The sequence below is a fragment of the Gigantopelta aegis genome, chromosome 13 (genome assembly GCF_016097555.1).
Source record: "Gigantopelta aegis isolate Gae_Host chromosome 13, Gae_host_genome, whole genome shotgun sequence".
NCBI classification, from domain to species: Eukaryota; Metazoa; Mollusca; class Gastropoda; order Neomphalida; family Peltospiridae; genus Gigantopelta; species Gigantopelta aegis.
The window spans coordinates 29,470,575-29,542,663 of record NC_054711.1 but is presented as its reverse complement, the minus strand read 5'-3'; the positions used below and the strand labels follow the sequence as shown (position 1 = coordinate 29,542,663).

At 38.0% G+C, this 72,089-nt stretch overlaps 2 protein-coding genes and 1 long non-coding RNA gene across 5 annotated transcripts in view; 1 reads left to right on the top strand and 2 right to left on the bottom strand.

The window, feature by feature from the left end:
* Positions 1-29,343: 29,343 nt before the first annotated feature.
* On the bottom strand, positions 29,344-32,577 carry LOC121387843. Its single transcript, XR_005959891.1, has 2 exons — positions 32,456-32,577; positions 29,344-29,587 (listed from the first exon to the last, which is right to left on the bottom strand). It is a non-coding gene; the product is annotated as an uncharacterized LOC121387843 (long non-coding RNA).
* A 2,690-nt stretch (positions 32,578-35,267) lies between these two features.
* On the top strand, positions 35,268-52,388 carry LOC121387459 (elongation factor Ts, mitochondrial-like). Of its 3 annotated transcripts, none has more exons than XM_041518577.1 (6): positions 35,268-35,308; positions 36,274-36,425; positions 38,358-38,486; positions 42,484-42,591; positions 43,766-43,937; positions 51,828-52,388. In XM_041518577.1, exons 1-6 carry the CDS (start codon positions 35,293-35,295, stop codon positions 52,283-52,285), a joined length of 1,035 nt encoding a protein of 344 aa, XP_041374511.1. In that variant the 5' UTR covers positions 35,268-35,292; the 3' UTR covers positions 52,286-52,388. The 3 variants fall into 3 exon arrangements, with proteins under 3 accessions (XP_041374511.1, XP_041374512.1, XP_041374513.1); XM_041518578.1 differs by lacking the exon at positions 35,268-35,308 and adding an exon at positions 35,332-35,458; XM_041518579.1 differs by lacking the exon at positions 35,268-35,308 and adding an exon at positions 35,503-35,604.
* A 12,348-nt stretch (positions 52,389-64,736) lies between these two features.
* Positions 64,737-72,089, bottom strand: part of LOC121387252 (guanylate kinase-like) — a 25,988-nt gene continuing 18,635 nt past the window's right edge. Inside the window, exons 5-8 of the mRNA XM_041518276.1 lie at positions 70,601-70,739; positions 68,483-68,507; positions 66,328-66,413; positions 64,737-64,781 (exon numbers count right to left, since the gene is read on the bottom strand). Coding sequence (XP_041374210.1) covers positions 64,737-64,781; positions 66,328-66,413; positions 68,483-68,507; positions 70,601-70,739 — 295 coding nt within the window. The remainder of the gene's footprint in view (positions 64,782-66,327; positions 66,414-68,482; positions 68,508-70,600; positions 70,740-72,089) is intronic.

Genomic DNA, 72,089 nt, shown 5'->3' with positions numbered 1-72,089 from the left:
TTCATGACATTATAGGGTATAAAAATACCCAATTTTTAAAAATTTATTCACCAATATTTATGTCGTATGAATATGCCAAGACATACCTCACAACAGCGGGAACAAGCAATCGGACGCCTACAGACAGGTGAAAGCGTTAGTAATGTTGCCAATGCGTTTAGCGTTCACATCACAACCATTTATCGTCTGCAAGATCGTTTTGTCATCACCAACAGTACTGCTGACCTTTCACGAAGTGGCCGTCCTTGTGTCACCATGTCATGTCATGTCATAAGGGTTTTACGTGCACATTCAGAGCAAGCTGTTGTAGCGCACGCTTGTCGTGGGCACAAGAGCCGGCCTTGGCCGGCCCTTTTGTCCAAGACAGGAAAGGGGGGGGGGAGGAGGGACCGCCTGCACTGGCAGGTGCAAGGGAGCACCAGCAGTCCGATTGAATCGGTAGCAGGCGGGTGGGGGTGGGGGTGGTGGTGGTGCTATGGACTTTTGAATGGAGCCATTTTAGAGTCAAAGAGAAAGTGGTGCGCAGTTTTTGTTGAGTAATTTTGGCGCAATTTTGAACGGTCGGTCGAACACCATCCAACGACACGACAGACATATTTATAGCTTGCATCTTCGCGATCCATTCCTGGTAGCCAATGAAACGGTTCGACAAACAATTGGAGTCCACAACCAACCCATCAGTGGTGACAGTTAGACGTAGACTCCGTATAAACACTCACAGTTGTCGTCATCCTTCCCGTCGTCCCAGTTTGACTCAGCAGCACCGACAGAACCATTTACAGTGGGCCACATTTCACCGGAATTGGCGTTATCAGCAGTGGAGACATGTTATCTTTACAGATGAAACTCGGGTTTGCATATCCCATGCTGATGGAAGAGTTCGAATATGGCGCAGACGAGAACATCGTTACGATGATCAGTGTGTGATGGAAAGAGATCCATGGGGTGGTCCAAGTGTTATGATATGGGCTGCAATTGGCCTGAAGCAAAGACTTGGCCCAGTTGTCTTCCAGAATATTGGTCCGGGAAGAGGTAATGGTATTACAGCTCAGCGTTACAGTGATCAGGCCCTCGGACCCCATATAGTGCCTTTTTTTTGCTCGTCATCCGCAATACACTTTCCAGCATGATAATGCCAGACCACACACAGCTCGGGCTACGGTTCACTTCCTACAGCAGCATAACATCAGAATTTTGCCTTGGCCAGCCCTTAGTGCCGACTTAAATCCAATTGAACATTTATGGGACGAGCTGAAAAGAAGAATTGATCAAGTTCGTCTAAGACCAAGAAATGCAGCTCAGCTTCAGGCAATCGTACTTCAGACCTTTCCACTTATCCCCATGGCCTTTATCAACCGTCTGATCCATTCCATGTACAGAAGGTGTGTCGCAGTTGTGAATGCAAATGGTGGACATAGACGATATTGATTATTGATTACTCTGTCTGGGTTGTCTGCCCTTGTTATCATTTATGATTGATGCCTATTAACATTTCTTGAAGTTAAAAAACGTTTGGCTTCAATAAAAAAAAATCATTAGTTTCCATCAGTTTTGTACAATGCTATCTAAAAATAAATACCATTCTTATTGTAACTTGCGTTTCTTTTGCTGTTCAGTATATATAAACTCTTTTAAAAGTTACACTAGCAAACGTTTATTTATTAATCATCGGATATTGAATGTCTATAACATTTGTTGATCTTGAAATGAGATCTTCAGAGCAGCAAGGGATCTTCTATAATTTTATGTACATCCGGCGGGCTTTGGCATACCAGTCGTGGGGTGTTCGTTGTCATGGGCGGATCCAGGAAATATTTTTAGGGGGGGGGACCAAAAAAGAAGGGCACATTGACTCGTCAAAAGGGCACCTTACTACAAGTTTTGATATTTACAATTAATATGAATTCCTACAGTTCTACGTCATAATATACTAGCAATAATGAAGTAAATTGGCGTCACTCGCGTTAGAACCTCAATGGGGCCCCATTGAGACTCAATAACACAGACACATATCTGTAAGCTTGCGCATGTACACGAAAATCTTGATTTCATTTATCTACAATATAATTATTGTTTACTTAAAAAAAAAAAAATTCTACAAACAAAAAGGGCACTTGGACATTTTGAGGGCACTTGAACAATTTTTTTGGGGGGACGCGTCCCCCTGGTCCCCCCCCCCCCCCCTTGGATCCGCCCATGTTCGTTGTTATGAAGAGGGGTCAATAGAGTCGGAGAATGGGACTACAAAGGGAAGCTGATCCACAGACCCAAGTCCCTTAAGGCGAGCGCTCTACCGAGAGTTAGATCCCGGTCGAAAAAACCCTAGATATGTGTCTACCTTCTGGGGTTTGTCTGAATCACAATTCATCGCGTTTGAGGCGAGAACTGTTCCATAGAACTACTACCTTCCGCCCGCTCCGGTAATGAAGACGACACGACGTCATTAAACTGAAGGTTTGGAACAGAATCGGTCGCCAAAGTTGGCGCCATAGTTGTAGCCTATGTTTATAATTCTAATCTGAATCTGCCAAAATGGATGAAACACTGAAATATTTTAACGAATATGGATGTCTGTAATCAGATACAAAACCAGAAACACTTGAAAAAACCAAAAACATCAATTTCTTTTCTGGTTTAAAATATAAAATAGAATGAAAATCAAAACATAAAGACAACACGTGTGTGTGTGTGTGCGCGCATACACAAATACCACACATGCACGTACGTGACGTGCACACAACACGCATACACAAAACAACAAAAAGGGGAAGGGGAAAAAAGAAGAAAAAATATCATTTGGATTTCACGTAATCAACAACATTATAAACTACAGTATATCATGAGACATCGGGGCAAAAAATTAAAAATGGCGCCTGGACTTAATAATTCTATATTCAACGAATTTAATTTGAGGGCGATAACTCGATATTGTAGAGCGCTAACAAGACGGCTCCGTCCTTACGTCGCCATTTCTATCGTTTATTTCTCATAATGAGAAATGAACGCATTTCCCGTATTATAATTTACAAGAGCTTAACAAAGTTACATGTCCGTTCTTACCCGATCTGAGACGATTACTAACAGCTTCGTGTCTGACAAATTTGCTGGGGCGGGGAATAGCCCAATGATAAAGCGCTCACTGATGGGCGGTCGGTCTAGGGTCGATCCCCATCGGAGGGCCAACAGACCTCTTTCACATTCCCATTGCGCATGTGAGCGAAGAGTAACGTCCCTTGTCGAATTAGAGTGTATCCTGGCTATTTACAACTCGGGGGCATGGTCGACAGTTGTCATAAGCGTCTTGAGTAGCTTCGTAGGAGCTGTGAATCTCTAGTGACTAACGTACATATTTCGTATGAGATGGTAAAATGGCTGCGATAAACCATCTATACTACTACTAAAGTTTACTTCGGAATGATTTAAGACCAAAAGCATTCAAACATTAACTTAGACGAAGTCTTTGGAGCCGCCTGTCAAGGGTTTTAACAACGCATTTTTTTTATTTCGTGATAAGCAACAATTCACAAAATTTAATGTCTCCAATAAGACTTTGTTGGATGTCGACAGAATTTTTGGGTTCCCTACTGATAGAATAATTAATCATGGTGATATTCACATTCCTATTGCGTGGCCTCCCATTGTCTATGCCCCCCCCCCCCCCCAACTTATACACCGGGCTATTTTGCGAGATCTCGCGTGAGTTCACGGTTAGCGTCCACGAGTTGCTCCGCGACACGGACATGCGCAGTGGAATGTGAAAGAGCGGATACAGGATTTTTTAAAGGGGAGGAGTCAAATAATTCTAACAAGAGTAATGGTGAGGTACATGATACGCCCGCCAGGAGTCTGATGGAAAACCATAGATGTTAATGAATATGTTACGGGTGTGATTCCATTCTCTAACTAATGTGAAATTTTTTAATGGTAAACGGTCCTGACTTCTTCAAAGGCTAAACAAGATTTTCTTATGATATTCAGAATATAGACAAATTATTTGATTTATATGTATCACAGTGACCAAGTAATTGTATGTGACACACCACCATCCCAAGTTGTTCCTACATGTGAGGTTTGGTGGTCCTGTATGCAAGATATGATCCGGACAAGGATTTACTGTTATGTGCAGCAGACCGTGAAAGTAGGTCACAGTGACCTAGTAATAGTACTCGACACACCACCATCCTAAGTTGCTCCTACATGTGAAGTTTGATGGTCCTGTATGCATCTGTATGCATCTGTATGCAAGATATGATCCGAACAATGATTTACTGGTATGTGCAGTAGACCGTGAAAAGTAGGTCACAGTGGCCTAATAATAGTACAAGACAAACCGGCATACCAAGTTCTTCCTACATGCGAGGTTTGATGGTTCTGTATGCATCTGTATGCAAGATATGGCCCGAACAAGGATTTACTGTTATGTGCAGTATACCGTGAAAAGTAGGTCACAGCGACCTAATAATAGTACGCGACACACCGCCATACCAAGTTGTTCCTACATGTAAGGTCTGATGGTCCTGTATGCATCTGTATGCAAGATATGGTCCGGACAAGGATTTACTGTTATGTGCAGTAGACCGTGAAAGTAGGCCACAGTGAACTAGTAACAGCACGCGACACATCGCCATACCAAGTTGTTCCTACATGTAAGGTTTGATGGTCCTGTATGCATCTGTATGCAAGCTATGGTCCGGACAAGAAACGTTAACAGACGTACGGAGACGGACCACGCCATACCATAATACGACCATCATAGACGGACGTATAAAAAGGGAAAGTTTGGTTTTGCCGAACTTCAAAATTAATTTAGATCTGTTGGGGAGGGTGGGGAATTGGATGCACACTCTCCGAAAAGTTTTGAAATAAAGGTGCTAAGACGGGCGCTTTCAAGTCAGTTTAGTGTTGTATTTTGTCGATGATGAATTTTTGTTAAAGGTCAATAAAAATGTCACTTCAAACTGGCGGGTGTTTGGGACACGGGACCCTGTGACCCCGCTCTGTGAGTGTATGTGTTGCCTTGACTATGGAAAAGTGCATATCAAAGATCCTTTCCCAAGAACAGCATCCGTGACAGATTTCATTATTTTCGTGCTTATATCCAACTAAGGTTCAAGCACGCTGTTCTGGGCACACACCTCAGCTATCTGGGCTGTCTGTCCAGGAGAGTGGATCTAGGTATTACACCTATCCATTGAGTCGTTAAAACTCGCTCTGGGTGGGAGACGGTACTGGGCTGTGAACCCAGTACCTACTAGCTTTATGTCCGATGATTTAACCACGACACCACCAAGGCCGCTCCCATGACAAAGCGAGTAGGATCACTTTTATCGACAAATAAGTGACTGGTAACAAGCAATCTGTGTCATGTTGTCGATACTATCATTATTTATTTAGCGTAATTAACGAGGGCTAGCAGTGAGTGTATTTTTCCAATGCTAACTTGATTCTTTGTTATGTTTGCTTAGGAACTACATATAGACTAAATATAAACATGTTTTATGTGCCTTACCTTTTGGTTAGTTAGGTTTTGCGTTGCTTAATTTTTGTTCTATTTAAAATGTAAAAAAACCCAAAAAACACATAGGTTACCACACGCTAATAAAAAACCACACAAAAACATCAGCCACAACACACAAACAGTTACACATTCACTGTAAAGCACGTACAAGCACACACAACAAAACAAGACAAAACAAAACAAGGCACAAAACAACAACAAGAGAGAGAGAGAGATGGAAAGACAATGTGATATATATAACTTCATGGTGGTAACATCATTTCATTATTTGTGTAGATTTGTGGAAATATAATCATGATTGTAATGTAATCGTAATCGTAATCGTGACATTCTAAAGCAATCGTAAACGTAATCGATTACTTTTGTCAAGTAATCGCCCCATCTCTGATATATATATATATATTTTATATATATATATGTGTGTGTGTGTGTGTGTGTGTGTATTTGCAGAGAGAGAGAGAGAGAGAGAGAGAGAGAGAGAGAGAGAGAGAGAGAGAGAGAGAGAGAGAAAACCGCACACCAGCCAAAGAAACCAGGAGGGGGTGCACGTTGACTTTGCAGTTAAGAATAGTCAAGAAATTATTATACTCTTTGATAGTCTGGCGACTAATCAAAATAGCAGAGTTCATTATTTAGGGATTATTTCTAGTAACGCAATTATTTCTGCAAAGCAACATGCGCGCGTGTAGAAGCTTTTATGTGAGAAACGCACGCCCCGGTGTCCACGTTATGTTTCTCGTTTTAATTGGAAGGATTCGGTGTAATTCATGTGGTGAAATACCCAGCAGCAGACTTCTTTTTGTACGATACCGGTCTCGGTGACGTCGTGGTTAAGCCATCGGACTACAGGCTGGTAGGTACAGGGTTCGCAGCTCGGTACCCGGCGAGTTCTTAAGGGCTCAATAGGTAGGTGTAAGGCCACTACACCCTCTTCTTTCTCACTAACCACTAACCAACTAACAATTAACCCACTGTCCTGGACAGACAGCCCAGATAGCTGAGGTATGTGCCCAGGACAGCGTGCTTGAACCTTAATTGGATATAAGCACAAAAATAACTTGAAAGGAAATGAAATGAAAATTAATTTTGTACAATAGTTGCATTCCAAACCAAAGTCGGATCCAAGAATGTTACAAAGGGGGTGCGACATATTCATATTCATATGGATTGCGTCCCTAAAATGAATGAATGAATGAATGAATTCATGTTTAAAGACACCCCAGGACTAACAATACATCGGCTATTGGGTGTCAAACTACTGTAAATGCAAAAAGTGATGAACAACATCAATATAAAAAGCCAACAGTTCCGTCCCTAACAGGTCTCTTCCACTAAAGTTTGTTCTTTGTCAGAGACCTTCTAAGCGTGTGGACCGGCCTCGGTGGCGTCGTGGTTAGGCCATCGGTCTACAGACCGGTAGGTACTGGGTTCGGATCCCAGTTGAGGCATGGGATTTTTAATCCAGATACTGACTCCAAACCCTGAGTGAGTGCTCCGCAAGACTCAATGATAAACTACTTGCACCGACCAGTGATCCATAATTGGTTCAACAAAGGCCATGGTTTGTGCTATCCTGCCTGTGGGAAGCGCAAATAAAAGATCCCTTGCTGCCTGTCATAAAAGAGTAGCCTATGTGGTGACAGAGGGTTTCCTCTAAAAAACAAAACAGTGTCAGAATGACCATATGTTTGACGTCCAATAGCCGATGATAAGATAAAAAAAAAAATCAATGTGCTAGTGGCGTCGTTAAAGGGACATTCCCGAGTTTGCTGCAATTTTAAAGATGTTATTGACTAACAGAGACTTTTTAACGATTGTAATTACATATCAAATATATTTTTCTGTATAACGTATTAGTGGCTGTATATTAAAGGGACATTCCTGAATTTACTGCAATTTATAAGGTGTTATCGACTAACAGAGACTTTTTAACGACTGTAATTATATATCAAATATACATTTCTGCATAAAATATTAATGGCTGTATATTAAAGGGACACGCCCTAGTTACGGCTAGTTGTTAACCATTACGGCGTTGTTTTTCGCTATTAAACCCATTTTTTCACAAATAAAATTGCACTTTACTTACATTTTATTATTTAGAATACACATTTCCATTCACCTGAAGTGCTTTTTGGTAATCCTGGTAATCCTGATGTTTGTAAAACCACGAAATGCATTTTTTTGTATTTCTTAACAACAGGCGTGCACTCGAGAAAAAACCGTTAAGCAAGCGAGGTCCAATCTATTTTTAGAGCGAATCTTCCTGTGTAAACGTCACAGTCGTTGGTATACCACGTGACCGTTATCATCTTTGGTTCGGTTTGTTTTCTCGTGCACGGTTCGCGCAATCAACATCCGATTTGTTGTCGTTTGCTTGTTGTTCATTTGTGAGATTTTTCTTCACAGTTCGTTAACATTTTCAGTAACAATAAAGTTCAGACAAGTAAGTGTCTCAATACAAAACGTTACAAACCCTTAAAACCAATAATTTTGCTAAGTCTTACGAGGGGATACAACCAGGACAGAACAGTTGGAACATGTCCAGGAGAGGTGAAAAGAACGCACCTCAAGTCTGTGCGCACTCTGTGAAATTTGTCGTGACGTAGGCATTGTTGTGCTTCGAGCGACATCTACCGGTGACATCAGAATACTAACTTTCAAAATTATTTCAAGAAATTGGGACATGGGGATTCCCATGGTATTTATCGATATAAAACCTGCTTTTTCACTCCATTTGATAAAAACGTGATCTAAGTGTGTTACAGGTTTGTAGATTAACCAAATTATAATTTATTTTCGCTGGATGGAACTAGGGTGTGCGGCTTTAAATGTGTTTCTGATCGTTCTAATATTTGTATCAGGTTAAATATCATTTTATTTCTAAAAATATGTCTTTTTCGTACGTACGAAATTATTTGAAGACAAAATCCAGTTTGGGCTCCTTACAAATATTAAAAGGACCAGAAACACACTGAATATACAGACACTGATATTCTAAACACGACAGTATATTTAATATGTAAGTTTAATCGCAGACATATTGTATTAGTCGGAAACATCTTACAATGCAGCAAACTCAGGAATGTCCCTTTAAACGTGTTTCTGATCGTTCTAATATTTGTACTAGGTTACATTTCATTTTATTTCCTAAAATTAGTTTTTTCGTACGTACGAAATTATTTGAAGACAAACTCCAGTTTGGGCTTCTTACAAATATTAAGACGATCAGAAACACATTGAATATACAGACACTGATATTGTAAACAAATTAATGTATTTAATATGTATGTTTAATCGTAGAAATTTTCTATTAGTCGGAAACATCTTACAATGCAGCAAACTGAGGAATGCCCCTTTAAATAAAACAAACTTTACTTTTTTTCTAAGCGTGTGAAGAGAACCTAGTCTCCACAAGTTTCCCGTCCATTGGTAACGGACATTAATATATACTCTTCAAAAAAAAAGTGTGGGAAACCTGAAATATTAATGTTAATATCCAATCTAATTAAAATTAGCTCCACTATTACATGTGGATCTAACACCAGCCAGTTGGAGCTCATGTCCACCAATCAAAACCTTACTTGCAGAATCATGCCAGTGATTTAAAACTAACAACACTGCGTAGTCCCTAATGTCCAGGTAACATTTCGTCTGTAAATAATAATTTAAATATTGACCAATCACACTTCGCCTTTTATAACGTTATTTGGGAGCATACAAATTCTAAAAATATCGGGTGAGTCTATTTTAGTGGCCGCAGTACAGTGAACCATACCAATACGTACGGGATGGGTTATCAGTCTTCAATTTTACATTACAAATTATTTATTTTATAAAATAAAACATGTTTTAAGGCATTCGTAATTCACACGAAACATGTCGTATACCCTCAGGATAATTCGGAATGTTTTCAAATTAGTTTTAAATCACTGGCATGATTCTGCAAGTAAGGTTTTGATTGGTGGACATGAGCTCCAACTAATTTTAATTAGATTGGTTAATATCAACTATTAGACCGAACATATGTTTTGACTACAGACATCCTAGTAAAGAAAGCTCAGGTCTGTTTATCAACACACCGAAACACATTCTATAGTTTGCACATGCATAACGCAGTTGCCCCGTATACGTGCGTGGGATGTCATTCTCGATTTTGACAATTTCTAGGAGGGTCCATTAATCACTGTGGAACATTATTTCTGTCAATCTTTTTTATTCTGTTGATCATACAGTTGTTACTGTTTTGTTTTTAGTCATTTTTATTGTTTGAATTTGCGATTTACTGATGAAAAAAAAAGTCAGCTTTCAAATTTCACTTCTGACCGCAATTGTCCTTCAAGATCTTTGGTGGTCATAAAACCTACTGTAATACTGAACTACCGGTTGTAATGTTTACCCAATTAATTCACTTATCATATAACCATTCCCCACAGCTAATATATCTTACAATTTTGGCAGTTGTAGATTCTTATTAGAGTTCCCCTACGTTTTTTTAAGAGTATATATGCATAAGAACTCGCTCTGGGTTGGAGCTGATTAAGTTATATATCCCTGAAGAGGACGTGACAGAAAGCACCTTCAAGCAATGATCGATGGCTCACAACGTTCTAAGCGCTAGGGACGGAATGTAGCTCAGTGGTAAAGGGCTCGCTCGATGCGCGGTCAGTCTGGGATCGATCGTCGTCGGTTGACCTATTGGGCCATTTCTCGTTCCAGCCAGTGCACCACGACTGGCATAACAAAGTTCGTGGTATGTACTACCTTGTCTGTGGGATGGTGCATATAAACGGTATCTTGCTGCTAATCGGAAAGAGTAGGCCTAGCCCATGAAGTGGCGACAGTGGGTTTCCTCTCTCAATATCTGTGTGGTCCTTAACCATATGTCTGACGCCATATAACCGTTAATAAAATGTGTTGACTGCGTCGTTAAATAAAACCCTTCCTTCCTTTCTTCTAAGCACTAATTGTCCCATTCCGACTTAGAGCTAGGCTACGATGAGGAAAGATGTGTCGCCGTGTACTCTCAGCTTAATCCCCCTACCCCCCTTGGGGGGATTGTTAGCCTGCTACGGGATATTGGTGTAGTACCGAGTCGCGTACACAGGGACATGGGCGACAGTGACTTCGGTGTATGGCGACTCGTTCTAACCGAAATTTATTTTTGGACTTCCAATTTTTGTCCAGACATAAGTAGGTGAATCAGCTCATTTTGGCCTTAGGTCTCTGACCTAACTACTAAATTCGTATTGCAAATTCCGCCCACCTCAAACTTATCTTCCCCCTCCTGGCCCGGACTTCGTCACTGGCGACGTCAGAGGTTAAGCCCGTGACAGGCGTGCGCGAAACCTTCGTGGTATATGTGCATGTTAAAATATATCGGCTCGGCTAATTGTCTTAAAGCGACAGACCCTAGTTTTTAAACACTAAGGCATAGTTTTCATTATTAGATCCGTTTATGATCACTGAAATCAAACATTACTTATATTTTATTGTTTAGATCATCCATTTCTGTACAACCGAAGTGTTTCTGGTGTCATCTTGGTGTTTCTAATACCACAAAATGTATTTTTCATATTTTTAAAAACGCACATGTGTCTGAGAAGTAACGAAGTAACGGCTATGGAGTCGTGTGATTTAGCCTATTTTAAAGGGTATTTCACCGTTTTAATGTCACAGACTTTGTTTTACTCTGTTGTAACGTTATTCAAATGCGTTACAGGCTTGTAAATTAGCTCCACTATTACATGTGGATCTAACAGCAGCCAGCTGGAGCTCATGTCCAATCAAAACCTTACTTGTCGTATACCCTCAGGATAATTCGGAATGTTTTCAAATTATTTTTAAATCACTGGCATGATTCTGCAAGTAAGGTTTTGATTGGTGGACATGAGCTCCAACTGGCTGCTGTTAGATCCACATGTAATAGTGGAGCTAATTTTAATTAGATTGTGTTAATTTTTACGGGTTGAAACTAGGGCCTGTGACTTTTAAGTTGTATGTGTTTAATTAAGTACCTGGTAATTTGTACTTCCATCCCTGGTGTTAGATAATGTTGTTACACCTTCCACTTGATATGTGCTTACTTGTGCAACTGATGAGCTGTAACAGCTCTGAGTTAAAGGCATATTGTCACGGACCACTGACCTATTACATGGCCTAATAAAGTATTACTTAAATATATATATATTTGATTTGTCCCTAAATATACTTTATTCAACCATCTACGTAACCACTATACTTATTAATGATATTTTGTAAAAATAATTGAATTATGGCAATGGTCCATAATTCAAAACCTAACATTCCTGAGAGGGTTGTTATGGATTTCAGTTCATCATGGTGTAGTTAGTGATGCAATAGCCACATTTGGTCTGTAAAAATTAATGTAATTTTGATTTATTATTCATTTTTCGAGAAATAAGGTCCTTAAATCTGTGACAGTATGCCTTTAAATAAAGAATGGATAAGGTTATGATACATCAAATTAAACTGTGAGCCGCGACGAATACAGCTATCTAAACAGTATTTAACATGTATTTAAAGGATAACCGTTTCGCAAAGCCCAAATAAGCAATAATTTACCCGATTAACTAATAAGTACAATTCAACTACAACTCCCAATTCATTTCCTTTTGCCAATTTACTCTACAGTGGGGATTGGTATAAAATACATATCAAGATATATTAAGAAAATAAACTAAGAAGTTATAAAATTGAGCCAAAATCATATACTGGTATTCATAAACTCAAAAAGAATGAATGAATGTTTAACGACACCCCAGCACGAAAAATACATCGGCTATTGGGTGTCAAACTATGGTAATGCAAATAAATAAAGTGATGATCAACATCAATATAAAAATTCAAGACTTAAATAAAAACAGTGTAAAGAACTGTGCAAAAACACAATTATCACAGAATTTTACGGATACTGAATTTTACTAAAAACTTCAATTTTGTGCTGTATTGGCCAAAATTGAAGTTTTGAGTAAGATTCCCTAACATGTATAACACATACAAAGTTAAGACAAGGGTTTAGTGATTTAAAAGCAGACTGATACAGTTGTTAGCCCTAGCACCGAGTACACTCTTTGAGAACCCCTGCGCGTGCTGTAACCTCACCGTGGTGCAGGGGTGTAACATTCTCTTTGAGAACCCCTGCGCGTGCTGTAACCTCACCGTGGTGCAGGGGTGTAACATTCTCTTTGAGAATGGCCAATGCAGCACAAATCCCCTTGTTTTTTTCAGGATACAGTTAAAATTTTGAATAAAAGTATCTATCTGTGATATTTGTGATATTTTTGCACAGATCTTTACACTGTGTTTTTATTTAAATATTGAATTTTTTTATTGATGTTGATCTTCACCTTATTTGTTTGCATGACCATAGTTCGACACCCAATAGCCGATGTATTTTTCGTGCTGGGGTGTCGTTAAACATTTAATCATTCATTCCGATTACTCATGTAATTGTAGAAATCATTTTGAAAACATTTGTGTGCGCGTGTGCGTGCGTGCGTGCGTGCGTGTGTGTGTGTGTGTGTGTGTGTGTGTGTGCATTTTATAAAAGCAAAGACGCATTCTCTGGAATTCATTGCAATGACCTCCTGACCTTGATGTCAGAGGTTAAATCTGAGATGGGTGTGCCTGGACCTATTTTTTCTCGTTCCAACTGGACAAAGGCCGTGGTATGTGCTTTCTTGTCTGTGGGAAAGTGCATATAAAAGATCCCTTTCTGCATTAAGCAAAATGTAGCGGATTTCCTCTGATGACTACGAGTCAGAATTACCAAATGTTTGACATGATTTAAGAATCAATGCGCTCCAGTGGTGTCGTTAAACAAAATAAAAACCGATACTTATCCATTTCATTTTCTAACCACTTTCTAAAAGTGTTTAAAAGGGGGAATTTTGACAATAGCAGATACTTACAGGCGTCTTAAAATAATGTTTGTGCAAGTGTTCAATGGTAATAATTCTGATAATATTTAAATACATATACCATATAATTAATTTTCTAACAATTTTGTGAAAGCATTTAAAAGGGTAATTTTATGAGGCGGAACATAGCCCAGCGGCGAAGCACTTGCCTGATGCGCGATCGGTTTAGGATCGATCCCCGTCGGTAGACCCCATTGCGCTATTTAATGTTTTAACCAGTGCACCACGACTGGTATATCAAAGGTCGTGGCATATGGCATCCTGTTTGATGGATTGTGCATATAAAAGATCCTTTGCTACTAATGGAAAAATGTAGCGGGTTTCTTCTCTAAGATTATATAACAGAATTACCAAATGTTTGACATACAATAGCCGATGATTAAAGAAAACAAACTAAACTCCAACAATCTTTAAATATATAGCCTATACTTTTTTTTCTTTTCTTTTTTTAATTGCCCCCAGAACATAGGCAGTGAACAGGTTGGGGAGCCGTGGTCACTGCCTTACAAAGTACATATTTAAACAATAGTATCTAAACAAAATATGCTATTTAAATATGTTAATGCTTTTTATGATATTTATAAGACGGAAAGGGCGAGAGAGAGAGAGAGAGAGAGAGAGAGAGAGAGAGAGAGAGAGAGAGAGAGAGAGAGAGAGAGAGAGAGAGAGAGAGAGACAAACAGACAGACACACAGAGAGAGAGAGACAGGGAGAGGGAGAGAGAGAGAGAGAGAGAGAGAGAGAGAGAGAGAGAGAGAGAGAGAGAGAGAGAGGGAGAGTGAGAGAGAGAGAGAGGGTGCAACGGCAGTAGATAAGTGTAAAGAAGTTGTGCCTATACTTACCTACGTCACTTGCTGCATCCAGAAACCTAAATGATACAAATACTGAAGAATACAATAAAGTGCATATACGCAGTAGTGCATATGGTGTCAACAGGGACGAAACACGAGCGTTCATTTCTTTCAGATATCCTGTAATCAGATTGATTTTCTTTCTGTTCTCTTTCTTTTTTTTCTCACAACTCTTGCAATGGCACAACTCGTACTGGAGCTCTCCTGTCACTGAAAATCGATTATTCCACGTAATTGCGGAAAGGCGCGGGAAAAAGTCCAAGTGGAATATTCATTACAGGACTAGTTGACAACACGGAATTATAGGACTGTAGGAACGGCGGGGGGCGTGGGGGGGGGGGGGGGGGGGGGGGAGAGAGAGAGACTGTGTACGTTTTTGTCTTACTCTGTATAAAAATATGACTTGTGCCCCTTAACTAGAGATTGTAAACCACTCTAGATATCGTTCCAACAGGCCCACCCCCTCCCCGGTTCGTTCGGGCCTATCCCCCCAATTCTTAAGACAAACATCTTAGTTGTTTGATCTTGCTCTATATAAATAAATATTAAAATATGACATGTACAGAGGCTATGACCCCCAACTAGAGATTGTGCCCCCCCCCCCCCCCCGCAATATATTTGTAGAGGGTCGCCAGTCTACAACCACCCTCACCTCTGTATAAATTTCTATACATGCCTCTGCTGCTTAAACTACAAAGATGTAGTGTGGGATTGAATGTCGGGGGGGGGGGGGGGGGGGGGGGGACCACTATTGGCGGGTGGTTTCAAAACATACCCAGAATTAAAAATCATATTATATTATGGTAAAAATTATATTGAAGTCAATCGGGGAACGGTAATAAATGTTTGGCGCGAAGTCACGTTAGTTGTCATTACACACGAACACACACACACACACACTCTCTCTCTCTCTCTCTCTCTCTCTCTCACACACACATACACACACACACACACACACCGTCTCTCTCTCTCTGTTTCTCTCCACATTCTCTCTCTCTCTCTCACACACACATACACACCGTCTCTCTCTCTGTCTCTCTCTCTCTCTCTCTCTCTCTCTCTCTCTCTCTGCCTCTCTCTCTCTCCCTCCCCCCCCCCCCCCCCCCCGACTCCCTTTCTCTCATGCTACAATGCCTGCACACGCATCTGTACTATGATGAACATCGATGGGTGCAACTACAAACCAAGTTTCATTGACCTATGGCTTATAGTTTGTGAGAAACTGATCTAAACACGAAAGTTTTTAGCTAATGCCGTCGCCGTAGTCGGAAAAGTAATACTTATATCTCGCGAGACAAAACAAGAGCCAATGTGTATTTTTGTGCTGATGTGTAGTTGAACATTCAACGATTCTTTCATTCATTGAAAGGTGGGTGGGGGTGGGGGGGGGGGGGTCGTAGCTCAATGGTAAAGTGCTCGTTTGATGCGCGGTCGGTCTTGGATCGATCCCCGTCGATGAGCCCATTAGGCTATTTCTCGCTCCAGCCAGTGCACCAAGACTGGTATATCGAAGTCCATGGTATGTGCTATCCTAGCTGTGGGATGGTGCATATAACAGATCCCTTGCTACTGATGAAAAAACATGTTGCGGGTTTCCTCTCTATAAAGACTATATGTCAAAAATTACCAAATAGTCGATGATTAATAAATTAATGTTTTCTAGATAGTTGTGTCGCTAAACACAACAAACGTTTTCATTCACTGAAATAGTGATGGAGAGACATGGTTAAATGAAAGCCTGGTATTCACCGAAATAGACTTTATGCACAACTGAAAGAGACCAACGCATGGAATTACTTGAATTAATAGTATATTGATGTCAACAGAAAGCATTAAGCGCTACATTAACGGAAAAGACGGTGATTATGTAAAGAATACAATATAATGTTTGGTCGTTCCCATAGCTTTATGAGCGAACAGGGTTAAAATGTCATTTAAAAGTATAATACCGAATATCTGTTTTTTTAAATTATGATTAGTTAGCTATTAAATATAAATCATACACATTAATTTTATTACCCATAACACACTATTAATTATTCGATATATCCTATACATGCATTGGCTTAACTAAGTCGGGTATTAATCACTATTTGGACGCCCGAAATGTGGATCGCTTATCCTGTTTAATAACGGTTGTATATTTAAAGGTGCATTATCCTAAATTATATTGCCATATTTCGCTTGTTTTAAAAACATTTATTTGTGACAAATAAGAACCAATGAATCTATTCCTATGCATAATCCTTGCATAATTAAAATTAAAAATACCGAACTCGGCCTGTTAAAGAGAGAAAGATCCGGAGTAAAATATGATTTTATAAATCGCGTCGTACATCAGTCAAAACAGCAGTCAGAGGCAAGAGGACGCCATTATGCGACTGTAGATAAATGCCAAAAGACATCTTTGTTATTACAAGATAGCTGACGACATTTGTTGACGGTGAAGACTAACGATATTGTTATTGTTGTTGTTGTTTTAAAGGGACATTCCTGAGTTTGCTACATTGTAAGATGTTTCCGACTAATAAAATACTTCTACGATTAAACTTACATATTAAATATGTTTTCTTGTTTAGAATATCAGTGTCTGCATATTCAATGTGTTTCTGGTCGTCTTAATATTTGTAAGAAGCCCAAACTGGATTTTCTCTTCAAATAATTTTGTACGTACGAAAAAAAAATATTTTAGGAAATAAAATGAAATTTAACTTAGTGCAAATATTAGAACGATCAGAAACACGTTTAATATACAGCCACTAATATATTATGCAGAAAAAAAAAATTGATATGTAATTACAATCATTAAAAAGTCTTTGTTAGTCGATAACATCATAAAAATTCCAGCAAACTCAAGAATGTCCCTTTAATATAGGTCTGATTGTATTTTGCATTAGTATGCGATTCGTCCCTTGTGGCGTGTACTTAAACTGAATTATTTAAACAATTTATAGCGAACCAAGGTGTAACGAATCCTAATCAAATGTGCATATAGGTAGTTTTCCAACTGCAAGTAAATCATATCGTGTAGAAGAGTTTTGCGTGTATCGTGTAGAAGAGTTTTGCGTGTATCGTGTGTACTCAAAATTCAGTGATTAAAGGGACAGTCCTGAGTTTACAACTATTGTACAATGTTTCCGACCACCGGCCTCGGTGGCATTGTGGCAGGCCATCGGTCTACAGGCTGGTAGGTACTGGGTTCGGATCCCAGTCGAGGCATGGGATTTTTAATCGAGATACCGACTCCAAACCCTGAGTGAGTGCTCCGCAAGGCTCAATGGGTAGGTGTAAACCACTTGCACCGACCAGTGATCCATAACTGGTTCAACAAAGGCCATGGTTTGTGCTATCCTGCCTGTGGGAAGCGCAAATAAAAGATCCCTTGCTGCCTGTCGTAAAAAGAGTAGCCTATGTGGCGACAGCGGGTTTCCTCTAAAAACAGTGTCAGAATGACCATATGTTTGACGTCCAATAGCCGATGATAAGATAAAAAAATCAATGTGCTCTAACGGCGTCGTTAAATAAAACAAACTTTACTTTTTATGTCTCCGACCAATAGAGCCTTTTTCGATGACGTAACATACAAATCAAACACATTTTCTTATTTAAAATATCAGCGTCTGTATTTACAAGGTGTTTGTTGTTGTCCTAATGCTTGTAGCAGCCCAGACCGGATTTTACCTCATAATAATTTCGTACATACGAAAATATATATATAACGAATTAAAGTAAAAACTGAGTGCTACAAACATTACTATACAACCGCAAACACATTCGATATACAGACACTGGCATTCTAAACAAGAAAATGTATTTAGTATGAAATAGTAGTCGGCAACAAGGCTCTGTTATTGCAAACATCTTACAAGACTCAGCACCGTCTCTTTAAAAGTCACCTGTGATCAGAATTTGCTAAAATAATATGACATTTTAGTTCATTTGCGTCAAACGAGAACCGATGAACTGAAACATAACTCTATAATGCATATATATATATATATATATATATATATATGTGTGTGTGTGTGTGTGTGTGTGTGTGTGTGTGTGTGTGTGTGTGTATTAACACTTAAAATTCATAGAAAAACATTTAAACCAATACCATCTAAAATTCAACGCAACAAATTTCCATCAAATAATATTATATAGAATAAATGTCATTTATAACACATGGGTGAAGACAAAATGCTATAACAACCAAGATATGCATTTTCATTTCATTTCAACTTATTTCCGTGCATATATCCAATTAAGGTCCAAGCACGCTGCCATGGGCACATACCTCAGCTATCTGGGACAGTGGGTTAGTCGTTAGTGGTTAGTGAGAGAGAAAAGCGTGTAGTGATCTTAACCTCTTAAAACTCGCTCTAGGTGGGAGCCGGTACCGAGCTGCGAACCCTGTACCTACCAGTCTTATGTCCGATGGTTTAACCACGACACCACCGAGGCCGGTTAACAGCTTAACTGTCATGTCATGTCATAGGGTGTTACGTGCACATTCAGAGCAAGCTGTTGTAGCGCACGCCTGTCATGGGCACAGGTGCGGACCTTTGCCGGCTCCTCTGTCTGGGACAAGAAAGGGTTGGGGTGGGCAGGAGTGGGGATCGCCTGCACTGGCAGGTGCAAGGTCAACCGGCCTCGGTGGCGTCGTGGTAGGCCTATCGGTCTACAGGCTGGTAGGTACTGGGTTCGGATCCCAGTCGAGGCATGGACATTTTTAATCCAGATATCGACTCCATACCCGGAGTGAGTGCTCCGCAAGGCTCAATGGGTAGGTGTAAACCACTTGCACCGACCAGTGATCCATAAGTGGTTCAACAAAGGCCATGGTTTGTGCTATCCTGCCTGTGGGAAGCGCAAATAAAAGATCCCTTGCTGCTAATCGGAAGAGTAGCCCATGTAGTGGCGACAGCGGGTTTCCTCTCAAAATCTGTGTGGTCCTTAACCATATGTCTGACGCCATATAACCGTAAAATAATATGTTGAGTGCGTCGTTAAATAAAACATTTCTTTCTTTCTGAAGTAGTCGATAATGCAGCACACAAAGACTAAAGGTAGAACTGCGCGTGGTGTACCTCGGCAGTTCCGTCACATTAGCTGTCTTTGTACCTGTATCAAAACATAACTTTTAACCTATGCATTTTGATAACTATTTGTCACCGAGACATTCGAGCACTTTTCTAGAACAATGTTACATTAGAAAAGTGCTCGATTTCTCGGTGACAAATAGTTATCAAATTGCATAGGTTAACCAATATAACCCGTAAAACATGGACACCTTTGGATAACGTGTACAACAGAGTGAAACAAGAGTCTGTGACATTAAAACGGTGAAATACCCTTTAAAATAGACTGAAACTCGATTGCATAACCGTTACTTCTCAGACGTACGTGCGTTTTTAAAAAAAAGAAAAAAAAAAAAAGCATTTTATGGTATTAGAAACACCAGGATGACCAGAAACACTTCGGTTGTATGGAAATGGATAATCTAACCAATACAATATAAGTAATGTTTGCTTTCAGTTATCATAAACGGCTTTAATAGTTAAAAATATGATTAGTGTTTAAAAACTAGGTTCTGTCCCTTTAAAATCCGATTCATTGAGGGGCATCGACGGTAAAAGGGGATGAAGGGCACGGCAATACACTGCAGTTGGTAGGCATCAAATCGACAGCGATTCGTAGCAAAGGTAAGTGGAATTACGACAATTGTCTTAGTGCATGAATGAATGAATGAATGTTTAACGACACCCCAGCACGAAAAATACATCGGCTATTGGGTGTCAAACTATGGTAATGCAAATAAATAAAGTGATGATCAACATCAATATAAAAATTCAAGACTTAAACAAAAACAGTGTAAAGAACTGTGCAAAAACACAAATATCACAGAATTTTACGCATACTGAATTTTACTCAAAACTTCAATTTTGTGCTGTATTGGCCATTCTCAAAGAGAATGTTACACCCCTGCACCACGGTGAGGTTACAGCACACGCAGGGGTTGTCTTAGTGTCGTCGTGAACTTAGAACCCTTGAAGTTTAGATTGCAGAACTCTTGCTAGACACACCGGCCTCGGTGGCGTCGTGGCAGGCCATCGGTCTACAGGCTGGTAGGTACTGGGTTCGGATCCCAGTCGAGGCATGGGATTTTTAATCCAGATACCGACTCCAAACCCTGAGTGAGTGCTCCGCAAGGCTCAATGGGTAGGTGTAAACCACTTGCACCGACCAGTGATCCATAACTGGTTCAACAAAGGCCATGGTTTGTGCTATCCTGTCTGTAGGAAGCGCAAATAAAAGATCCCTTGCTGCCAATCGGAAGAGTAGCCCATGTAGTGGCGACAGCGGGTTTCCTCTCAAAATCTATGTGGTCCTTAACCATATTCTGACGCCAATATAACGGTAAATAAAAATGTGTTGAGTGCGTCGTTAAATAAAACACTTCTTTCTTTCTTTCTTGCTAGACAGAAAGCGGGACACCGATTGGATTACTGTGACCAATGATTGTGAGCCAAATTTACCACGCACGCCTGGACCAATTCAATTTCAATTCAATTCAATTTATTGCATATTACCAAACAAACTGGTGTCAGCAAACAGATAAAAACAAACAAACATTCAACATCAATAACAACAACAACAACAATTAATAATAACAACAATATTAATGTACAGGCCAGACGGAGACACGAAATTTGTATTATATTTATAGCAATAAAATTGCTATATAATAATAAAGTATATTATAAAAAAATAAAATGGTCAAAGTACTTGGAAATAATTAAATTAAATTACTGCCCCACTGATAGCTGGAACAAGAATTTTACGTTTAGAAATACAGCCGTCAATAGATGTTAATACATGGTTAAGAATTTCAATGTCACCATTATTGTATGACATAATAAATATAAATTGTAAATTGCTATTTATAGTAGAGAAGTCGGTAAAGGAGTTTAACTTATCAAATAGTTGTTGCCTTTCAACATAATAAATAAGGCAGTCTAAAATAAAAGAAAACATTATCTTCCACAGCTTGAGAATTACAAACAAAACAAGTCCTCTGTTCAATTAGTTTTTTAGGTTTACAGAATCTTCCAAGTTCAATATGAAGATTGTGTGCACTGATTCTCATTTTGGTAAATTGTCTGCGTTGTTCGAAGTTTGGTGTGCAGAGCAGGTAGTTTTCTAATTTAAACTCTTATTTTAATAGACTGTATGTTCTGAGTTTAGAATCATTGTTTTAAATAGTATCTGACCAGAATTTTATACATTTCGACTCGAGTTCCTGTGTCAACTTCTGTGAGAGTATAAAGAGCCTTGATTGTCCCATATTTGACTAAAGCCAAAATTGATCCACATAATTTTTATATAAAATGACCAGTTTAAATTAGAGTTATTATAATAATATGATTCCAAGTACGCCTTATGCACTATTGACGAACAATCATGTGTTCCCAATCTAAACCAGTATTTTGCTGCAAGGGGTAAGCATGTAATAAGAAGTGGGTGCTGGCCAAGTTCACCGCGTATAGCACCATGGGTGCTTCTTTTGTTAACACCAAGTAGGTATTTATAACATTTTATTTGAACATTTTCGAATGGAGTATTGTCACATATATTTTTTAAAGCCCAACGGTCTACTCCTTTGAGATAATAAGGGCTCCAAATCTCACAGCAATACATTAAAATGGGACAAATTAAAGGCATATTGTCACAGACCACTGACCTATTTAATGGTCTAACAAAGTATTATCTGAACAAAAATAATTTGATTTGTCCCTAAATGTACTTTATTCAACCATCTTCATAACCACCATACTCCATTTATTAATGACATTTTGTAAAAATAATTGAATTATGGCAATGGTCCACAATTCCAAAACTAAAATTGCCGAGAGGGATGACATGGATTTCACTCCATCATGGTTCAGTTAAGGTGATGCGACAGCTAGATTTGGTTTCCAACAATTAATGTAATTTTTATTTATTATCCATTTTTAGAAAAATAAAGTTCTTAAATCCGTAACAGTATACCTTTAAGCACTGAAATAACTTTAAAGGGACACACCCTAGTTACGGCTAGTTGTTAACCATTACGGCGTTGTTTTTCGCTATTAAACCCATTTTTTTCACAAATAAAATTGCACTTTACTTACCGTTTATTATTTAGAATATATATTTCCATTCACCTGAAGTGTTTTTTGGTAATCCTGGTAATCCTGGTTTTTGTAATACCACAAAATGCATTTTTCGTATTTCTTAAAAACGGACGCACGTTTGAGAAAAAAACGTTGAGCAGACAAGGTCTAATCTATTTTTAGACGGGATATTTCCATTTCAATGTCACAGACGTTGGTATACCACGTGACCGTTATCATTTTGGTTCGGTTTGTTTTCTCGTGCACGGTTCGCGCAATCAACATCCGATTTGTTGTTGTTCATTTGTGAGATTTTTCTTCACAGTTCGTGAACATTTTCAGTAACAATAAAGTTCAGACAAGTAAGTTTCTCAATACAAAACGTTACAAACCCTTAAAACCAATAATTTTGCTAAGTCTTACGATATCTGGAGAGGGGATACAACCAGGACAGAACAGTTGGAACATGTCCAGGAGAGGTGAAAAGAACGCACCCCAAGTCTGTGCGCACTCTGTGAAATTTGTCGTGACGTAGGCATTGTTGTGCTTCGAGCGACATCTGCCGGTGACATCAGAATACTAACTTTCAAAATTATTTCAAGCAATTGGGACATGGGGATTCCCATAGTATTAATCGATATAAAACCTGCTTTTTCACTCCATTTGATAAAAACGTGATCTAAGTGTGTTACAGGTTTGTAGATTAACCAAATTATAATTTATTTTCGCTGGATGGAACTAGGGTGTGCGGCTTTAAGGCTATTGATGTATTGTTTCTAACATCAATTTGTTTGAGTTTAGAGATGGCCTTGGTAGCCTGATCACAAAGTCTGTCACATGCACTCTTAAAATTACCGGAAGCAGTAAACAATATACCTAAGTAACAATAAGACTGAACAATGTCAATTGCAATTTTATCGTATGTAAAACAAAATCTTTTTATGAGCTTGCTACCTTTGTTGAATACAATAATCTTTGTTTCTGACAAGTTGACGGTAAGCACCCATTTTACTAAGACAGTCGAGAGAGTTTTGTAATCCTGATATTTTGACAATAAAACAAGATCATCAGCTTACATGAGACTGTTTAATTGCGTATCATATAAAGACACCGGGTCACAGTTTGGTGTAAAAATATCCGGTAGATCACGAACATACAGGTTGAATAGTAGTGGACTCAATACACAACCTTGTTTAACTCCTACGTTAGATAGGAAACTGTGATAATTATTAAGTTTAATAGAGTACAGGACATCAGAGTACAAACTTATTAAAGTATTTTAAAAACCTACCACCTATGTCTGCAAGTAAATGTTTGTACATAAACGCGTCCTTTGATACAGTATCAAATGCAGCTTTAAAGTCGACAAAGCAACAGAATAAATATTTCTTTGGTCCTTTGGTATGATTTTCAACCAAGGCCTTTAATGCATATATGTGATCAGCTGTACGGCTATGTATTTTGAAACCAATTTGAGAAGCTGGAATTAGATTTGCGACTCTGCAAAATCACGGAGCCTATTACGTAAGATACTGCAAAACAGCTTACAAAGATTGCTTCCTACAGCGATACCTCTGTAATTACCTGAGTTATATTTATCTCCTTTTATATGAAGGGGTGTTAAGAAGTTACATCTCCACGAATTTGGGAAAATGCCGTTCACCAAAATGAGGTTGAAGATCTGACGCAGCACATGAACCATTTGTGATTAACCAGTTTTTGGCATTTTATTTAAAATAAGATCTGGACCGCATGCTGTTTTGTATTTTAAGTTTGAAATAGCCTTTACAATTTCCTGTATAGATACAGATTTATTTAATTCATTGAATATTTTATCCTTATTTGAATTGACGTATTCGTCCTTCTGTGAAGAAAGGTCACTGTCAAGACTTGGTTTCTTAAGTTGAGTAAAACGAGTAACCCATTCATCGATAGGAATTGGATTTAAATTAGTGCTGGTTTTCGATTCTTTTAGTTCACTGAATAATTTCCAGAAAGAATGGGGTTTTACGTCGTGCAAAGTTTCAAGTTGATTTAGCATACTTTGTCGATAGAAATTCTTCTTTTTATTAAGCTTTTTTTTTTATTTAGAGCGAGTAGTTTTGAATCTATGTAATAACTGAGGAGAGAATGGGTCTCTATGGAATATGGAGCATAATAATTTCAAACTCTTCTTAAGGATTGCATAATCTGAATCATATCAATGTTATGATTTTCTGCTTTGTTTGTTTAAGCGTTCTTTGAAATTGTTCCTACGTTGCTTCTTTCGTTTTAAGCCAGCAATATTAGAGACGTTTTGTGTGTGTGTGTGTGTGTGTGTGTGTGTGTGTGTGTATAATATATATATATATATATATATCAGTCAGAGTCTACAGCAGAATCAACAGTATGTGCTGTATGACGTCATAACCTACGATGGTTTTACGATTTCGTAGCGCTATGATGGCTTCGAAAATATAGGCCCTGTTTTGCTTAAACGCAAGTGCATTGTAACTGTATGTGTGTAAAACAAAAACAAGCGTTGTAAATTCGACCCGTTATGTTCGATCAATAGCAGTTCAGGCTGACACTTCGGAATCATTCGATTATTGCTGTTATTTTTTCAACGGATTTACACGATTCGCAGAAATGATCAATTTCGAATTAAAACGTCGGAATTCCGACTATAGTCGAAAGAAAGAAAGAAAGAAATGTTTTATTTAACGACGCACTCAACACATTTTATGTACCGTTATATGGCGTCAGACATGGTTAAGGACCACACAGATTTTGAGAGGAAACCCGCTGTCGTCACTACATGGGCTACTCTTTCGGATTAGCAGCAAGGGATCTTTTATTTGCGCCTCCCACAGGCAGGATAGCACAAACCATGGCCTTTGTTGAACCAGTTATGGATCACTGGTTGGTGCAAGTGGTTTACACCTACCCATTGAGCCTTGCGGAGCACTCACTCAGAGTTTGGAGTCAGTATCTGGATTAAAAATCCCATGCCTCGACTGGGATCCGAACCCAGTACCTACCAGCCTGTAGACCGATGGCTTAACCACGACGCCACCGAAGCCGGTATAGTCGAAAGAGTATCATGCCTGGTAGACTCCTAGTGACGTTCCCCGTCCCATCCATTACACTAAGACTAGAGTATCAAAGTCCGTGCATGCGTTGTCCAGCCAGTCATTCTACAGAAAGCATCACTTTTCAAAATACAAATTCAAGATAAAACAACTAAAGGGACATTCCTGAGTTTGCTGCAATGTTTAAGATGTTATTGACTAACAGATACTTTTTAACGATTGTTATTACATATCAAATATATTTTTTTTGCATAAAATATTAGTGGCTGTATATTAAACGTGTTTCTGATCGTTCTAGTATTTGTAATAGGTTAAATTTTATTTTATTTCCTAAATTATGTGATATGACGACGACCAGAAACACATTGAATATACAGACATTCTAAACAAGAAAATATATTTAATATGTAAGTTTAATCGTAGAAATATTTTATTAGTCGGAAATATCTTACAATGCAGCAAACTCAGGAATGTCTGACCATGCAGAACTGTACTCGGCCTGCACGTGCAGACACATGTTACTCTATGAACAAGGTCATTGTGCCATTGACTTTACCGGACAAATGAGATAATTCAGCAGTGTGATCCAATTGGTTTATAGTGATCAAGAGCACATGGATGTGTTATTTGGGTGTCCTTAATAACATATTTAGAATAACTTTAGCATTAAAAACTATCCAAGGGTGTAATTTTGCATTTCCACACAGATATTGTATATATGACTTAAATTATACACTGTGGCAGTTTTAATTATTTAAAAATATGGAGTCCTACAAAATAAATTTCATCAAAGTCATAAAGGTAGCAGCTATGCTTTCCTTAATAAACAATTTAAATTTCAAAACTAAAGTTTCTAGAGAAATAACAATTAAAAATATTCTTGAGTAACACCAATGACAAAAAAGTAACACCAATGAAAATGTGTAACACCAATAACATTCATGACTGGATCCTTGAAACACTATTATTCTTGAGATTACCACTACTTGTTAGCAAAAATATGTAAGTAATATTTCCTTAAATTTTAGGGTGTTTTTTGTCAGCCTACAACTATTAAAGGCCTATTAAAATAACTGTATGTTTCTGGGGACATATTTGAATAAAAGTTAGATACGGCCGGTCACGCAGTTTTAAAAAAAATATACTAAATTCGGCAAATGAATTAGTTTTTTTAAATATTAAGTTAAAAATTCATTGATTCGTGTATTTATGTAGTTATTTTCCTGCTTATATTAAGACTCAAGCACGCTGTCCTGGACACACACAGCAGCTGTCTGAATCAGGTATCCAGAAACATAACTTAGTTCAGGTCTATGTTCAAATATGCACCAGCAGTAAACCATACAACAAAGGACTGTCAGTTGCAGACCTCCATATCTTTCTTTAAAGATTAACTTCATAATAAAATTATGAACTATGAGCGGTATGGTTAAATCTATTTCACTGTATACTTTTTATTCCCCGTAACGAGTAAAAAGTGTTAATCCTACTTTTGCTTTCACGTACGCGTTGTAAAAAATCTACGCTAAATGTTCCAACTTGTTTCCAAAAACAAAGACGCCTTATAAATACGAGACGTCATTCTAATATTTCCATTACATACACTACAGAAAATCAAACAAGTTCTGTCACAATTCAAGAAATAAATCATACGAACTACGTCATTATTCAAAAGAGTTAACTCTTGGTCCTTGTTTTTTTTTAACCAAAAAGCTATTTTAATGCAGGATTTTTAATATTTTTAAAAATAAAATTTAAATAGCCCTTATTGGAAATTAAAACATAACTTGGTAAAACATTTTCGGTATGATTTTAACTTTCCTTTATCATAAAGTTAACCTTTAACACTTAAACTGGAAAGGTTGGTAGTTTTTAATTGCGTTCAGACAATTGCATTTAGAAAAATAACCTTTCCACACATTGGCGGTTCATCATTTTCAATTTTCAAAGCAACTAGCTACATGACAGATAAAATATATGTTTTTTCAACGGAAAACGGCATCTTATTAAAACGCATTGTTATTGGTGTCACCAATAGTCATTGGTGTTACTCAGTACCTGGTAACACCAATGACAAGTAACACTAATGACAAAATAAGTAAATAATTAATTTTTGCTCTCTAAATAATTATTAACCATTACATAAATACGATTGCAACACCAATGACTGTGAATAAACCTACTTTTATATTTTGACAACACATTCATTAGATGTAAAGAAAATTACTCACAATTCTTCATATGTCTGCTGCTTTTAACAAATTGGTTTGATGGCCGATATCTACTGGTGGAATGTTTCATCCAGAGAGCATTCAGTTTCTTTCGTTTTCTCATAAGTATATACAGTAACACCAATGACATAAAAATTCAGGGACAAGCTTATATTGCCCACCACATTTTGAATACGGAAAATGTTTACAAAATTCCTTCTTTTGTGAGTAACTTAGCCATCAGTAGGTATTACATTAAAGTTATTCAGTGGTATGTCTTCTGTTATATATTTTAACAGTGCATGCTATGTATAGTGTTGTGCTTGAGACAGGTAACACCAATGACATTTTCCACTAATTCAGAATAAAATCTTTATCAAAGCTGATTACCAGAGAAAAAATGCTATGACAGGGTGATATTATTAATAAGGTATCGTTAAAGACTTAGTTTTCTATATATAAATAAAAGCAAAATTAATTATGCAGGGACATAAAAGTGATACTTTCTGTAGAATGACACATACAAGACATGCGCAGATCCGAGGAGCAAGTGCTTGACATACGCAATCTCCTTCGAAATGCCCCTCCCCCAATCGCACCTCTTTTTTTCTCCACTTCTTTTTTATATTTGCCTGTTGCCCCATAACTTATGTAAAAGACAGGGAGGGTGCACCCCCACCCCAAAATATAAAAATCCTGTTTATCACAGTTATCCCCACCTCGTCTTAGCCTACATTGAAGAATATGAATTGCAGTTGAAAGTTTGTTTTGTTTAACGACACCACCAGAGCATATTGATTTGTTAAACATCGGCTATTGGATCAGTCCTTGGATTTTGAAAAATCATTGCGAGTGACAGATCGTACACCTCAAAAGACTTAGGCGAGTGAAAAATTACTCATCAAAATGCTAAGGCGAGTGAAAACCAAGCATTATTAATTGATGAAGTAATTGCTACATGTAAATGAAGAGACATGTTGTAAAAATTAACGAACTAATTTTGTGTTGTTTGGTTCATTAGTGTTGTCTTGACTTCTTTTCCCTTGCAGGAATGGAGTTATTAAAAATGTCACGAGCAGTGCCATAGAAATATAATTATGACATACACTGATGCAGACATATAATTTGATACACGCAATTATAGATACCTTTTAATTGTCAGATGGTTTGATGAACGTGCAGCTAAATATGTCTAGGAATAGACTTATCTTGAATTTCATTATTCAAACATGATTAGGACAGCTGGGATGGAAAAAAACCCCACTGGCTCTGAGGAGATGGTTCAATTAGAACTATACGACCCATGCTTCTCAGGTGTTCACTACCGAGTGAATTGATCCCTCATATTATTAAACAATTTTTTTTTTAATAACTCGTTAAACATAGGCCTACAATTAGTTCAATTGATAGTGTTGGTTGGGGCATTGACATTCACGTGGCATTTTTAATTCAACAATTACGCAACCAGTCTCCCTCCCTCATTATTTTGTAACACGTCATTTGACCTACCACTACGAGTTACGAACGGCTACGACATCACCGATACGTTATTCATCTAGAATGGTCACGATGTTATTGATAAAAAAAATACACAAACTCCGACAAAATCTGTCTTTACAAAGGATTTATTCTAAACATGGGATGCCATAATAAAGATAATCTAAAAACAATAATAATTTTAGACACCATCAGAAATTCGTAACAAGTTGTCAAGAAGGTCAGATTGTGCGTGCAGCCTGATTTCCAGAAGCAAAAATAATCTGACCTCGATAGCTCTGATTGGTCAATATGCCACAGAATACTGCGCATCAAATCATGTTCCAGTCACATAGTCTGTGACTCTTACAAACGTACTGAAACAAACACAAATTAAATAGTCGGTTATGATCATTGATTACTGTTACTATATTGTGTACATATATACATATATAAAAACAGATGTACATTCATAAACCTCTGGATGAAATACAAATATTTAAATGAAGTTTTATTTGATTTTTTTTTATAAAGATAAAAAAATAAAAATAATAATAGACGTAAAAACAATACTTTGTTTTTTGTAAACGAAACCTAGGCCTACTTTGTATTCCTACAAACCTATTATCATTTATTTTTATTTTTCTATTATTCCGTTTACTTTTGAATCATCTTCGTCTATATTTCAATTCTTTTTCAAAGAAACTAAAACGTTACACACTTGCCATTTTCGGAACCTCACGTAAGCTTTGTAGGCTAACAGTTATGAACTACTCGAGACAATTTTACCGAGTTCGCGGCTGATTTTCGTATCGAGTTCATTTGTGTAGGCTACAGAAGCCACTATTTAATTCAATTCCTCTTTTTTCTCAAAGCTATATGAACAGTATAAATGAGTTATCCTTATTAGACGTTGTGATCTATTACCTTACAAAAGTGGACTGTTTCGAATTAATAATAAATTAAATAGGCAAAGGAGTTTTGATCGGTTTGGTACGTCTTCGAAGATTAAACAATTAAACAACTATTAAACAAGTGTTTTCCGATTTGTATAGCAAAGATAAGTACCGGTCATATATTAAAAGCGTCATCTTTTTTTCTTTTCTTTGTGTGTGTGTGTGTGTGTGTGTGTGTGTGTGTGTGTGTGTGTGTGTGTGTGTGTGTGTTTTGTTGTTGTTTTTTACGTTTTCTTTCTTTCATTTTTAAAATAATTTTACAATTTAAAAAAAAAAAAAAAAAAAATTATATTATTTGGTATGCGTTTAAAACAATCTGATTAAAATTAGCTCTTCTGGTAATTAACCAGTGGAGCTAATTTTAATTAGAACAATAATATATTTTTATATGATTTTTAGCATATTTTGATATTTTATCAGTGGTACACTGATTTGATATTATATCAAGTGATATCATTTGATATTATATCAGCAGGGCCATACCCTGATCAAAATCCTAAGGGGGTGGGGGGGGGGGGGGGGGGACACTACTTTTTATAAACAAATAAAACACTATACAAATAAAACCCTAACATGTGTATGCTATTTTCTGGAGTTAAAAAAAGTGATAAGTGCAGGGGACAATATTTCGAAATCCGAGGTAACCGGAAGTCGGTTCACGTGGTTTTTACCTAGGTAACCAATTGTTCGGTTACGTGAATTATATTTGCGTAACCTGTGGATTACCTGATCGGTTACCTCAAACTTACGTTGAAATTATATTTAAATACATAATTTTTAGCTCAAAGTTAAAACAAAATACAAAAGAAAACGTTTTATAGAACAGTTTCTTTAATGCTTGCAAATCGAAAGAAGTGACTTGTAGATGTTTCTTTTGTTTTCGTACGATCGTAGCGTTGTAGATTTATTATTATTATTATTATTATTATTATTATTATTCACCATTTGCCATCAGGATCGCAAAAAGTAATTTTTAGTTGCCCGAATCTAAAAACCACTGTCCTCGGACATCGGGCCACCGTATTCTATAACCTCTGTGCTGCTTGCGGAAGTTAACGCTATTGTAAAATGACTAAATATCAGCCCAGTACTGAAACAAAATAGATACATTTGGAGGAAAAATGCCCATTCCCTGGTGTATGATTAGACTAATAATTGTCTTTTATAAATAACAAATAACGGCTACCATTTGTCACTGATATGTAAAATTTAGTATACAGCAGACTGAAAAAAAAAGAAAAAAAACACCCACAAAAACCCCAAGCAACAAATGTCCAGTTCCTCTGAACTATAAAACAGGCTACTCATTGGTGCATTAGATTAATAAACATAAATCTTATAATAACATAAAAAGAAAGACCACAATTTGACACCGATATTTTGCGGTGGTGATGCTACTTTCACTTTATCGCTGGTACTTCTATACTACAGTGACGTTCCAAATGTTTGTTATTTAAAGCTCATTTTGCGATGTTAGTATTTTTCAGCTTTTGTGACATTTTTGCATTTTTGTTTACGTTAAAACCGTTTTCAACCTTTCTAAAATTATAGGCAATCCAATATTATGTCTACATATATTCCTTTAGACATAGAATAGCAGCAGATAATTTTGGCGCCTTAGCGATCCGTGCACATTTCTTTAAAACTTTTGGCTCGACTCTATACTGAGTCTTCGGTCACAAGTTACAACCGTTGCAATATACCGTTGGCTACTGGTTTGCTGCACATCAAGTATCTTAAAAATCAGTCTAAAACATTTGTCGGAATACTAGTAGTATGTCTGCATGAATAAACTTACTGTAATTGTGAAGTCTGCAAGTTTTAATTTCTGAACGGCTACAGGTCACGACGTAACCGATTTACGGTTCGCGTAAATTTAATTTTGCGTAATCGACACGCGAACAGAACGGCGGTTCGCGAGAAATATTGTGCCCTGTAAGTGGTATGTGGTAGGGTTCGCCCATTCTGCAGTTTACACGTTATTAGCCTACCACAAAATTTAGCACCTGTAAGAATACAGTGAACTTACATAATACGGATATTCCCATTTATTAATAACTATTTTGACAGTTGTTTAAACGGCATTCTAATTAGCAATTTCAAAATAAAGGATCTCTCTGAAATGTTCTCTGAGTTATAATAAATAGGTTGCATTTTGATCGTACGTGACTCAATAACATGGTCAGTGCACCATTAAAAAGGAAGAATTATACTACAAACAACGTCCTTCGAATAAGACCCATTTCTAAGTTCAAATAAATTAAAGACAAAAGAAAAGAAAAGAAAAACCTTTTAGATTTATCTAGATATACAGTCACAGTATTTGCATTGTCAGAAGTATAAGCATTCAAAGCCATTCTAGCCTATTACAAGGGGCACAAAAATATACAATTAAGATACCGGAAGTAAAAGGAATTTGTTGCGAAATTATGTATCCGGACTAGCATCCTTATTTTAACGACGGATTTCAGAAATGTCGCGACATTATTAAAGAATTGACTTGTGTAAAATTAAAATTAATCACGCACGAACAAACAAAATAATTTTTTTTTTTTTTTTAAAAACCCCACAAAAGAAAAAAAAAAAAAAAAACATCGGTTACTTTTTTTTATTCTTGTTTGTTAATTTTTTATTATAATTTTTTTTCATAAAAGTTGTTTTCAGTATAAATTTATATACTATCACTGTCGGATGATTGATTACCTAACACGGAAATTCAACATGGAATCCAAAATGGCAAACCATTATCTATTTTATCTTATCTTTGCAACCATACATGTATGTATAGTACAAATGCAAAGAAAGTGTACAGGCCACCACAATGCTCTATATGTCCAATACAAAGCACACTTTTTATGACTTTGTGACTTTTAGCTTGTTTTTTTTTTTTTTTTTTTTTTTTTTTTTTTGGGGGGGGGGGGTCATATTTGGGACTATTTTAAGCTATTATGATTACTCCTGGCCTTTTCTCCACTGACTGGGACCTATCAGGTACTCCAGAAGCAAGTAAGCAGCCCACAGTTGTTTCAGTTCATGTTGACAAGCCCTTAATGACTACTTAGCCAGTTTTCATAGAAGCTTATGAATTAACTATGCAGTGATGTCGTAGACACGGTATTTATGCACAGATAGTGAATAGTCAACCTGGCCCATATTAAGGTATCGGTCTTGGCCGTTTTACTTAGCAGAATGTGTATGGTCCTTAGGCTAAACGCCTTGGGAAAATAATATGTCCATTTAATGGGTGGATTAGCTTATGGATCACCAAGTCAGGAGCGTCGGAAGCAATTAAAAGTTGGTACGACCATGAAAGCAATGTATATGATGAGATCAATATTATGCGAACATCATAGGAAGAGAGAGAGAGAGAGAGAAAAAAAACGTTCATGGCCCAAGCTGGGGTGATATACATGATATTTAGCCACACAGAGTGAATAAAAGAAAAGAAAGAAATATTTTATTTAACGACGCACTCAACACATTTTATTTACGGTTATATGGCGTCAGACATATGGTTAAGGACCACACAGATTTTGAGAGGAAACCCGCTGTCGCCACTACATGGACTACTCTTTCCGATTAGCAGCAAGGGATCTTTTATTTGCGCTTCCCACAGGCAGGATAGCACAAACCATGGCCTTTGTTGAACCAGTTATGGATCACTGGTCGGTGCAAGTGGTTTACACCTACCCATTGAGCCTTGCGGAGCACTCACTCAGGGTTTGGAGCCGGTATCTGGATTAAAAATCCCATGCCTCGACTGGGATCCGAACCCAGTACCTACCAGCCTGTAGACCGATGGCCTACCACGACACCACCGAGGCCGGTCAGAGTGAATAATAAACCGTTCCTAGGTATCTGTATTGGCGGTGGGTGCGGGATTTAGCTCAGTCGGTTGAGTGCTTGCTTGAGGTGCTTGCGTCGCAGGATCGAACCACATCGATGGATCCATTCAACTGATTGGTTTTTTCTCGTTCCAACCAGTGCACCACATCTGGTGAAAGGTCGTGGTATGTGCTTTCCTATATGTGGGAAAGTGCATATAAAAGATCCCTTGCTGCATTAAGCAAAATGTAGCGGATTTCCTATGATGACTACGAGTCAGAAATACCAAATGTTTGACATCCAATTACCGATGATTAATTAATCAATGTGCTCTAGTGGTGTTGTTAAATTCAATGGTTCTTAGGTTTTAGGTGCAAGAGTGACATGTCCATTTCTGAGGTAGACTAGCTTACGGATCATCAAGTTGGCTTGGTATACATGGTATTTAGCCAGAGAGCATGGATGTCCCCTTCCACTAGAGTATGCACCCCCTCCAAATAGCGTTTTTGCGGACATTTAACGAAACGTTTGTTAACGAAACCACTAGAACATGTTGATTAATTAATCATTGGCTATTGAATGTTACACATTTGGTAATTCTGACTCGTTTCAGAGTAAACCCGGTACATTTTTCCTAATGCAGCAACGGATGACATTTGACGAAGCATACTAGTAACTGAATGAAATAAACATGTTGTTGTTACCCCCGAGTACTCTGGCCGTAAAATCGCAAGACGGACATGTGAACAGTTATGACGCTATCAGCTTATCATTACTGTCCACGTGTCCGTCTTGCTCTCTTAATTCTCGCTCCTTCCAGTGCACCACGACTGGTATATCAAAGGCCGTGGTATGTGCTATCCTGTCTATGGGATGGTGCATATAAAAGATCCCTTGCTGCAAATCAAAAAGAGTAGCCCATGAAGTGGCGACATCGGGTTTCCTCGCTCAATATCTGTGTGGTCCTTAGCCATATGTCCGAAGCCATATAACCGTAAATAAAATGTGTTGAGTGAGTCGTTAAATAAAACATTTCCTTCATTGCTCTCTTACGATCAGAGCGAAATTTGTAGGGTCGGGTCATGACTCCCCCCAAAATACAATTAAAAAACAAAATTGTTTGGAGCTGTGAGGTTTCGACCCCAACCCCAACCTGCACATGCATGCGTCTGTAATATTTACCGTTGAACAACGTACCAAAGAGTGTTGCTAAATTCGTCTTTCTATTATTTCACCAGTCCGTTACGTATTGCCCAGTTACAAATGAAATGTTTACTTCCGGTACAGCCAGAACACGTGAAATGAAAGTTACTTCAGGTGATCACGTTTTGAATCTACCAACACGAATTATACACTGAGCCCTGTGTTTTCGTTTACCTTATTTCTTAAGATGGTGTAGAATAAAAGGGTGGCTGATGTTACTCAATGCAACCATTTTCTGAAATGGGAAGGGTTTATGTGTACAGGGTATGTATGGAGAGGTTAATCCATACGCCGCATTCAACATTGAGATGATCATGATTGACATTTGTAACGTTTTGTTACAGTGCTGCGAAAGCAGCAATGATCGTCCGTCCCACAGGGATCGCATTTGACATTTGTTTTCATACTATGTAATTTATTACAAGTTATTTATTTGCGATTGATTTGTAAATTGCATACAAAAATAGTAGGCACGAATTTGACCCTTACCCCCCCCCCCCCCCCCCCCTTTCACTGTTTCAGTGGTTAAGGTTAGTTCTAGACGAGTGCTCTACTGACTGGGGGTGGAACGTAGCAAAGTGGTAAAGCGTTCGCTTGATGTACAGTCTGTTTAAGATCGATCCCTGTCGGTGGACCCATTGGGCTATTTCTCCTTCCAGTCAGTGCTCCACAACCGGTGTAACAAAGGCTGTACTAAGTACTATCCTGTCTGTGGGATGGTGCATATAAAAGATCCCTTGCTGCTAATCGAAAAGAGTAGCCCATGAAGTGGTGACAGCAGGTTTTCTCTCTAAATATCTGTGTGATCCTTAACCATATGTCTGATGTCATATAACCGTAAATAAAATGTGTTGAGTGCATCGTTAAATAAACATTTCTTTCCTTCTAGTGACTGAGCTAGATTCCACACTGTCCTTTTCCTTAAGTCCGTAATTACCCCCCGACTGAATACATAAGGACAGTAATAATTATATAGGACTCTTGAGAAGTTTCACTCCAAAAATACTGATTGCGATAACGAACCTAAAATTTCAATACCACCCAGCTCTAGTTTTATATGAAATTTTTCACTCTTTCAGGTTTGACGATGATGCGACTGTGGAACTGGGGCATCCGTGGGATGTCGACCGGCGTTGACAAATCTTTGTTGAGCAAACTCCGCAAGAAAACAGGATTTCCATTCATCAACTGCAAGAAGGCACTGGAGCAATTCGATAACGACATTAAGCAGGTGTGGAATTAGATTTGCAGTAGTGTTCGACAAATATATTTGAGAAGAAGTTAGTTTTTTTTTTTTAACGACACCACTAGAGCTTATTGATTTATTAATCATCTTTTGGATGTCACACATTTCGTAATTTTGATTTACTGTATATAGTCTTAGAGAGGAAACCCGTTACACTTTTCCATTAGTAGCAAAGGATCTTTTACAGGAACCATCCCACAGACAGGATAGCACATACCATGGCCTTTAATATACCAGTCGTGGTGCACTGGTTGGAACAAAAGATAGCCCACTGGGCCCACAGATGAACAAATGTTAAATGCTAGCAGATAATATACACCAGGTATATACAGTTTGTTATCGTTGAAGAGCTTTACTGACGGCAGAAATGTTTAACCAGTGGCAGAAAAGTGCTGTCATTGACACTCCCGACCTACGGCAATATATATAATGGGCCCACCAACGGGGATTGATCCAAAAACTGACCCCGCATCAAGTGCAGACCTTGGTTTTTAAGGTGTGCGATCGCGCTCGTACAGCGCACATAATTTCAATCTGACGAGTGTGAAAAACAGTGCATGTTACATTCGACAAATGGCGCACGTAAAATTAATTTGTAAATTTATTTCCACTATTTACAAAAACCAATACTTTTAATAGCTCATTTAGCTGATAGGAAGGTCCTTTTATTGAAACAATACAAATTTAAAACATGGCAGTAACTGCCATGCAGTCATTCAGCTGGTATTTCTCTTTGTTGAACAAATCGAGAAAATACTGGTTTAATAGACAAATTGGTAGACATACCAGTCAAAATCAAATCTGAGCTACACTGTCTATTTTATTTATTTTGGAAAGTGCAATTTTTCGCTCGCCTGAATTTTTCAAAAACCAAGGACTGCAAGCGAGCACTTTACCACTGGGCTACATCCCGCTACATATCTTAAATGAATCCCCATAATCTAAGCAATCGGTTATACTGGTTATTAGCATAAATTTAACACAGACCAGGGCTATGCAATTAAGTGGATTTGACTGTATCTGAATGACGACAATTGTCGTCTGTGCCATTGTTTGAGCCCTGCTGTATAAAAGATATCTTGCTGCTAATCGAAAAGAGTAGCACATGGAATGATGACAGTGGGACTCCTCTCTGATTATCTCTGTGGTCCTTAACCATGCATATGTCTGACGCCTTATTTTACTGTTAGTGTTTGAGAAAGTCACTAGCCCTCACAGAAGCTTTGGCTAGTGCCCTATGTATTATATACTCTTCAAAAAAAGTAGGGGAACTCTAATAAGAATTTACAATTGCCAAAATTGTAAGGTATATTAGCTGTGGGGAATAGTTATATGATAATAGTGAATTAATTGGGCAAACATTACAACCGGTAGTTCAGTATTACAGTAGGTTTTATGACCACCAAAGATCTTGAAGGGTGATTGGGGTCAGAAGCGAAATTTGAAAGTTGAAGTTTTTTATCAGTAAATTGCAAATTCAAACAATAAAAATTACTAAAAACAAAACAATAACAACTGTATGATCAACAGAATGAAAAAGATTGAAAGAAATAATGTTCCACAGTGATTAATCAACCTTCCTGGAAATGGTCAAAATCGAGAATGACTCCCCATGCACGTGTACAGGGCAACTGCGTGATGCATGTGCAAATTTTGGAATGTGTTTCTGTGTGTTGATAAACAAATCTAAATGTTCTTTACGAGGATGTCTGTGGTCAAAACATATGTTCGGTCTAATAGTTGATATTAACATTAATATTTCAGGTTCCCCTACCTTTTTTCAAGAGTATAATAACATAGTGATCAACTTCCACTAGCCCAAACCAAAATTCACTGTCTGGGACCGAGGGCCATAGTTAAAATATGTTGAATACGTTGTTAAATGAAATATGTCTTTCTTTCTTTTTTCTGTTTTAGGCAGAGAGCTGGTTGAAGGAACAGGCTCAAAAAGAAGGCTGGGCCAAGGCGACCAAGTTACAGACACGCCCCATGTCCCAGGGTTTGGTCGGCATGATAACCAGGGACAAGTCGGCGACCATGATAGAGGTGTGTTTGTTGAGCAGTTCTCATTTCGACAGTCTATAGGGACAACTTTAGGCCTGTAGGAACAGTAGCTGTTATTGGGGAAGGTGTTTGTGGGGGGTGGGGGGTGGGCACAATCTAGTAGAGAGAACAGTCACTAGTTTGGGGGGGGGGGGCACAATCTAGTAGAGGAGAACAGTCTCTAGTTGGGGGGGGCACAATCTAGTATAGAGGAGAACAGTCTAGTCGGGGGTGGGGGGGCGCACAAACCAAATTTTTATCTTTATTTATGTAGTGTATGACCAAAAAATATTCATTTTCATCTAAGATAATAAAGAAAAATGTTTGTTCTGTTTAACTACATCACTAGAGCACAATGATTTATTGATTTTCAGCTACTGAATGTCAAACATTTGATAATCCTAACAGGTAGTCTTACGGGAAACCCACTACATTTTTCCATTAGCAGAAAGGGATCTTTTATATGCACCGTCCCACAGACAGGGCAGCACATCAGGACTCCTTCCCTCCCCTCCCCCCCCCCCCCCCCCCCCCCCCCCCCCCCCCATTCCCGCCTTGGAATTGCCCACTGACTATGTCAGAGGCCAAGTCCGGGGCGGCGTGCCTGAACCTATGTTGGATATGGGCACGACAAACAGTTCTGCATTCCGCATCAGGACACGTTTTGTTTTTAAAATCTTCATTAGCAGTATATCTAGTCAATGGAAAATTGATTAGCATCTACTATCGGTGTAACGAATACACAGGATGGCGAATACGATACATATCACGAATGACGAATACGAATATATATTCACGTCTAGGAATACAAAAGTGAAAAGGTTTTGCAAAAAGGAACAGCAATATTTTTTCAAAGATAAAGATGTTTTGTGGCAGGGCTTCTAGATTATGGTAGCTCCACTCCCATGGCTAGTGATATTCAATGTTGGGCTAGTAAATAACTACTATTGCTATGCCAGACAGGGCTTCCTGATTATGGTAGCCCCACTCCCATGGCTAGTGATATTCAATGTTGGGCTAGTAAATAACTACTATTGCTATGCCAGACAGGGCTTCCTGATTATGGTAGCCCCACTCCCATGGCTAGTGATATTCAATGTTGGGCTACTAAATAACTACTATTGCTATGCCAGACAGGGCTTCCTGATTATGGTAGCCCCACTCCCATGGCTAGTGATATTCAATGTTGGGCTACTAAATAACTACTATTGCTATGCCAGACAGGGCTTCCTGATTATGGTAGCCCCACTCCCATGGCTAGTGATATTCAATGTTGGACTAGTAAATAACTACTATTGCTATGCCAGACAGGGCTTCCTGATTATGGTAGCCCCACTCCCATGGCTAGTGATATTCAATGTTGGGCTACTAAATAACTACTATTGCTATGCCAGACAGGGCTTCCTGATTATGGTAGCCCCACTCCCATGGCTAGTGATATTCAATGTTGGGCTACTAAATAACTACTATTGCCATGCCAGACGGGGCTTCTAGATTATGGTAGCCCCACTTCCATGGCTAGTGATATTCAATGTTGGGCTACTAAATAACTACTATTGCCATGCCAGACGGGGCTTCTAGATTATGGTAGCCCCACTCCCATGGCTAGTGATATTCAATGTTGGGCTACTAAATAACTACTATTGCCATGCCAGACGGGGCTTCTAGATTATGATAGCTCCACTCCCATGGCTAGTGATATTCAATGTTGGGCTAGTAAATAACTACTATTGCCATGCCAGACGGGGCTTCTAGATTGTGGTAGCCCCACTCCCATGGCTAGTGATATCATGGGCGGATCCAAGGGGGGGGGGGACCAGGGGGACGCGTCCCCCCCCCCCCCCAAAAAAAAAATTGTTCAAGTGCCCTCAAAATGTCCAAGTGCCCTTTTTGTTTGTAGAATTTTTTTTTTTTTAAGTAAACAATAATTATATTGTAGATAAATGAAATCAAGATTTTCGTGTACATGCGCAAGCTTGCAGATATGTGTCTGTGTTATTGAGTCTCAATGGGGCCCCATTGAGGTTCTAACGCGAGTGACGCCAATTTACTTCATTATTGCTAGTATATTATGACGTAGAACTGTAGGAATTCATATTAATTGTAAATATCAAAACTTGTAGTAAGGTGCCCTTTTGACGAGTCAATGTGCCCTTCTTTTTTGGTCCCCCCCTAAAAATATTTCCTGGATCCGCCCATGGATATTCAATGTTGGGCTAGTAAATAACTACTATTGCCATGCCAGACGGGGCTTCTAGATTATGGTAGCCCCACTCCCATGGCTAGTGATATTCAATGTTGGGCTAGTAAATAACTACTATTGCCATGCCAGACAGGGCTTCCTGATTATGGTAGCCCCACTCCCATGGCTAGTGATATTCAATGTTGGGCTTGTAAATAACTACTATTGCTATGCCAGACAGGGCTTCCTGATTATGGTAGCCCCACTCCCATGGCTAGTGATATTCAATGTTGGGCTTGTAAATAACTACTATTGCTATGCCAGACAGGGCTTCCTGATTATGGTAGCCCCACTCCCATGGCTAGTGATATTCAATGTTGGGCTAGTAAATAACTACTATTGCTATGCCAGACAGGGCTTCCTGATTATGGTAGCCCCACTCCCATGGCTAGTGATATTCAATGTTGGGCTTGTAAATAACTACTATTGCTATGCCAGACAGGGCTTCCTGATTATGGTAGCCCCACTCCCATGGCTAGTGATATTCAATGTTGGGCTTGTAAATAACTACTATTGCTATGCCAGACAGGGCTTCCTGATTATGGTAGCCCCACTCCCATGGCTAGTGATATTCAATGTTTGGCTTGTAAATAACTACTATTGCTATGCCAGACAGGGCTTCCTGATTATGGTAGCCCCACTCCCATGGCTAGTGATATTCAATGTTGGGCTAGTAAATAACTACTATTGCTATGTCCGATGGCTAGTGAATGTTTTTGTCAAATGTTGCAGTTTTGTCTATTTTGTAAATATGAATATCCTGCCCCAACCCCCAAAATTGTATTAACTTAAAATAAAGTAGGTATGGTGAATTTTAAATCGTGGCTAGTAAATTTTAAAAATCATTTATCCCATGGCTAGTGGACTGAAAAAGCATTCTAGAAGCCCTGTGTGGGTTATTAGTCCAGTAGGTTGAATAAAAAAAGGATTTGTCTTTGTGCTTGATATAATACAAAATCGGTCCAAACATTATAAGAACAATCGAATCGGTATTGCATTTTGGTTTGTACAAATTAGAAACATAAATTGTAGAGTTAGCATTACATAAATGTATTCGTGTATTCGGTTCAGCTAGTGACGAATACGACTGCAACCATGATACAGATCGCTGTTCGGTGCACCCAATATTTGAGTATATTGTTACACCCCTAGCAACTACTGTTTACGGTTGTAAAATTCTGTAGAGATCTCTCCAACTTGCATACAGGGCTCGAACTTCAGAATTTGTCTTCCACAGCAATGTTTAAAAGAATTGCAAAGGGTGAAACAGTTCACCAACGGCAATTTTGAGCCTGCCTATGGCAATTTTTTTTAAAGTGACATTTGCAGCAAATAAACCTGACTGAAAGGCTATCTTGTTATATGTAGACATTTTTTAAATGTGCAAATGTTAAATATTGGCAGATAATGTCCACCAGGTGTATACATTTCGCCATTGTTGAGGAGATTTACCGACTGCACAAAAGTACCATCGGTGATGCTCTCTATCTATGGCAATTTATATCTCAATGACGGCAATTGCCTTCGGTGCCACTGTTAAGTTCAAGCCATGGCATAGCAAATCGCAATGCAATATTGAACAAAATGTTCCCACACATACACAGTTGTGAGGCACTGCTTGGAATGGGTCCACCAAGGGGGTTTGATCCTACATCCCAAGCATCTCAGGCAAGTTCTTTACCAACTGAGCTGTTGGGGTATTGTTAAACAAACATTTGTTTTCTGGTCACCATTAATGAACATGTCCTTGTTTTACAGGTGAACTGCGAGACCGATTTTGTTGCGAGAAATACAAAATTTATCAGTTTAGTAGCTGAACTGGTTAATGTGTGTCAGAACCAGTTTGCCAGCGGCAACAGTAAGAAGGTAAACATGTTTAAAATAACTAGTTGTGTGCAATTTATAATTAATTTTTATTTTATTTTTTTCATGTAAACTGTGATTATTTATTTATTAATTTGGTTTTTTAGTAGCTAAACCCTGTTTTATTATTTATTTATTTATTTATTTATTTATTTATTTATTTATTATATCGTTAAAAATTCATTCATTCATTATTTAGTATTTGAATAAATAACACCCCCACCCCCAAAAAAGAAATCATAAACAACAGAAAAAGCCAACACACTATAATAAAACAAAAACCCAATATTCTCCCCAACCCCCTCCTCCAAATGTTATAACTTAAGGGAGGGGGGGATTGGAGGAGGGGACAAGATAGGGTGATTTTTACATGGTTTATATAATATACACATGTAAGTCATGGAAATCCTGGAAAGTTATAAAAAATTGTAATTTAAAATAATTTAAATCCAAACATTTAATATTATTTAATTATATCGATGATCACAGAAAAATGCCGGAAAATATCTTGGAAAATACCTTTTAAATGTCAAGAAATTTTTCATGATACTCATCCTTAATCTTTATGCTTGGGTTACAGTTAACAATGGGCTGAATTTACAAAGCCTGTTTACGTCTTACACGTGTGTAACTACATACATGTACATTTATAATGCTTAAACATCTGCGTTTAAGAAAAAGAAACTGTAAATTCGACTCAATATATTTTGTTCACAATGAGACTAGGTGACTGCTAATTATGAATTGTGCGTTAGTGTTACTTTGTTTATTGTTCAGATTTGCACCGGCGTCGGTGGCATCGTGGTTAGGCCATTGGTCTACAGGTTAGCAGGTACTGGGTTCGGATCCCAGTCGAGGCATGGGATTTTTAATCCAGATACTGACTCCAAACCCAAGGCTCAATGGGTAGGTGTAAACCACTTGCACCGACCAGTGATTCATAACTGGTTCAACAAAGGCCATGGTTTGTGCTATCCTGCCTGTGGGAAGCACAAATAAAAGATCCCTTGCTGCCTGTCATAAAAGAGTAGCCTATGTGGTGACAGCGGGTTTCCAGTAAAAATCAGTGTCGGAATGACCATATGTTTGACGTCCAATAGCCGATGATAAGATAAAAAAAATCAATGTGCTCTAGTGGCGTCGTTAAATAAAACAAACTTTACTTTTTTTTGTTCAGATTTCTCTGTCGAAGTCTGAAGTGGGCGAGCTGAGATCGCCCGACAACAAGACACTGGCCGACTTGGTGGCGCTTGAAGTAGGCAGTATCGGAGAAAACATGGCGCTACGTCGAGTTGTTCATCTGCAGGCTTCGCCCTCGTCTGAGATCAAAACTTACATACACGTGTCAGGTGATTTATAACTTACATATATTCTACAGTTTACCTTCTAGATCAAAACATACATACACATGTCAGGTGATTAAAAACTTACATACACATGTCAGGTGATTTATAACTTACATACACGTGTCAGGTGATTTATAACTTACATACACGTGTCAGGTGATTTATAACTTACATACACGTGTCAGGTGATTTATAACTTACATACACGTGTCAGGTGATTTATAACTTACATACACGTGTCAGGTGATTTATAACTTACATATACGTGTCAGGTGATTTATATGACTTACATACACGTGTCAGGTGATTTATGACTTACATACACGTGTCAGGTGATTTATGACTTACATACACGTGTCAGGTGATTTATAACATATATTCTACATATCACCTTCTAGATCAAAACTTACATACACGTGTCAGGTGATTTATAACTTACATATATTCTACAGTTTACCTTCTAGATCAAAACATACATACACATGTCAGGTGATTAAAAACTTACATACACATGTCAGGTGATTTATAACTTACATACACGTGTCAGGTGATTTATAACTTACATACACGTGTCAGGTGATTTATGACTTACATATACATGTCAGGTGATTTATGACTTACATACACGTATCAGGTGATTTATGACTTACATACACATGTCAGGTGATTTATAACTTACATACACGTGTCAGGTGATTTATAACATATATTCTACATATCACCTTCTAGATCAAAACTTACATACACGTGTCAGGTGATTTACAACTTACATATATTCTACAGTTCACCTTCTAGATCAAAACATACATACACATGTCAGGTGATTAAAAACTTACATACACATGTCAGGCGATTTATAACTTACATACAGGTGTCAGGTGATTTACAACTTACATATATTCTACATGTCACCTTCTAGATCAAAACTTACATACAGGTGTCAGGTGATTTACAACTTACATACACGTGTCAGGTGATTTACAACTTACATATATTCTACATATCACCTTCTAGATCAAAACATACATACACATGTCAGATGATTTATAACTTACATATCACCTTCTAGATCACAACTTACATATATTGTCAGGTATTTCACAACTTACTTACATCACCTTCTAGATTAAAACTTACATACACGTGTCAGGTGATTTACAACTTACATATATTCTACATATCACCTTCTAGATTAAAACTTACATACACGTGTCAGGTGATTTACAACTTACATATATTCTACATATCACCTTCTAGATCAAAACTTACATACACGTGTCAGGTGATTTACAACTTACATATATTCTACATATCACCTTCTAGATCAAAACTTACATACACGTGTCAGGTGATTTACAACTTACATATATTCTACATATCACCTTCTAGATCAAAACTTACATACATACGTGTCAGGTGATTTATAACTTACATACACGTGTCAGGTGATTTACAACTTACATATATTCTACATATCACCTTCTAGATTAAAACTTACATACACGTGTCAGGTGATTTACAACTTACATATATTCTACATATCACCTTCTAGATCAAAACTTACATACACGTGTCAGGTGATTTACAACTTACATATATTCTACATATCACCTTCTAGATCAAAACTTATATACACGTGTCAGGTGATTTATAACTTACTATCACCTTCTAGATCAAAACTTACATACACGTGTCAGGTGATTTACAACTTACATATATTCTACATATCACCTTCTAGATCAAAACTTACATACACGTGTCAGGTGATTTACAACTTACATATATTCTACATATCACCTTCTAGATCAAAACTTACATACACGTGTCAGGCGATTTACAACTTACATATATTCTATATATCACCTTCTAGATCAAAACTTACATACACGTGTCAGGCAGTGGTGTAGTGTGGGTTGTCAGTGCCCGGGGCAAGGCAAGTATTGCGCCCCCTAACCCCGAGTCCTTTCCACCAGTCCAGAATTTTGCGCCCAGGGCAACAACCCCACTGGTGTCAGGTGACTTATAACTTACATACACGTGTCAGGTGATTTATAACTTACATACACGTGTCAGGTGATTTATAACTTACATACACGTGTCAAGTGATTTATAACTTACATACACGTGTCAGGTGATTTATAACTTACATACACGTGTCAGGTGATTTATAACTTACATACACGTGTCAGGTGATTTATAACATATATTCTACATATCACCTTCTAGATCAAAACTTACATACACGTGTCAGGTGATTTACAACTTACATATATTCTACAGTTCACCTTCTAGATCAAAACATACATACACATGTCAGGTGATTAAAAACTTACATACACATGTCAGGTGATTTATAACTTACATACAGGTGTCAGGTGATTTACAACTTACATATATTCTACATGTCACCTTCTAGATCAAAACTTACATACAGGTGTCAGGTGATTTACAACTTACATACACGTGTCAGGTGATTTACAACTTACATATATTCTACATATCACCTTCTAGATCAAAACATACATACACATGTCAGATGATTTATAACTTACTATCACCTTCTAGATCAAAACTTACATACACGTGTCAGGTGATTTACAACTTACATATATTCTACATATCACCTTCTAGATTAAAACTTACATACACGTGTCAGGTGATTTATAACTTACATACACGTGTCAGGTGATTTACAACTTACATATATTCTACATATCACCTTCTAGATTAAAACTTACATACACGTGTCAGGTGATTTACAACTTACATATATTCTACATATCACCTTCTAGATCAAAACTTACATACACGTGTCAGGTGATTTACAACTTACATATATTCTACATATCACCTTCTAGATCAAAACTTATATACACGTGTCAGGTGATTTATAACTTACTATCACCTTCTAGATCAAAACTTACATACACGTGTCAGGTGATTTATAACTTACTATCACCTTCTAGATCAAAACTTACATACACGTGTCAGGTGATTTACAACTTACATATATTCTACATATCACCTTCTAGATCAAAACTTACATACACGTGTCAGGTGATTTACAACTTACATATATTCTACATATCACCTTCTAGATCAAAACTTACATACACGTGTCAGGCGATTTACAACTTACATATATTCTACAGTTCACCTTCTAGATCAAAACATACATACACATGTCAGGTGATTAAAAACTTACATACACATGTCAGGTGATTTATAACTTACATACAGGTGTCAGGTGATTTACAACTTACATATATTCTACATATCACCTTCTAGATTAAAACTTACATACACGTGTCAGGTGATTTATAACTTACATACACGTGTCAGGTGATTTACAACTTACATATATTCTACATATCACCTTCTAGATTAAAACATACATACACGTGTCAGGTGATTTATAACTTACTATCACCTTCTAGATCAAAACTTACATACACGTGTCAGGTGATTTACAACTTACATATATTCTACATATCACCTTCTAGATCAAAACTTACATACACGTGTCAGGTGATTTATAACTTACATACACATGTCAGGCGATTTACAACTTACATATATTCTATATATCACCTTCTAGATCAAAACTTACATACACGTGTCAGGTGATTTACAACTTACATATATTCTACATATCACCTTTTAGATCAAAACTTACATACACATGTCAGATGATTTATAACTTACTACCTTCTAGATCAAAACTTACATACACGTGTCAGGCGATTTACAACTTACATATATTCTATATATCACCTTCTAGATCAAAACTTACATACACGTGTCAGGCAGTGGTGTAGTGTGGGTTGTCAGTGCCCGGGGCAAGGCAAGTATTGCGCCCCCTAACCCCGAGTCCTTTCCACCAGTCCAGAATTTTGCGCCCAGGGCAACAACCCCACTGGTGTCAGGTGACTTATAACTTACATACACGTGTCAGGTGATTTATAACTTACATACACGTGTCAGGTGATTTATAACTTACATACACGTGTCAAGTGATTTATAACTTACATACACGTGTCAGGTGATTTATAACTTACATACACGTGTCAGGTGATTTATAACTTACATACACGTGTCAGGTGATTTATAACATATATTCTACATATCACCTTCTAGATCAAAACTTACATACACGTGTCAGGTGATTTACAACTTACATATATTCTACAGTTCACCTTCTAGATCAAAACATACATACACATGTCAGGTGATTAAAAACTTACATACACATGTCAGGTGATTTATAACTTACATACAGGTGTCAGGTGATTTACAACTTACATATATTCTACATATCACCTTCTAGATTAAAACTTACATACACATGTCAGGTGATTTATAACTTACATACACGTGTCAGGTGATTTACAACTTACATATATTCTACATATCACCTTCTAGATTAAAACATACATACACATGTCAGGTGATTTATAACTTACTATCACCTTCTAGATCAAAACTTACATACACGTGTCAGGTGATTTACAACTTACATATATTCTACAGTTCACCTTCTAGATCAAAACATACATACACATGTCAGGTGATTAAAAACTTACATACACATGTCAGGTGATTTATAACTTACATACAGGTGTCAGGTGATTTACAACTTACATATATTCTACATATCACCTTCTAGATTAAAACTTACATACACGTGTCAGGTGATTTATAACTTACATACACGTGTCAGGTGATTTACAACTTACATATATTCTACATATCACCTTCTAGATTAAAACATACATACACATGTCAGGTGATTTATAACTTACTATCACCTTCTAGATCAAAACTTACATACACGTGTCAGGTGATTTACAACTTACATATATTCTACATATCACCTTCTAGATCAAAACATACATACACATGTCAGATGATTTATAACTTACATACACATGTCAGGCGATTTACAACTTACATATATTCTATATATCACCTTCTAGATCAAAACTTACATACACGTGTCAGGTGATTTACAACTTACATATATTCTACATATCACCTTTTAGATCAAAACTTACATACACATGTCAGATGATTTATAACTTACTATCACCTTCTAGATCAAAACTTACATACACGTGTCAGGCGATTTACAACTTACATATATTCTATATATCACCTTCTAGATCAAAACTTACATACACGTGTCAGGCAGTGGTGTAGTGTGGGTTGTCAGTGCCCGGGGCAAGGCAAGTATTGCGCCCCCTAACCCCGAGTCCTTTCCACCAGTCCAGAATTTTGCGCCCAGGGCAACAACCCCACTGGTGTCAGGTGACTTATAACTTACATACACGTGTCAGGTGATTTATAACTTACATACACGTGTCAGGTGATTTATAACTTACATACACGTGTCAGGTGATTTATAATTTACATACACGTGTCAGGTGATTTATAACTTACATACACGTGTCAGGTGACTTATAACTTACATACACGTGTCAGGTGACTTATGACTTACATACACGTGTCAGGTGACTTATGACTTACATACACGTGTCAGGTGACTTATGACTTACATACACGTGTCAGGTGACTTATAACTTACATACACGTGTCAGGTGACTTATGACTTACATACACGTGTCAGGTGATTTATGACTTACATACACGTGTCAGGTGATTTATAACTTATATACACGTGTCAGGTGATTTATAACTTAAATAATTAAATTTCCGCTACATTCATTACGACAAAACGTCATCCCTTTAGTCCAGACGGGAGTTTGTTCAATTCTCAATGAAAGTAAAAATTACATCGTCAAGGAACGTCATATGTGATGACGTCATTGTATATGGGCAAGTTGTCTTATTAAGCGTTATTGTTTGTGGGCCAAAAGTAATTCAAAATAAAGTATGAAGTTTTAGTGTTATTATTAGCAAGTACGAGTAAAATTTAATTATAAGTATTGTCTTCGCCGATTCAAACAGTTTGCAGATAATTTGTTTTTGTTCATACCCCAATGAATGTAACAGAAATAACAAACAATCCTTAAATATATTCTACATATCGCCTTCCAGCACAAACCAGGGGGCGATACGTAGCCCAGTGGTAAAGCGCTCCCTTGATGTGTGGTCGGTTTGGGATCGATCCCTGTCAGTGGGCCCATTGGGCTATTTCTCACTCCAGTCAGTGCACCACGACTGGTACATCAAAGGCTGTGGTATGTGCCATCCTGTCTATGTGATGGTGCATATAAAAGATCCCTTGCTGCTAATCGAAAAGAGTAACCCATGAATTGATGACAGCAGGTTTCCTCCCTCAATACTTGGTGGTACTTAACCATATGTCTGATGCCATATAACTGTAAATAAAATGTGTTGAGTGTGTCGTTAAATAAAGCATTTCCTTCCAGCACCAACCACAGTCTAGATGAAAACTGATTTTATATAGATATTTCTATACAGGCCTCGAACTTATTGAATTTATCACCATAGGCAAGATGTCCACCTATGGTAATTTTGATCTGCCTACATTTGGTTTCAAACCAGTGGGGAATGATGTAGCTCAGTGGTAAAACGCTTGCCTGATACATGGTCGGTCTAGGATCGATCCCTGTTGGTGGGCCCATTGGGCTATTTCTCGTTCCTGTCAGTGCACTACGACTGGTATATCAAAAGCAAATGATAAATGCTATCCTGTCTGTGGAATGGTGCATATAAAAAAATTCCCTCGATACTAATGGAAAAATGTAGCGGGTTTCCTCTCTAAGGCTATACACGTATGTCATAATTAACAAATGTTTTGACATCCAATAGCTGATGATTAATAAATCAGTGTGCTCTAGTGGTGTCGTTAAACAAAACCAAACCATAGTTTAAAACATGCTAAAATATTCCTTCATTCCTTATTTTGTCTTATTAAAGGCGCAGACCCTAGTTTCAGTTTAGTGAAAATAGATACTAAGTTCAGTTAATCTACAAAACTGTAACACATCTGGATACGGTTACAACAGATTCTAATTCAACACATTTGTAAGAACGAATCTGACTGGATCTCTACTAAACATTTCAGGTGGTAAAATCACCGATATACCGGTCGCAAATTTTCTGGCAGAAATATGTCATAGCTTAAGCAAAGAACATGGTTGTTTTGTAATGACATCATGAAGACAATTTCTCTAGGGTTCATATTATGTACAGAATTCGTTAAATACCAAGATGTTTTTATGTCAGAAATGAACATATTATTCTTTATTAGTTGTTATCTAATTACCAGAGCTGATTAAATATGCCAAATTACACATCTATCTTAGAGCTAACTGTTCGACCACCCATCGTCTGTTAATGGGCTGCCTAATGACGTCACCAGCTGATGACGTTTATATGCTTATTCTTACTAAAAATGTAACAATTTCCTCTTTAAAATTAACCAACAAACAGTTTAATTAGAATAGGGAAAACCCTACTGGGTTTTCCGATTTGTGGACGTATGTCAGTGGTTTTACAGTCGCAAATTTACCGTTTTATTAGCTCCGCTAATGTATCACCAATAAAACTAAATTTGCGACAAATCGGAAAACACAGTAGGGTTATCTCCTAAGTAAAACAGAGCCTGTGACGTTCACAAGGTGAAATACCTTTACAAATAGACTGAACTCGACTCCATAACAGTTTCTTCTCGGAGGCACGTGCGTTTTAAAAAATATGAAACATACATTTTGTGATATTAAAAACACCAGGATGACCAGAAACACTTCAGATGTACGGAAATGGATAATCTAAACAATAAAATCATTGTAATGGCTGATTTCAGTTATCAATCATTCAGTTATTGATAGTGAAAAATATGCCATAGTGCTTAAAAACTAGGGTGTGTCTCTTTAATGTTTTAAAAACATTTCTTGTTTCATTTAGGTCCTCAGCTGAACACTAACACTGACTGTGTGGTTGGCAAATTCGGTGCTTTGGTGGAACTGGACGCATCTGCATGCAATCTTGACCCTGCGTCACTGTTGGAAATTTCAAACGAGCTGTGTCAACACATCGTTGGGATGAATCCGCAGACGATCGGACGGATAGACGAGTGTGAATCGAGGCAAAACAAAGCCGAAGAAATGACGCAGAACAAAAGTGAAGAAATGACGCAAAACAAAAGTGAAGAAACGACGCAGAATGAAAATGAAGAAACGCCCCTAGAAACGAAAGATGAAGAAAAGACGAAGATTAAAGAGGAAGAAAGCAGACTGGTTTGTCAGGAGTTTTTACTGGATTCATCATGCACTGTCGGAGACATTCTCAAAGAGAACAATCTGGTAATTAAAGACTTTGTGCGTTTTGAATGCGGAGAGGAGTTACCAGAAGATGAACAGTAGATTTGAGACGAAGTTAAAGGCACTTGTCCCCAATTTCTAGCCATTGTAACTAGTGTTCTGGTAACATAGCCTGTATTTTGAGTAAAGATTGCACTACACCAAACAGAATCTCTTAAGTGACAATGTTAATGTATGTGGTTAAAACTTACTACAATGTTCTCTCAATTTAGTTAACGCCAACCCCACTTTCCGCTAATCTTCTTTTTAAGTTTGTTTGGATTTCTTATAGGAACCTCAAACACAGGACAGGAATAACAACCAAAAATTGGGAGATGTGTTTGCAATGGAGTTCAGTATAAAGATAATTGTTTTGTTTTGTTTAACGACACCACTAGAGCACATTGATGTATTAATCATCAGCTATTGGATATCAAACATTTGGTATTTTTGGCATATAGTCGTAGATAGGAAATCCACTACATTTTTCCATTAGTAACAAGGGATCTATTATATGAACCATCCCAGAGACAGGATAGCACATACCACATTCTGTGATATACCAGTCGTGGTGCACTGGCTGGAATGAGAAATATCCCAATGAGCCCATTGACGAAGATTGAAACCTACATTTTTCCATTAGCAGCAAGGGATATTTTATATGCACCATCCCACAGACAGGATAGCACATACCATGGCCTTTGATATACCAGTCATGGTGCACTGGCTGGAATGAGAAATAGCCCAATGAGCCCATTGACGAAGATTGAAACCTACATTTTTCCATTAGTAGCAAGGGATCTTTTATATGCATCATCCCACAGACAGGATAGCACATACCACTGCCTTTGATATACCAGTCGTGGTGAAGGTCAGTATAATGCTATCACCATCGGTTCAGTCTGAAGCTGTAATTAACTATTTAACTGGTGAAAACGTAATAACCTGTGTATACTGGTAATACACTGTTACTTGCTTTGTGTTATTGTGTAATGATTTAATAAATAAACAATATTTTATAGTGTTGCTCTTTTTTTTTTGGTGTTATTATTGATAAAAAAACTGATGTCATTTATATTGATATTCAATAACTTGATCATAAAATGATGTTTGGTAGTGAATCCAAAGCACCCTCACTATATAATATCGCCTACTTGATATCACACCAAAATTAATATTTAGTACAGGGGAGGGATATAGCCCAGTGGTAAAGTGCTTGTCAGATGTGTGGTCGGTCTAGGATCGATCCCCATTGGTGAGTCCATTGAGCTATTTCTCATTCCAGCTAGTGCAATTCAACTGGTATATCACCGGATCTGTGGTATGTGCTATCCTGTATGTAGGATGGTGCATATAAAAGGTCTCTGGCTACTAATGGAAAAATGTAGTGAGCTTGCTCATAAAATATGTACAAAGGGTTGAGCCAAATGTTCGAGACTGAAATAGGCTACTGAAAAAGCAGCAAAGGTTCTCTTATATGCATTTCTCAAGCCAATACACCAAAACTGGTATATCAAAGGCAGTGGTATGTGTTATCCTGTCTTTGAGATGGTGCATATAAAAGATCCCTTGCTGCTAATCGAAAAGTGTAGCCCATGAAGTAGCGACAGCGGGTTTCCTCTCTCAATATCTGTGTGGTCCTTAACCATATGTCCGACGCCATATAACCTTAATTAAACTGTTGAGTGCGTCATTAAATAAAACATTTCCTTCCTTCTTATATGCATTTTTCTATTGACAGAACAGCACATACCACAGCCCTTAATGTACCATTTGTGGGGCATTAGATGGGGAAACGAACCGGAGTATTTAGTGTGATTGATCCACGAACTATCACACGACAGGCGAGTGCTCTACCACTATATTACAGAGTGCTGGGATGGGGAAAGGAAGGCAGACAATGCGCTTTCTCATAGACATGACAGCACATATCGTGATCTTGGTCGGGACGTGGGGAAACTTCCAACAAGTGTAATAAGGCCCATGACTTTTCCTCGAAAATGATGTTTTCAAATTACATGACTTGAGGGTGATCATTACTGTGTGAATCCTGGAGGCTGATCGATACCGTGAACCCTGGAGGGCAATCGTTACCGTGAACCCTGATCATTACCGTGAATCCTGGAGGGCGATCGATACCGTGAACCCTGGAGGGCAATCGTTACCGTGAACCCTGATCATTACCGTGAATCCTGGAGGGCGATCGATACCGTGAACCCTGGAGGGCGATCGTTACCGTGAACCCTGGATGGGGATCGTTACTGTGAACCCTGGAGGGCAATCGTTACCGTGAACCCTGGATGGGGATCGTTACCGTGAACCCTGGAGGACGATCGTTACCGTGAACCCTGGAGGGCGATTGTTACTGTGAACCCTGGAGGGCGATGATTACTGTGAACCCTGGAAGGCGATCGTTACTGTGAACCCTGGAGGGTGATTTTTTACCGTGAACCCTGGAGGGTGATCGTGGATCGTTACCGTGAACCCTGGAGGGTAATCGTGGATCGTTACCGTGAACCCTGGAGGGTGATCGTTACCATGAACCCTGTAGAGTGATCGTTACTGTGAACCCTGAAGGGTGAGTTACCGTGAACCCTGGAGGGCGATCATTACCGTGAACCCTGGATGGCGATCGTTACCGTGAACCCTGTAGAGTGATCGTTACTGTCAACCCTGAAGGGTGAGTTACTGTCAACCCTGGAGGGCAATTGTTACTGTCAACCCTGGAGGGCGATTGTTACTGTGAACCCTGGAGGGCGATTGTTAACCCTGGAGGGTGATCGTTACCATGAACCCTGGATGGGGATCGTTACTGTGAAATCTGGAGGGTGATCATTACTGTGAACCCTGGAGGGTGATCGTTACTGTGAACCCTGGATGGGGCTCATTACCATGAACCCTGTAGGGCGATCGTTACCATGAACCCTGGAGGGTGATTGTTAGTATGAACACATAGCTGCCACACAGGCTACTCCTACTAAAAAAAACCACTTGAGGAAGAGAGGCAACAGCTGTAAACACGTTTGAACTATGTATATAAAGGATAATGTTGACTTTGGTCAGATCTGACAAGGGGCAGGATTTAGCTCAGTCGGTTGAGTGCTTTCTCGAGGTGCTTGTTGTCACAGGATCGAACCACCTCGGTGGATCCATTCAGCTGATCGGGTTTTTTTCTAGTTCCAAACACAACTGGACAAAGGCTGTGTGTGGTATGTGCTTTCCTGTCAAACAAAAAGCAAAAAAAGATCTGACAGTGTCCTTCAAAGTGGCCTGTTCAGTAAGATCTTGAAAGAAAGTTAAAGTTAATTTTGCTTAATGACACCACTAGAGCACATTGATGTAGTAATCACCGGCTATTGGATATCGGACATAATTTGGTCATTTTGACATATAGTCTTAGAGAGGAAACCCACTACATTTTTCCATTAGTAGCAAGGGATATTTTATATGCACTTTCCACACAGACAGGATAGTACACACCACAGCATTTGATATACCAGTCTTGGTTGGGACAGGAAAAAACCCAACGAGTCCACTGAGGCGATTTGATCCCATGATACAAACCTAAAGCAAGCACTCTACCAACTGAACAGGATCCTCCCCCCCCCCCCCCCTCCCTCCCAACACACCCCAGGAAGAGAGGCTGTAGATGTAGTATGAACAGCATACAGAGAGAATACAGGCATGTGATTCTGCTGCTAATTGGCGGAATTCCGCTTTTTAAAAAAATTTCCTTTCATTCATTTTTCTTGCATTCTGCACTCAATTATGTGCCTTCAGCACGCATGTATCATTTCCAGCTTTTTTTTTAGAAATGTTTCAATCACATGCCTGAGAATAACATTGGATTTGGTCAGATCTGACAACCACCTCAAAGTGATCAGTAAGATCTAAGTGATTTAACACTTATATGCAAAATAAAAACAACAAACACTAAATATATACAATAAAACTTTTATCCTAAATATCTGAAAATCAACATTATATATAAATAAAGCCTATAAAACTATTTCATGTTTTTCTTCTTCACCGTAAAGCCTACATTGTAGAAACAGTACTTTGTGGAATTACAGAGCATCTGGAGATAAAACAAAAAAAACATATAAGTAATCTACTTACGGTCAAGTCCTCTAAAACAATGTACAATACATCTGCTTGAAGTTGGATTCTCACTTAAAATATTTATTTCTTAACATGCTACATTTCTTGTTCGTAAATTTATAGATGATCACCAATATACTCAAGAACACATTTCACATGGTTAGGTGCGACAAAATAACTATTTTAAAAGTAAGCCAGAAATTAAATTAAAGACAAAAGTACTATACAATGTAAGAGGACAATGGACCTTTAACTTAATACCGGTATGCTGAACATCAAAAGAAATACATATCAGGGTTGTAGGTTAGTTTATGATTAGACAAAGTTTTGTAAAATAACACACATGTAATTCTGATTTTCAATATATTAATCCCTTCTTAACAAAAACTAAATTTAATGTTACAACTAAATTAATGTTACAGCTGAAAATTAAATGTGTGTTTCTTTTCGTGTTCAGTATATTTTCTCATAAAAAAATCAATAAAAAATCATTCCCTCTTGTGTCGCTTCACAATGTGCAGCTCCCAACCATATATAGAACTTAGAAACCTCTGTTACACAGCTACATGTATGAAGAGACCACTTAAACACCTTTCTAACCCAACTCATAATATAGTACAATTGACCTGTATTAAACAACCACCTGTTTTAAGAGGTCATCTTACTATTTTCCTAAAGCAATCTAATATAGTTACACTGACCGCTATTAATCAACCACCTGTGTTAAAAGATCACCTTACCATATTCCCAAAATAATATACAAATTAACCTCTAATAAGTAGCCACTTGGCTACAGAAACCACCTTTCATTTCAACTTATTTTCGTGCTTATATCCAATTAAGGACTTAAAGGTTCAAGCACGCTGTCCGGGGCACACACCTCGGCTATCTGGCCTGTCTGTTCAGTACAGTGGGTTAGTTGTTAGTTATCAAGAGAAAAAGAGGGTGTAGTGGTCTTACACCTACTAATTGAGTCATTAAAACTCGCTCTGGGTGGGAGCCGGTACCGGGCTGCGAACCCTGTACCTACCAGCCTTATGTCCAAAGATTTAACCACGACACCACCGCAAGGCTGAGAAACCACCTTACTCTGCATCTCACTATTGCTCCAAATCATATAATACACAAATACCTTTATTACAGATTATCCTGCATAACTGGATCAAGTAACCACCTGTTTAATCCACTTTACTGTACTCCCAATCCAATACAGTACAAAATAGTACATAATGACCTCTATTAAGCAGGCACCTGTTTTAAGAGACCATCTTACCATTCTTTCAAATGTTCAAATATAGCAAAACTTTGTGTAACCAGCTCTGTAACAAATATGTTATAATAATATTAACGCAAATGTATTATTCACCGATGTTTCAGTTATCTTCCCACTTCATCATTTCTTATTTAATGCATATTCAATAAAAAATATCAACTGGCGTCTGGCTAACATATTCAAAGGGACAGACCCTAGTTTTTAAACACTAAGGCATATTTTTCACCTAGACCCTAAAAAAGAAGAAGAAAGAAATGTTTTATTTAACGACGCACTCAACACATTTTATTTACGGTTATATGGCGTCAGACATATGGTTAAGGACCACACAGATTTTGAGAGGAAACCCACTGTCGCCACTACATGGGCTACTCTTCCGATTAGCAGCAAGGGATCTTTTATTTGCGCTTCCCACAGGCAGGATAGCACAAACCATGGCCTTTGTTGAACCAGTTATGGATCACTGGTCGGTGCAAGTGGTTTACACCTACCCATTGAGCCTTGCGGAGCACTCACTCAGGGTTTGGAGTCGGTATCTGGATTAAAAATCCCATGCCTCGACTGGGATCCGAACCCAGTACCTACCAGCCTGTAGACCGATGGCCTACCACGACGCCACCGAGGCCGGTCACCTAGACCCTAGTGTCAACTCATAAAAATGGAAACTAAGTTAGGTTAATTTACATAATTTACATAAATTAACCTATCTGTAACAAATTTGGATACAACAGAGTGAAATAAGAGTTTGTGACCTTGAAATACCCTTGAAAGTAGACTAAAATGTGACTCCATAACCATTACTTCTTATGCAGACGCATGTGCATTTTTTAAAATATGAAAAATGCATTTTGTGGTATTAGAAACACCACGATGACCAGAAACACTTCGGTTGTACGGAAATGGATAATCTAAACAATAAAATACAAGTAATGTTTGATTTCAGTTACCATAAACGGCTCTAATAGTGAAAAACATGCCAGTGTTAAAAAACTATGGTCTGTCCGTTTAAAGCTTCAATTTATTGTTTTCATTATCTTTGGCAGTTACATGCCCTTTCCTACTTTCAAATTACAAAAGAAAGGAAAATAATTTAGAAATATCATGATTGCAATTCTGAGATCATATTCATAGTCATAGTAACTGTGTATACACAATGATTTTACAATAAATAATAAAATTATAATTGAGCAACAAGTAGTTTACAACAATGATACTAAAATGTTAAATGCTGTTAAATGCTGCGTGGCTCTGTGTGAACAGAAACCTACATCATGTTATGCATTAAAATTCAACAACTGCAAAAATCCAGTTGTTTTCTCACAAAATATCAATATTACATGTATGAAATTACTGTAAATCAGGAAATGTTAGCGAGCATAAAATGTTAGCGAATTTAGCAAGGTCATACAAGATGCGAATATTTCATGACGCTAAATTTAAAGAGGCATACAACAGACTGCTCAAAAACACTTTTGTGCGATTGTTTTTGTCTGTGATTAACTGAAGGCACAACAACGGTTACATACTACTGATTAAAGAAAGAAATATTTTATTTAACGACACACTCAACACATTTTATTAACAGTTATATGGCGTCAGACATATGGTTACGGACCACACAGATATAGAGAGGAAACCCACTGTTGCCACTTCATGGGCTACTCTTTTCGATTAGCAGCAAGGGATCTTTTATATGCACCATCCCACAGACAGGGTAGTACATACCACAGCCTTTGATGTACCAGTCGTGGTGCACTGGCTGGAGCAAGAAATAGCTCAATGGGCCCACCGACGGGGATCGATCCCACACCGATCACGCATCGAGCGAGAACCTTACCACTGGGCTACATCCCACCCCTACTACTATTGATTAAACCAAAAGGATAACAAACAACACTAGTTAGTTAGCATGCACATTCCTGGCATTTTCTACTAAATTCAAGATGTCTGTAAGCTGCAACACGTCAAGATTCGGCAAAAACATTATTTCATTTGTTCCTACAACTTTAGTTCCTAACAGTTGACCTCGCTAAAGTTCTACTGCTAATATGTCACTTATTTGGATTTTAAGATCGCTAATATTTTATGATTTACAGTATTCTGTAATATAAAACAAATTCACAAGTTGTTTTTAAAATTCATAACTGGCAACGAGAGCCAGAACTAGCCGGTGACCAAACTAAACTAAACTATTCAAAATTAAATTAAAAAAAAAATTAAAACAAAAATATTAATAACTGATCACATTTCCATGATTTCTGATAAGAGTTATCTCCCTTCTTATAATACACTTACCGTGTATTGGAAACTTGTTCTGGTGCAGAGACCCAGACTTAGTCACTGGTGAAGTCCGAGGTTAAGCCCGGGACAGACGTGTTCGAAACCTTAGTGGTATATTAACACATTAAAATATTTCAGTTCGTCAGTCAGTCTGTTGCATTAAACCCGTTTCTGAACATTGCAAAGTGGTGTCACAAGAGTACGTCCTTAGCCATTCGCAAATGTAATTTTTAATACATGGTTAAAGGCCTACTGTCATGGATTTCTAGCCATCTCATCACCGTAACTGAACCACGATGGGAGTGAAATCCATGACAACCCTCTTGGCAATTTTAGTTTTTGAATTATGGACCACTGCCATAATTCAATTATTTTTACAAAACTATAGACCCGTGAACCGTCAACTTGGCCTGTTCCAATTGCTAATGACGTCATTTTTTAAAGATGTCATTAGCTTTCCGGGTGTTATTTTCATTTGATCCCAGAAAAAGAATGTAATTAACAAATCACAGTACAGAACACACTCGCCATCAGTTTACAATTTTGAATCTAACGAAAGCTACTAATAATGTTTCCACAATTTTTGATCTGAGTTATCCCCCTTTCCACAACTTACTGTTTACTTCTTGTACATAATCATATCATAGATATTTCCATTCTAGTTAAAGACCATGCCGGTCCAGTTAGTAGATGCACTGTAATTAAAAATCTTTTTCATGTTAGTTCAATTTTTAGTTAACAACAACAAAATGTGGAATAATCATAAAACCAAATAAAAATGCTTAAGTTTGTTAAACAGTCACCCAATAAAAGAAAAGAAAAAACCTGTCCAAAAGACACAAGAAAGTGAATTTCTTTTTGTTCGTACATTTTTTTGTTTGAATGCGATTGTGAAACTCTGAGCCATTTGGAATCTCAAATTCATTCAAATTAAGATAGCATTTAAAGACACTGAGAATTGGGATATATATATGCATTTACAGGACTGGAAAACTGAAAATTACTGCATACTAGATATCAAATAAACAAACATTTTTCTTTGGAAGACTTGTCACTTTTAATTATAAGTATACTGACCAGTAAAAAAAAAAAACCCCAAAAACCCAAAACCCCAACAACAACAACAACAACAACAAAGAAACAAACTGCCATGTTACGTTTTTGTCACCTGGCTGCTAAACAGAATTAATTAAAAACCATTAGATATTTTCCATTTTTCTTTTAAATATGGAGAGCATGTCTGCATGCAAATATGTGTACATGTACCAAATGATTTGTCTATGTGTGTGTGTATTTGTGTGTGTATTTGTGTGCGTGTGCATGTGTGTGTGTGTACAAATGTATGTGTGGGAGAGAGAGATGTAGAGAGGAAGGGAGAGAGACAGAGAGAGAAAGAAATAGACGGAGACAGAGACAGACAGAGAGAGAGGGGGTGTATTTGTGTGTATGTGTGTGCGTGTATGTACAAATGTATGTGTGAGAGAGAGAGAGAGAGAGAGAGAGAGAGAGAGAGAGAGAGAGAGAGAGAGAGAGAGAATGTGTGTGTGTGTATGCACAACTAATTAAAACTCAATAAACTGATACTGCTCTAACCATCAGCAGAACAGTAAAATCTATATCTCATTTTGTTCAGATGAGAAAATAAGACAAACGGTGGCAGATCCAGAAAATCCATTTACGGGGGCCCCAATGATGTGATCAAAGGCCACAAATGCTCCCAAAGAGATTTCTCAGATTCTCCAACGTAAAAAATAAAAAAAATAAAAAAATATATAAATGTAACAGTTGGCCTCTCCTATAGTAACAATAAAACCATTACAATTTTCAAGTCACATCTCTGTCAGAGGCAAAAGGAAGTTATGAAAGTGTCATGCCTACTCCCAAGAATAACTCCTTCTGATAAAAGATAAAATTGTCAAAATAATGCCTGTGATTCCTGTCATTACAGGTTTATATCAATTTACTACATGGTCTAATCTATTATGTAAAAATACTCACAATCACATAATCGAGCACAAATGTTAAACAATACCACAACTGTAACCCTCATAAAAACATAGCACATAGTTATCTATATCACAAGCAGATCCAGAGAGGCAGTCACTGGGGCAGGGGTGATACAGGAGTCACTGGGGCAGGGGTGATACAGGAGTCACTGGGGCAGGGGTGATACAGGAGTCACTGGGGCAGGGGTGATACAGGAGTCACTGGGGCAGGGGTGATACAGGAGTCACTGGGGCTGGGGTGATACAGGAGTCACTGGGGCAGGGGTGATACAGGAGTCACTGGGGCAGGGGTGATACAGGAGTCACTGGGGCAGGGGTGATACAGGAGTCCCAAATCAAGCACATATTGGAATTTATGCAGGAGGTATAAACTGTGGTGAGCAAAAATTCTAGGGAGGTTTAAAAGTTTCTTTTTGTTTAAAGACACCACTAGAGCACATTGATTTATTAATCATTGGCTATTGGATGTCAAACATTTGGTAATTTTAACATATAATCTTAGACAGGAAACCCGCTGTATTTTTCCATTAGTAGCAAGGGATCTTTTATATCCACCATCCCAGACAGGATAGCACATACCACAGCCTTTGATATATCAGTTGTGGTGCACTGGCTGGAATGAGAAATAGCCCAATGGGCCCACCAATGGGGATCGATCCCAGACCGAACGTGCATCAGGCAAGCACTTTACCACTGGGCTACATCCCGTCCCGTCGCTAGGGAGGTTCAAGTCGTGATTCTGAGGGAACTATATTTAAAAAAGAACATTTGCTACAAGCAGTGGGGTTTCAACCCCTGAACCCCACCCCACCAACACATGCATGCATGCAGATAATTAATGCGTTTTTTGACAATTAAAATATAAAATGCAATATTTAAACTGAGGATTCTTGATGCAAATGAACCCTGCTTGTTACCAACCCTAGTCGGGCTTCTTGTGCTCTCTTTCACTTGCCAAGCGCAAGCAGTCCTCTCTCCCACCCCACTCACCAACCCCTTTTCGGTCCTGGACGAAGGAGTCGGCGTAAGTCGACACCTGCACCCATGACAGGCGTGCGCTACAACAGCTTTCTCTGAATGTGCACGTTAAACCCTACGACCTGACCTGTTGCCAATGACAAGCAGTTTAGCTGCCATCTTGAACTCTAAAACACACATCATATTTAAACTTAAAGGTTTGTTTTGATCAATGACACCACTGGAGCACACAGATTAATCAAGTATCAGCAACATGTCAAACATCTGGTGATTCTGACAGTCTTCAGAGGAAACCCGCTACATTTTTCGTTTAGAAGCATGGAATCCAGATAGGACAGTACATACCACAGCCTTTAATAAACCAGTCGGGGGACAAGCGGTTGGATCCGCCATGGGTTTTTGATGCTAGGATGTGAGCAAAGTTTGTTTCATTTAATGACACCACTAGAGTACATTGATTTATTAATCATTGGCTACTGGATGTCAAACATTTGGTAATTTTTTACTCGTAGTTTTAGAGAAAATCTACTTCATTTTTCCATTAGCAGCAAGGGATCTTTTATAAACACTTTCCCACAGACAGGAGAGCACATACTATAACCTGTCATATACAAGCATGTCAAAATAATGCTTTACTGATTTAGTTAAATTTTGTTCACACTTTAAACATTTAAAAAAATTATACTTCATTAATGTTTAACAAGCATTCTGAGAGTACTGCTAAAGCAATACATGTCCCCTTCTGAACCTAAGAATGTTTTGTATCTCCTAAGTTCAAGGGACATAACTCCATCAAAAATGGTTACACTGCCATGAACGTAAAACCTGATCTGTAACAGTACATGATAAAGCTATAAACAAAATTTCAGCTCAACATCTCAAGGCTTTCTGAAAAAAAACAGTCCGGAAAACAAATTTTCATATCTCCTAAGTTCAATGGCCATAACTCTGTCAAAAATGGTTAAATCGCCATGAAAGTTAAACCTGATCTGTAACAGTACATGATAAAGCTATACATAAAACATTGGGAAAACTATATGTGAGACGGACAGACAGACAGACAGACGGACGGAGATGAAACCTATAGTCTCCTCTGTTTGGACCGGTAGGAGACTAATAAAAATTGGCCAAATCATGTAATATAGAATAAACTGTTCTGTATTTAGCAGTCACCTGTCCGAGTCTTCTTGGACTACTCAAGTGGTGTTGTTAAAGAAAACAAAATGGAGAAAACCATAAGAGTGAAGGAAAAAGAAGTTACAGTCATGTGACCGGGACAGGAAGGGGTGCACAGTAAACAAATTTTAGGCCATCCCATTGGCTGTTGGGATGTTTGAACCAGACTATTATCCTTAGGGGAATATGCACTAGTTTGAGGACAGGTTATGTTGAAAAGAAATTTAATGTTTCTTCTTGGCAGCAGTTTAATACAAGTGAGATTGTACCTACAATGTTTTAATTGTTTCTTATCTGCCAGTCTAGACCTGCTCGTGTTCACTTTCTGTCACATAACAGCGATAATGGATGCTTTACATAAAAAATCACATCACAGGAGTTCGGCCTAAAAAACGTGTGCATTTTTTGGTACGCACTGAAAAATAGTAATGTATCGTAAATTGTTTTTTCCTTTCTCTTTTTCATTCTGTACACGTGTACAGATCCACAAGAAAATGTTATGTTAGTAATCTTTTCACCTACATAGTACAATGTAATAATAATAAATAGAACCAAAAAATAGGGTCGGCCCTTTTTCTAGGAATGGTCATGCACCAAGATATACTCTTTATTCTTTCTTCTGGGCCTAATGATGTTTTAATTTTTTTTTTTAAATCACCTCACAGAAATAACATATGTGTTATATTTTTAAAATCTGAAACTATTCTTTTGCCTTCATTTTGTCTTTCTGCAGCTGATGAATATCCTAAAAAAAAAAAAAAAAAAAAAAAAATGGAAATGTTTATTTCATTAATAAATAGATTTTAAAACATTATGTATTAATACACCAATATGGGGAAATTCCCATTCTAGACAAAGTTCAAGGCAAGCACTGAGCTGCACCCTGCCCCGTCAATATCTTAGTCTAGCAATATATAAGTGATAATTTGTTTTTATTGTTTTGTTTAGAAAAATTACTAAGACTCTAAGAGTATATTGCAGAGATGTGAGAGGGGCTGGAACAAAAAAAAGTGTACGAAGTCGCCTATCCGACAACTGTCCAATCTGTTGGTACTGGTAGTTTCATCCAGCCAGGCCCAGTCAAATTTGTAGCGACATCCTCTATCAATGTCCTCAATTCTAACATCGACTACATGGTTTAAAATCCTTATGATGGTCGGAGATTTGTTTACCATTTAGCTGAACGTTCAATGTGCTTCCCTTCTTTCTTCCCAAGGCGAACAAAGGCTTTCAAATAGCATATCCTGCATTGGACAAAACTGGCCAATCGCAGCAAAGCTGATGAAAGCCAGCCAAGGGAATGTACTATGCATGAATACTACATGCGATTACGCGATACTACTTTCAATCTGACTCTTGTGCCATGGCGCAGCAGTCTCCGTCAGCCAAAAGCCGCATCATTTTCCTTTGTGTTTTTTTGTTATTTAGAAGAAATGAAAAAGCGCATTTCCACATAGCTCTCACATCCCTGATATTGATTAATGAATTATCAGCTATTGGTAGTCAAATATTAAATACTTGTGACACAATCTTCAGAGAAAACCCACTACTCTTGTCCATTAGTAGCAAGGAATCTTCTGTATATGCACTGTTGCATGGACAGACAGCACATACATGTATTACAGCCTTTGATATTTCAGTTGTGGGCACTGACTGGGGGGGGGGGGGGGGGGGGAGGAGGGGACCCAGTGGGTGCACTACAGCACTTCATGTGAGTACTCTACCTACCAATTCAGTTAACAACCCTCAAAACAACCCCCCCCCCCCTCCCAAAACCTCTCTCGATCATTCTAGGCATTTGGTATTGTCTGTATATAAAATACATCAAACAGATAGACAGAATTACACCAAATAATTTTGTTTTTTCATTCCTGTAACTGAAATATGCATTAATTTAACTTTAAGACCGGCCTTGATGCTGTAGTGGTTAGGCCATTGGACATAAGGCTGATAGGTACTAGGTTCGCAGCCCAGTACCAGTTCCCACCCAGAGCAGCAAGTTTTAACAAGTCAATGGGTAGGTGTAAGACCACTACACCCTCTTCTTTCTCACTAACTCCTAACCATTAACCCACTATCCTGGACAGGCAGCCCAGATACATGTAGCTGAGGTATGTGCCCAGGACAGCATGCTTGAATCTTAATTGGATATAAGCACTGAAATAAGTCGAACTGAAATCAAAATTTAGTTTTCCAAAATATAATGGTGACTACAATAATATTTTACATATTAATTTTGATGGATTTTTAAATTTGAATTTTTAAAAATGTTTCCACAACAAAGCAGTTACCGCTATAAGGATTCCTTTCAACTTTGAATAGGCAATTTCGAGTTCGTTGTTGACAATTACGTGATCATAGCTGCCAGGCAGGGATGCTGAAATAAACAAAACAAAAAAGGTAATGTAATTAATTCAATATAATTATTATTTCAGAGAATAAAACAATTAAGATACATTTTGTGACTCATTGAGTTTCCTCAAAGACTATATGTCAGAATTATACACGTGTATGTGCTTCAGTCGAAGGATCAAATCCTCTCAGCGGACTCATTATTTGCTAGGTTTTTTTTTCTACATCCCCAACCAGTCCCCCATAACTAGTATATATCAACGAGTGGAAATTGATTTATTAATATTCTATCAACTGTGTTACTGTAATACATACATTTGGTAATTTTTACACTAGTCTTTCCATTAGTAGCAAGGGATGTTTTTTATGCACTATCCCACAGACAGGAAATTATCAACTGTGTTACTGTAATACATAGGACACTAGCCCTCGGTCCCGGCTAGAGGATGTGTATTCTGGGCTAGTGGAAATTATCAACTGTGTTACTGTAATACATAGGACACTAGCCCTCGGTCCCGGCTAGAGGATGTGTATTCTGGGCTAGTGGAAATTATCAACTGTGTTACTGTAATACATAGGACACTAGCCCTCGGTCCCGGCTAGAGGATGTGTATTCTGTGGGCTAGTTGAAATTATCAACTGTGTTACTGTAATACATAGGGTACTAGCCAAAGGCCCTGTGGGCTAGTTGAAATTATCAACTGTGTTACTGTGTGTACTATTCTGGGCTAGTTGAAATTATCAACTGTGTTACTGTAATACATAGGGTACTAGCCAAAGCTAGAGGATGTGTATTCTGGGCTAGTGGAAATTATCAACTGTGTTACTGTAATACATAGGACACTAGCCCTCGGTCCCGGCTAGAGGATGTGTATTCTGGGCTAGTGGAAATTATCAACTGTGTTACTGTAATACATAGGACTGTAGCCCTCGGTCCTAGCCAAAGCTTCTTCTGGGCTAGTTGAAATTATCAACTGTGTTACTGTAATACATAGGGTACTAGCCAAAGCTTCTATTCTGGGCTAGTTGAAATTATCAACTGTGTTACTGTAATACATAGGGTACTAGCCAAAGCTTCTCCCGGCTAGAGGATGTGTATTCTGGGCTAGTGGAAATTATCAACTGTGTTACTGTAATACATAGGACACTAGTCCTCGGTCCCGGCTAGAGGATGTGTATTCTGGGCTAGTGGAAATTATCAACTGTGTTACTGTAATACATAGGACACTAGCCCTCGGTCCCGGCTAGAGGATGTGTATTCTGGGCTAGTGGAAATTATCAACTGTGTTACTGTAATACATAGGACACTAGCCCTCGGCCCCGGCTAGAGGATGTGTATTCTGGGCTAGTGGAAATTATCAACTGTGTTACTGTAATACATAGGACACTAGCCCTCGGTCCCGGCTAGAGGATGTGTATTCTGGGCTAGTGGAAATTATCAACTGTGTTACTGTAATACATAGGACACTAGCCAAAGCTTCTGTGAGGGCTAGTTGAAATTATCAACTGTGTTACTGTAATACATAGGACACTAGCCCTCGGCCCCGGCTAGAGGATGTGTATTCTGGGCTAGTGGAAATTATCAACTGTGTTACTGTAATACATAGGACACTAGCCCTCGGCCCCGGCTAGAGGATCTGTGTGGGCTAGTTGAAATTATCAACTGTGTTACTGTAATACATAGGGTACTAGCCAAAGCTTCTGTGAGGGCTAGTTGAAATTATCAACTGTGTTACTGTAATACATAGGGTACTAGCCAAAGCTTCTGTGTGGGCTAGTTGAAATTATCAACTGTGTTACTGTAATACATAGGGTACTAGCCAAAGCTTCTGTGTATTCTGGGCTAGTTGAAATTATCAACTGTGTTACTGTAATACATAGGGTACTAGCCCTCGGTCCCGGCTAGAGAATGTTTTATCTGGGCTAGTTGAAATTATCAACTGTGTTACTGTAATACATAGGGTACTAGCCAAAGCTTCTCTGTGGGCTAGTTGAAATTATCAACTGTGTTACTGTAATACATAGGGTACTAGCCAAAGCTTCTGTGAGGGCTAGTTGAAATTATCAACTGTGTTACTGTAATACATAGGGTACTAGCCAAAGCTTCTGTGACTGTGGGCTAGTTGAAATTATCAACTGTGTTACTGTAATACATAGGGTACTAGCCAAAGCTTCTCTGTGGGCTAGTTGAAATTATCAACTGTGTTACTGTAATACATAGGCTACTAGCCAAAGCTTCTATTCTGGGCTAGTTGAAATTATCAACTGTGTTACTGTAATACATAGGACACTAGCCAAAGTCCCTGTGAGGGCTAGTTGAAATTATCAACTGTGTTACTGTAATACATGTACTCTGGGCTAGTTGAAATTATCAACTGTGTTACTGTAATACATAGGGTACTAGCCAAAGCTTCTCTGTGGGCTAGTTGAAATTATCAACTGTGTTACTGTAATACATAGGGTACTAGCCAAAGCTTCTGTGTGGGCTAGTTGAAATTATCAACTGTGTTACTGTAATACATAGGACACTACTAGCCAAAGCTGTGTATTCTGGGCTAGTTGAAATTATCAACTGTGTTACTGTAATACATAGGACACTAGCCAAAGCTTCTGTGTATTCTGGGCTAGTTGAAATTATCAACTGTGTTACTGTAATACATAGGACACTAGCCCTTCTGTGTATTCTGGGCTAGTTGAAATTATCAACTGTGTTACTGTAATACATAGGACACTAGCCAAAGCTTCTGTGTATTCTGGGCTAGTTGAAATTATCAACTGTGTTACTGTAATACATAGGACACTACTAGCCAAAGCTTCTATTCTGGGCTAGTTGAAATTATCAACTGTGTTACTGTAATACATAGGACACTAGCCAAAGCTTCTGTGTATTCTGGGCTAGTTGAAATTATCAACTGTGTTACTGTAATACATAGGACACTAGCCCTCGGTCCCGGCTAGAGGATGTGTATTCTGGGCTAGTTGAAATTATCAACTGTGTTACTGTAATACATAGGACACTACTAGCCAAAGCTTCTGTGTATTCTGGGCTAGTGGAAATTATCAACTGTGTTACTGTAATACATAGGACACTAGCCCTCGGTTAGTTGAAATTATCCCGGCTAGAGGATGTGTATTCTGGGCTAGTGGAAATTATCAACTGTGTTACTGTAATACATAGGGCACTAGCCAAAGCTTCTGTGAGGGCTAGTTGAAATTATCAACTGTGTTACTGTAATACATAGGGTACTAGCCAAAGCTTCTGTGAGGGCTAGTTGAAATTATCAACTGTGTTACTGTAATACATAGGGTACTAGCCAAAGCTTCTGTGAGGGCTAGTTGAAATTATCAACTGTGTTACTGTAATACATAGGGTACTAGCCAAAGCTTCTGTGAGGGCTAGTTGAAATTATCAACTGTGTTACTGTAATACATAGGGTACTAGCCTCGGTCCCGGCTAGAGGATGTGTATTCTGGGCTAGTGGAAATTATCAACTGTGTTACTGTAATACATAGGACACTAGCCCTCGGCCCCGGCTAGAGGATGTGTATTCTGGGCTAGTGGAAATTATCAACTGTGTTACTGTAATACATAGGACACTAGCCCTCGGCCCCGGCTAGAGGATGTGTATTCTGGGCTAGTGGAAATTATCAACTGTGTTACTGTAATACATAGGACACTAGCCCTCGGTCCCGGCTAGAGGATGTGTATTCTGGGCTAGTGGAAATTATCAACTGTGTTACTGTAATACATAGGACACTAGCCCTCAAAGCTAGAGGATGTGTATTCTGGGCTAGTGGAAATTATCAACTGTATTAATTTCATGTAATAATTGATATTTTGTTACCCGCCTCGGTGGCGTCGAGGTTAAGCCATCGAACATAAGGCTGGTAGGTACAGGTACTAAGCTCCCACCCAGAGAAAGTTATAACGACTCAGTGGGTAGGTGTAAGACCACTACACCCTCTTCTCTCTCACTAGCCACTAAAAACTAACCCACTGTCCTGGCCAGACAGCCCAGATAGCTTAAGTGTGTGCCCAGAACAGTGTGCTTGAACATTACTTGAATACAAGCAAGAAAATAAGTTGAAATGAAAACAAATGAAATGATATTTTGTTAGAAAACAAACGAGTTTCTGCAAATTTTGAAGTTTATAATAGATTAGTTGGTGAAAGCTTCTGCTCATCCTGAGCCAGAGGGCGACACCACTTACCAATAATTCTAAACTCGGAGGTTTCACGAATATATATCGTGCTTTGAGTCCCGCCTGTTTTATGCTCTTCACGCCATTAATCTCCACATCAAGAATACAGATCTTCCCTGATTGGGCGATGTTCTCCACAGATTTCTTACTACAACAAAATAACAAAAATATCAAAAACAAAATCTTTAAAAGCATGTATATAATGAACTACATTTGTACCAAAATTATTACAGACTCTAGTTTTTAAACACTACAGCATATTTTGTGTCACTATTAGAGCCATTTATGATCACTGAAATAAAACATCATTTATATTTTATTATTTTATTGGAAAACTCCATTTCCGTAGAACCAAAGTGTTTCTGGTCATCCTATTGTTTCTAATACCACAAAATGCATTTTTCATATTTAAAAAAACCGCACGCGAGTTTGAGAAGTAGCAGTCATTGATTCGAGTTCTAGTCTATTTTTAAGGACATTTCCCGGTTTTAATGTCACATACTCGTTTCACTCTGTTGTAATTTTATCCAACTGTTGTTACAGGTTTGTAGATTAACTAAACTTAGTGTGCATTTTCACGAGTTAAAACTAGGGTATAGCCTTTAATTTGGGTTAACTAAACTTAGTGTGCATTTTTACGAGTTAAAACTAGGATATAGCCTTTAATTTGGGTTAACTAAACTTAGTGTGCATTTTTTACGAGTTAAAACTAGGATATAGCCTTTAATTTGGGTTAACTAAACTTAGTGTGCATTTTCACGAGTTAAAACTAGGATATAGCCTTTAATTTGGGTTAACTAAACTTAGTGTGCATTTTTGTTAAAACTAGGATATAGCCTTTAATTTGGGTTAACTAAACTTAGTGTGCATTTTTTACGAGTTAAAACTAGGATATAGCCTTTAATTTGGGTTAACTAAACTTAGTGTGCATTTTCACGAGTTAAAACTAGGATATAGCCTTTAATTTGGGTTAACAAACTTAGTGTGCATTTTCACGAGTTAAAACTAGGATATAGCCTTTATATGGGTTAACTAAACTTAGTGTGCATTTTCACGAAATAAAACTAGGATATAGCCTTTAATTTGGGTTAACTAAACTTAGTGTGCATTTTCACGAGTTAAAACTAGGATATAGCCTTTAATTTGGGTTAACTAAACTTAGTGTGCATTTTTACGAGTTAAAACTCGGATATAGCCTTTAATTTGGGTTAACTAAACTTAGTGTGCGTTTTTACGAGTTAAAACTGGATATAGCCTTTAATTTGGGTTAACTAAACTTAGTGTGCATTTTCACGAGTTAAAACTAGGATATAGCCTTTAATTTGGGTTAACTAAACTTAGTGTTTTTCACGAGTTAAAACTAGGATATAGCCTTTAATAAGGGTTAACTAAACTTAGTGTGCATTTTCACGAGTTTTAAACTAGGATATAGCCTTTAATCTGGGTTAACTAAACTTAGTGTCCATTTTCACGAGTTAAAACTAGGTTATAGCCTTTA

Excerpts from the sequence above, each read along its gene's own strand:
- LOC121387459 (XM_041518577.1), top strand. Across the intron at positions 38,487-42,483 it reads AGTCGGCGACCATGATAGAG|GTGAACTGCGAGACCGATTT; the intron begins GTGTGTTTGTTG and ends CTTGTTTTACAG. Across the intron at positions 43,938-51,827 it reads AACTTACATACACGTGTCAG|GTCCTCAGCTGAACACTAAC; the intron begins GTGATTTATAAC and ends TGTTTCATTTAG.